We start from the raw sequence: 70,660 nt of genomic DNA on the forward strand, positions 1-70,660 counted from the left end.
CTACCCCCAACACAATGATGCTCAGAATAACAGCACTACACGGTGCCAACAACGCCAACCTCAAGAGCAGAACAATCAGCAACCACACAGAGGCGGGTCTAATGGGCAAAGTTGCAGTGCCTTGCAACAACAGTTCAACAGCATGCAGTATTCCGGCCATCCTCTCCAGCATTTTCCAACAGATATTCCTTCAAGCTCAACCGGTGATCCAACTGTCAGAACATTAGAACTGCGCATGCAGCACCAACCACAACGCCTAATGTTCCAAAGAAACAACAATTATAATGAGGGTCGTCTGGAAATTAGTAATGGTCAATTGAACTCCGGTGGTCATGTCTTCCAGCCTCATCAACATCATTCTGAGCTAGAACAGACTCGATTCACTGACCAAGGGAATGACCATCAAGATCACTGCCAACTTTTGGAAATAAGAGATTCCACAAACGAGGAGAAAGAAGTGTATGAAACAATCGTCGACAATACGCCAGGTATCAAGCAAAATGATAGGTAATGAATTCGTTGTTCCTGTTATAGTAAAGTTTTGGTCCCTTCGTTTACTAATGCAATATATTCTGCCTGAAGCTATCATATTCAAGTGTTTCGGCTCGATTCTTCTACTATTGAAATTGAATACTAATCATTTCCTCTTATGTTAAAAAAGAAAATCTTACGATTTAAAATTCATTTGTTTTTTTACAGCAAGAGGATATTCTCCGTCGATTGACATTGGGCCGATCATCGAACTTTAGGTTTGTCAATGAAGGTATACGGATATATCAACTCATTCGTGGTCGATGCTTACTCAGCGTTGCTGATGACAGAACAATTCTACGCAACGCCAGCATTTGTGCACAAGCATATAATGTACATGGACGCTTCTGTAAGTTCTTTCTTATAAATAATAATAACAAACCACATTTACTACTACTACCACACTGAGTGACACAGCTTTAATTTTCTGCAGGATAAATTTAAAGTTCTAGGAGCAAGCACAGAACTACTCAAGGAACACATTGTGGAAAAAACTATTGGGTACAGGCTGCCCAACAAATGTAACATCGTGAGTTCACCCTACTCACTCTATCTGCCTAGTGTTCGTCTTTGATTCTACAAGTTTTTCTTGTTACAATGATATTATTCCCTGTTAATTGTTTTAGGTCTTAATACATGTGAGAAAGGATCCACATTTTATCTACCTCATCATCGTGAATCTTGCAATGCGTCGCTTCGAAATTCTGTGTCCTTATATCAATTGCGACGGTATAAAGGAACACTCGGACATTGTCATCGAAAACTTCAAGAGAGCTTACCATTCTGCTTACAACAACTATCCTCACACCATGGCATCCTTTCATGTCAAACCTATGCAGAGTGTATGTAACTCAGACAGAGAGTAAGTTTCTTTTAACTGTAGCTCTACCTCATTTAAACCATGCATCTTTTTGTTCCACTACACATCCCATATCTAATGTTCACCTTCTAATCACAGACATTAATGCTCTCAATTTTCATGGATGACAGTGCTATTTACACCATGCATTTGATGCCGCTCATTAATTTGAATAATAATTCATTTTTTATCAATAATGTAAGTTCACTCTCATTGACAACACATCAACATACGTTCATCCAAGCCAGCTGAACATTAAGTTTTACAATAAATTTTATTAATTTGCACGGTTATGTGTTTGCAGATCCATGTGAAACCGATGAGAGAACAACTAACTTACAAAATGATAACATCCAACCACAACGCAGGCCATGTATTTGAGGCACTGAGCATCGTCCTCGACAAGCACAATATCCGGCGCGAAAGAAGAAGAGTTGGGAGAAGATGACTACTGCTTAAATGTGCCTTAATTTAGCTGGAGCCATCCGAACATTGTTTCAGCCATATCGACTCATATGTAATCACAACAATGTTTCAGCTATTTTTGTGTCCGTCCAAGATATCTGCTATGGATCCCGTTAAACACAGCTGTGCGTTCAAATGGTCAAGTCTTAAATTCCTGAACAGCAAACATTTACAAATAAGAATCATATTTTTTCCAAAAGTTCTAAACATGATATTCAAGACATCACTTCCTTGCACTAGAACACCACTCACTTCGAGTAGACATAATAAAAGAAACAATTGGAACACAGAGGAAAAACACTAGCGATTCGTAAGCATCTAACGAAGGATCTAAATGACTCACCTCCAGTAATCCGGGTCATAGAGGCACTGTCGTGCCTCTTATCCACGTAGAACGTGCCTCTCTTACCACGGACAACTAAGCTAACACACGCAAGTGCGCCACCAGTTAACACAGGACCGTCCCCTCTCGACAGCTTAACACCGGTCCCTCTCCAAGCCAAATGAGTCATGGAAGCACGACCGTGGCTCAAGTTAACGAAAGAAGAACCATCCTCTGTGATAGACGACTAAACTGAAAAAAATACCAAAACAGAAGAACGACCGTGACTTCAACTGTAAAAGGTCCGTGACCTCACAAGTTTCAACGACGAGTCTCTCTCGGCAAATAAGTGAAAGCAAACATTTCAAAAGAATGGCACGACCATGCCTTTGAGTAACATCGTAGACGTGCCTCTCCGAGCGAACGTGTAAGAGAAAGCATTTGCGAACAACAGACAGAACTCGGACTCAACATAACATAACACATGCCTCCACTAACTAGACATACGTGACTTCACTAGCAGACTAACTAGAAATATTACAGAACATACAACCATGACAGTGACTCATACTAACATAACTCAGTGCCTCTCCGAATTTAATACCCAAAGGAAGGATAACGCCTCTACCAAACATACGACAATGCATCCAATGCCTTCACGGCTATGCCTTTCAAAATCAAAGTACCACCACAATAATTGAAACACGGAAATGCAACCGTCGATAACACAATACTCCCACAGCAAGTATCGCACTGGATTACCGCGCCTAAAACAGACAACATATATTGAAACAGACAACATATATTGAAACAAACAGCAAAGTGAGAAAATCTGAAGAATCTTAAACACACTCAAGCTCTGCATAAAAAGAATTTCAAACACACAACCACAACCGTATATTCAATATAAAAACAACCGTGCCAAACACAGTACAAACACAAAGCAAAAGTAAAGCCCCTACCTGTCAGTGAAGAAGCTAGCAAACTAATAAGACCAGAGTGTGCCTTACCTAAAACAAAAACAATGCCTCCCTGAACAGATGACTGTGCGCTGCCTAGAATCACGAAAGTGCACATCTGAGTGCTCCCCTTAATACATCTCATCTTATACCAACTCGTAGCAAAAAATCATAGAGGAAAATATTCTTGAAGGCACCCAATCAAGAAAAACATAATGGAACAAAAATAAACTTAAATTTCCAAACTAGTCAACTCCATCCGGTTCAAAATAAAACAACCACAATTACAAATTCATCAGTCTATGTAATATTACCCCATACAACAACTATCAAATAACCAATTCATCACACAATCCATCTTGCCAGCACTTCCACCTGGACTACTCCTCAGAAACGTCCTCGCCATCTGAGATCAGGAAGACAGCGACGATGCAGGATGTCCCTCATCGACAGAAACCGGCGGTATAGCTCATAGCTCACATACCCTTCCTAAAGGAAAATCAAATGAAAACATGAATATACAAAAAAACAAGTATTGTTCTAGCAACAAAGGAAGAAACTAACAAAAATGAAATCTTCACTTACAGTAGCTCCATATTTCAGGTGATCAAAAGTAAGTGGCTTCCAATCCCAGTAGTGACGAAGAAGTTCTGGAAAAGATGACTCCATCTTCGAATAAGATTCGTCAATGATGGCTCCTGCTAAGTCCTCCATGGAGTCCCTTTCTTCGCCGCCTTTGATCATAAACTTCTCTTGGATGTCGATGTGGTACCCTTCTGGAATTCTGATGAAATCTTGAAAAAGAGCATCTCTAATATTCCTGACGCCCACACTAGAGAAAGTTATACCTCTATTCTCAAGGAAATCCTTCAGAGCAGGGCACTCCGTCCTGGCCCTGCAGAAGTGATAGAGCAAAACATGATTCCGCATAGCCAGTTGCATGACGGCGACTTTTCTACGCCCGTAACAATCCTTTCGCATGAACTCCATGCCGAGACCAACAAACTTGTGCTTCTCCTCGCGTAACCAGTCCTCGTACAAGCCAATGATCTCCTCCACCTTGCCAGGCTCGTTGGTGTACCACACGTCGAGCTTCGTGTTACCATCGGCAACTATAGGATGGTACTCGGTGGTGTTCAAAAAGTCATCCATGGCAGCGAACAGCAAGGTGGCAATGGAGATTCCGGAGACCCTGCGACAAGGTTGGGGAGTGGCGAGGGACGTTTGAGTTACAATGCGCATTAACGTGTGAACTAGGAACAACGAATAGACGGTTGTGCTTCCGAAGCTCATAAAACCATGCACTTCATAAAGTCACGGCTGTGCACAAATATTTGATGCCGTGGAGAAATCGAGGAGCCTCTAACTTTATTTTACGGTAACTGACACACTGAATAGTCGCATCGAACTGCCGGCACATCGGTCATCAATTCCTCCTTTGAACAAAGACCACCGACGGAAGAATCCAATGAAGCAAACAAACAGCCAGCCGTACACCTTAGATCCGAAGGCCAAAACTCATCCGTGCCTCATCTAGCTAGATTCACAACATCTGTCCCTCGATAGTCAAGGCTGGTTTCACGTGAGGCCCGGGTATGCAGGCACAAGACGCACATACGTGTCTATCAGGCACGGGTATGCAGGCGCACGATGCACATACGTGTCTATTCCACAGGCACGGGTATCACCACAGGCACGTAGAGATACAGGCAGCAACTCGCCGTAAACATATGAATGCAGGCAACGAAGGCACGGAAACATAGCCTCTACAGGCACGTGCTTCGGCTTGGCAAGGCACGAATACGGCCTTGCAATTAACGTTCTCGAGCCACGGCTACAGACCCTCTGCGTACAGACATGGAATTGCAGCTTCTCCGACGCACAAGCACTATTTTCGAATTGGCATTCTCGAGGCACAGATACAAATCCTCTGCATACAAATCCTCTGGATGCAAAAAAGAGAGGTGGCAGAGGCATCGGTAAGAACACTCTGTTCGAGAGGCACGGTTGCAAACTCTCAAGAGAGACAGCCATGTGACACCGCAGACACATAGACACGTGACGTGTATCACGTGAGGATACATCAAATACAAGCAGCGAATCAACGGGAGAAGTGAAAGAGCCACAGTTTTAAAGTGTCCAGAGGCACGGGCGTGTAGAAGCACAGGCACGAAGAGTCGCAGCCACCGCATCCCCTCACGGACAGGCATATGGCACCACAGGCATGTAGAGTCACAGCTAGCGTGTCTCCTGAGACAAGCGAATGCAGGTACAGGACGCACGGAACTGAAGCGTATACAGGCACGGAATTGCGGCTTTTGGCGCACAGGTACGGCTTTGGAATTGGCGTTCTCGAGGCACGGGTACAAACCACCTGGACGCACAAAAGAGTGGTGGCAGAGGCACGGTTGTGTAGTCTGAAGAGAAACTACCGTTTGACACCACCACATAGAGACATCGCGTGTGTCACGTGAGGTACATGAATAGCGGAAAAGAAGCCACGGAAGTGAAGCCTCCACAGACACGGATGCGGGCTTCTAGAGGCACGGTCCCGAAGAACACAAAGACAGGAAACTGAAAATGTTGCCTCGTACGTTACCAGACATGCCTCTCTTGTGCGAATGTGTAAAACACAACAATACAAACACAAACAAACAGCGGTGAATATAAGCCAAACAAAAAACACGCTTCTCCCAAACAATACATATGCGTCCCCTCACGGACGGGCGTCTGGCACCAGAGGCACGTAGAGTCATAGCCAGCATGACGCCTGAGACACGCAAATGCACGTACAGGAGACACCGAATTAAAGCGTATACAAGCACGAAATTGCGGCTTCTCATAGTTGTCGAGGCACGGGTACAAACAACCTGGATGCACAAAAGAGTGGTGGCAAAGGCACGGTTGTGTAGTGTCAAGAGGAACTGTCGTGTGAAACCAGCACGTTACAGACATGGCATGTGTCACGGATGTACATGCATAGAAGGAAAGAAGCCACGGAAGTGAAGCCTGAACAGACACGGATGCCCGGATTCTCGAGGCACGGTCCTAAAGCACACAAAGACACGAAACAAAATGTTGCCTCGTACGTTAGCAGACGTGCCTCTCTTGTGCGAACGTGTAAAAGACAACAATACAAACACAAACAAACGGCACTGAATAAAAGACAAACACAAAATGCGCTTCTCCCAAACAATACATATGCGCCACTTCAATAGGTTCTCTAAATATACATGAACTCGCGCAAACGTCAACAATGAACTTGTAACATGAAAAAATTAAGAAATTATATTCACATAACATGAGACGGTACTCCATAGGTTTGAACTAAAAGTACTCATTAATTATACAAAAAAAATAAATGAAAGTCTTCCAGGAGTCCATTCTGCTCAGACCACCGGGGCCATTCTACTCAGTTGGAGTTCTGCTCAAAAGCATCAACGGCGTCCGGGGTCGGGAAGACAACGAGCATGCATCATGTCCTTCATAGACAGAACTCGGCGATAGAGCTCGTAGCTGATATACCCATCCTAAAATAAAAAGTGGATGAGAATGAAGATATACATAAAAGGGAAAAAGTACTATTGTTGCAATAAAACAAATATATAAAGACGAAATTTTCACTTACAATTGCCGCATATTTCAGGTGTTCAAGGGAAAGCGGCTTCCATTCCCAGTAGTCATGCAGACCATGTGGAAAAGACGACTTCATACTCAAGTAAGATTTGTTTATGATGGCTCCTGCCAAATCTGACATGGAATCCCTTAGATTGCCTCCTTTGATCATGAGCTCCTCTTGAAGGTCAATATGACACTCTCTTGGGATTTTGAGGTAACTATTTGCGAGAACATCCCTATCGTTCCTGACGTCGACATAGCGAAAATTATACCTTTGTTCCGAAGGAAATCCTTCAGAGCAGCGCACTCCGTCCTGGCCTTGCACAAGTGATGAACAAGAACATGCTTGCGCATCGCCAGTTGCATAACGGCAACTTTTCTACTACGATCAAAATAATCCTCTCGTGTGTACTCCAGATCAAGACCAACAAACTTGTACCTGTCCTCACGCAGCCATTCCTCATAGAGAGTAAGAATCTCCTCCACCTTGTGGGGCTCATTGGTGTACAACACCTCGAGCTTGGTATTACCATCAGCATCTATAAAGAGACGCTCAGTAGTGTTCCTGAAGTCGTCCATGGAACCGAGGCTGAGACGACAATGGAGTTTGACTGTGCTTCTCGTATGAGGCGAGGATGACGGGAGCTACCTGCACTTCTCTGGAGGGAATAAGACGCGATAACCTCCAGGAATAGACCACTACTTAACCTTTGGGGAGAGACGACTCAGTTACCATGCGCCCATTTAATTGCTAGGGAAACGGTGAATGGACGATTGTGCTTCTGCAGCTCGTGGAACCATGCACTTCAAAAGTCACAACTGCCACGCTGTAATCGAGGAGCCTCTAGGTTAACTCTAGCACGGTATCTGGCACAATGAATACTAACAATAAATAGCCATCCCATCGGTCACCAGCACATCTTTTGACCGAGAGAACAATGAGAGGAAGCAAACAAGATGACCCTGTCGTACAAATACTACACGGGGACTGAACAAAAATAGAAGCACGGTTCGGCCAGCACAAAAGCCACACGCGTGCTTCCACTTTGCTTTAAAGACAAACCTCAGTGATATCAACGGACCTGCATCTCTATGCCTGCATACCACCGAAAATATTGCCAAAACAAAAGCACGTCCATGCTTCTCACATACAAATAACTGTGGGCTATCATAGATATTCCCGCCTGAACCCAACGTACATAAAAACAGTGGCTCCCTGGGTCAACGACTGCTTGAAAAAAAAATTGCAATAACAGAGTCACGAACCGTGACTCCATTCCAGATACAAAAGTGCCTCTCATTAGGAACCATCATGCCTCCCCTCAATTTGCCTCCCCCGACGTATCGACCATGCCTCTCCTGCTACAATGACCGTGCATCTAATAACATCATCACCGTTCCTCTCCTAAAGACACACCCAACCATATCTGATTAAACATGTGATTAAAAAAATTAAAACACAGAAGCACGAGTATGCTTTTCAGCATGTATAACCGTGCCACACAAAAAGTATGTGAGGCAGGATAGGCACATAAAAGACTCCGCTCGGAGGCAGCACAGCTGGACAACTATAATGGGAGGCAGCTGGATGAGTCAAACATCTCGTGTCCCCATAACACCTCGGAATGCACGCACACCATCTACAACCAGCATTCATTCCATTTCGCAGAATAAAAATTAAAACAAGAAGCACTCATTACTACTCTTGCTCTCTCCCGTCTCCTTTATATTTCAATAAGCTCCGACTCCCTCAGCCACATCACAACTCATTTGCCTTCTCCGTCGCCTGCTTCTAGGGTTCGTGCTTCTTCTCCGTCTCCTGCTTCTAGGGTTCGTGCTTCTAACCCGCACACAATCGATTAATTTCTAAGCCATACTTCTCTCGTAGATTGCTGGCCGTGGGTGCTTGCCCTAAGCTTCCCATCACAACCCATCTGCCATATCCATCCGCCTACTTCTAGGGTTCGTGCTTCTTCCCCGCACACAGTCTCATTTCAAACAAGTTATTGTAGAGTTTTTATTGGGTCTCTTGATTAACTTCTAAGCCGTGCTTCTCTCGTAGATTTGCTAGCCATGTGCGCTTGCCCTAAGCTTCCCCTACCCCAATCTCTGTTCGTCAACCCTCGTTCTTCTTCTGTTCCAGGTAAAAAGCATATGCATAAGCAGCATGCTCCGATCCGTATTTATGTTTTACGTTTAGGTTTTTCATTTGATAGTTATTGAAGCATCAAATCCGGTACAACGGCTTCATTCTCTAAAGGAATATAAAAACCATTTGAAAATCTAAACAAGTTTTATAAACTCTGTCATACTGCTTTTCTCGAAGGAGTAGATGAGAAGATTTCTGGTAAATTTGTAGTTGTTGCCTGCCTTCAATATGGCTAACATATTTGAAGCTAGTCGTTGTCTACCTTCGACGTTGAAGCTTGTTTTTAAATTGTTATGATATTCTTGTTTTCTTAACATAGTTTTTCTGAATTATTTAGGTATGATTTGCCCTACCTGCCGCCAACCAGGCCGCCCTTGCAAACCACACCCTGAAGTTCTCCAGGAGTTTGAGGTTATTCTTGATGAAAATTGCTGGAGCCGCATGGTTAGTAAGCATCACTAACACATTAGTTGCTTACAACACAGTAGAAATCGTCACTGTCACTCATACCCCCTTGCACCTACACTAGGTTCCCCTGCTGCCACTTCTTCGCACCTGCCTTGTGTTTTCATTTTCCATTAGTTTGCCTGCCTATGCCCTGATTAATATAGTCCATTAGTTTTGCCTGCCTATGCCTTGATTACTATAATGCACCTTTAGTTCTAATTAAAATTAGTCAACATATGCCAAAAATCTATATCCATTAATTTATAATACAATTATGTTGTTATCTGTAATTCTTATCAAAAATTCATATCCAATTTAAGAAAACTTTTAACATTAATAGTACGCGAGTTCAAATTTATACTTACAGGTTGTTATTTGCACTATTTTTCCAGTGTGTACCTTGTAACGTCAGAGCTTTTCTCGCTGAATACATTGAAGAGAGGAAGAAAGAAGCAAGAAAATTGCATAAACAGCAGGTAGAGCCAGCCCTTCTTACACATGAAGGAATGTCTTACAATGCTTTGTTTAAGCATAGGGCGAACTACACAAAGTTCTGCGGTGGTGAGTGGAACATCTTTGCGGCTGACTATGAACTTCGTGCTGGAGACCACATAGAATTTGAACTACCAGACGAGGGTCTCAATCTCGAAATACAAACATATCGGGATGACAAAAGGCTGCTTCCATTACCCCACGTTGGTAGGTATTTAATATTACAAACATTACAAACTTATCTTCTTTTGTTATATTTTTATATTACTAACTTATCTTCTTTCGCTGTAATTTTATATGCATGAATCGAACTAAATAATATTAACCCCGTGTTGGATATAACTTTATCTAACTTTAAAAGCTTTTCTTTTTCTAGCTCTCGACGATCTTTCTTCTGACGATTTCGACCATGTTCACTGTTGTGTCTACTCTAAGGATATTGAGCTTACCTACGACCAGAAACGATTCTTTCTACAACGCCTTTTCGGAGATACTTTCATCTGTTGCTGTCCATTTGTCCATGTCTTGACTCCCACTAACACCAAAGACTATGTCATGGTTGGTTACAACTGTCCTTGTTAAAATACCAAACGTATTTTGCTCTTATGTAATATAAACAATACTGACGTAATATTGCTTATATGTAAAATTATAAAGAACCTATTTATTCAAACCTAAAACAACAAAACTTTTGTTGTCCTCTTAATATGTTGTTTTATCTGTTTACACACAAACCTGAACATGCCAGGAATTATATTACTTCCAATATCGAATTTCTTAATGTTTGTGCACTCACCATATTCAGACATTCTTTTATTTATTGTCCAAGTGACAAATCAACAGTTTTAATTTCTATTTAATTTCCATTTTCTTCTAGAAAATTCCGAGGAGCGTTGTCTCAACACTGAAGAGATGGGTGGACATGCCAACCAATGGCAGGGTAACCCTTGAAGCTCCTGATGAACCTACACATGTCATCACTCCTTCATCGTACTACACCTCCAAAAACGACGGCAGGATGGTAATAGAAAAGTCTTCTTTCAGAGACTTCATATCAGTTGCATCCTTCATTGAAAAGAACGTTGTTCTAATCACTTTCAAAGAGCGCCATGACCGTTCTGTGTCCATCATCATTTAGCGCATTATGTAGATTCCGTCGGAACAAGCACCTAAAATGGAAGCAAACTGTGTATCTCCTAGAATGTTCAACGCTCGTTTCATGATGATGCCTCCAGGAGCAAAACACTGATTACTATAAGTTTGCTAGTTAGGATGGTAGAGTAATGTAATTATTATGGACCATGAGCTTGCTTGAACTATCGGAATGATCTTTTGCAACTTATGTAGCTCTTACGGACACTCAGCTTGCTGTTTCAACCATCGGAATGATCCTTTGAAACAAATCCTGTTTGAACTATCAAAATGATTCATTCGAAAAAATGTAGTTCTTATCCTTTCAAAAGTTTACAATTCAAAAAAACAAAAAACAAAAAGATTCATTTTGAAAAATCAAACGAAACAAGAATCAGTTTGTGATTCAAAACCTCTATCAATGCCATGTTATCAAACTTATTCTAGTGAAACATATCTCAATTAAAAACCAAACAGGACTCCGTTTTCAAGTCCAAACTATATTTACTTCAACTTTACCTAAACACACACTTTTGCACCGAATAACATAAAAACCGTGCCTCCCTAACCAAGGAAAATTATTAATTGGAAAAAAAAAGTGTTCACAACAAAGGCACGACCATGCATCTACTGAGTGTTCTACCGTTTACACGACTACTTTCACAGCCAAAGATGGATCACGCAGGCAGCACAAAACGAATTAAAAAATTCAATGAACAAGAGAAGTGAAAATCTTTAAAAAAACAGATAAAACAAACCCCTGTTTCTGAAATTCTACGCATGGAACCGCCGCGTGACTAGCAACAGCTCTTTGGCGGTTTCCTTTTTTGCACAACAAAAGAACCCTTTCACTTTTCTGACTCCATTTCATCCTCTTCCTCGAAAGTTTCTCGCCGGCCGCAGTTCACCACCGCACACCTCCAGCCATGGACGAGGGGAAGCTAACAACACTCACCGAACACATCACTACCCACGGTACAACCGTGCTCGAGGTGGTGTACACCAACGACCCAAGGACCGTGGAGCGGATCGTCAAAAAGTACGAAGAATGGCTAAAGGAGGAGAAGAACAAGTTCGTCGGCCTCGACCTCGAGTACACACGTAAGAGCAGTTACATACGACAAGGGATCGCCGTCGTCCAACTTGCCATGCGCGAGCATGTCCTTGTATACCACTACTGCAGATCCGAGCGCTCCCAGGCGTTAGTTGACTTCCTGCAATGGAAAGCGGTAACTTTCACTAGCGTCGACACCAGGAACGACAAGACCATGCTTGCCCGTGCATGGATCAAAATTCCAGACGAGCACCACGTCGACATCCAGAGGCTATTCTGCATCAAGGGTGGTGGAGAAAGGGACTCCATGGGTGACCTTGCAACGGCCATCATCGACCCCTCATACAAGAACATGAAGAAATCATTACCAAAGGAGAAGCACCAGTTCTGGGAGTGGAAGCCACTTTCCCCGATACACCTTGAGTACACGGCAAAGGACGGGTATGTTACCTACGAGTTGTACCGTAGAATCCTAATCATCAAGAACGGGCTACGTCACCTCCACCAACAACCAATGAAAGAAAGACTCCGCCCACGTAAGAGCAATGACGAGGGATCTTCCAGCGGCTGGAAGCGCCGGAAGGGAAACAGTGGTTGGTAAATTGCGAGAAAATGGATGTCTACATTAAACTAGTAGGAACTACTATTATCATAATTTGGATTGTATGAACCTATGTTGTAAATATGTTTTTTGTTGCTCAAAGATGTTGTGTGTATTGTATTACTATTTTACGTTTGAACTTTGAACATAGTGGTGTGCTCATCTACAAATGCATACTACGTTTTGCATGTCTAAATGAAATTAGTAAGTTATGTCCCAATACTAGGCAAGCATATATTGTATCCATGATTATAGAACAAGAGATATCTCGCACGATATTGTATTATAATTTTCATACTCAACCTTTACAAGATGCATCGTGCATTTACAAGAATATGTGATGATATCGTTGTAAACTTTCAGTACAATGCTTATTAAACATTGGCGTGAACAATTCACAAATATTGCAGAAGTTCATTCGGTACACAGTCACAAGCGACGAGAACTTTGTTACTTTAACCACATTGAAAAAAAATCCGTGCCTCCATTTCACATCAAACACCGCTCCGTCCATTCAGAACATCCTTGCTATTGCACACAGGTTCCCCTCCGTACACCAGTTCTGCACGATGCCACAAAACTACACTACTGTGTGCAACTGACCTATGTACAAGTGTGGCTCACTAAGTGTCTACTCAATCCATGTCTGTGGTGCCACGCACCCGTGACCCTAGAGACTTCACACCTGTGCATCCACAACCGAGCCCCTCTAACCAGATATTCAGACCGATGCCTCTACTGTCGTACATCCGTGCCTCTAGAATCTTGACAGCAGCAAGAAGGTTCAAAACCGTGCCTCCACACAACCGTGCTTGTACTGACTGCACTTCCGTGCCTCCGTTTGCTTGATCAACGTGAATCACATGAAACCCACAGTAACTCTACGTGCTCCGCACGCGTGACCGCCAATGCAACTTTGGTGCTGCACAGACGCGTCTCTCAGTATACCCGTACCTCCACAACCGTGCTTGTACTGACTATAATTCCATGCCTCCGTTTTGCTCAATCCACGTGCCTCACATAAAACCAACAGTAACTCTACGTGCTACACACCCACGTGCCTCTCGCATGAAACCCATAGTATCTCGCCCGTACAACTTTGGCGCTGCACACACGTACCTCTCAGTATACCCGTGCGTCCTCACGACCGTGCCTGCACCGACTTCAATTTCGTGCCTTCATTTGCTTAATCCACGTGCCTCACATAAAAGAGATGCACAGTCGTGCCTCAGAGTAAACAACACACGTGCCTCTACTGTATTGATAACTATGACCCCAATTAAATAACATCCGTCCAAAAATAAAAGAGATGCACAGCCATACCTCTTCTACAAACATACAACAGCAATGAACACTTAGGTTCATATCATTTCATATATCTAGATAACATTAAACCGTAGCATAGATTTTTAAACAAAATCCATTTATGTTCAAAGGCTATAACTAACATCACTGCGGCAGAGGATTGAAGATAACAACAAGCCTCCCATCACGCTCTTTGAAAGTTATCAGCACCAAGCTGTTTACTTCAATAGACGATGCCTGGAGAAAATCACTGAAACCTTCCTATTGGAACACCATTCTACTACCCAAGCCAATGAAGTAGGAGCAAGGAGTGCTCACATATATATCATCATCACCAGATTCCAAAGTAACTTCAAGGGTTAAAACGCCAGTCCTAGGAAAAGTCACAAACTCCTTCAAACTCCTCACAACAATACCAGGAATAACCTGACAAAAAACATCAAGCTATCAGAAATAGAACAAAAATTCAAAACTATAAATAGAAGAGATAATAAAAATAAATAAATAAACAGAAACAAAGAAAAAACTGTGGAAAAAAATCTGACCATATGATGACCATTAACATTCATGGAATCAATCCTGTGAACAAAAGGACAACCGGGTATGTAGACATCATCAAAGAGTTGACACCTCATGAAATACATCTGCTGATAATTAAGAAAAACACCACGGGTGTAATAACAACTCCCAACAAGTTCCATCTCGGAGTCGCTCAAACCATCAAGAGCTACAAAATATAATTACACAAGCTCAAGGGAACCGAAAAATCATCATGTGCAATAAAACAAGCTAAAAACTTCCTTAAAAATAACCCTTACCAACAAACGGTAAAGGAGACAACGCATCTCCATGACCAACACGATAAAAATCAATACCAATCCATGTTCCATAATGTTCAAGCCTAATGGTCATTATATCACGAGGACGAACACCATAATCACTGACCAATCGTTCCCAGGAAGGACCATGGAATTTGCTCCTCAACCGACCATGAGTAAACAGAACACCATACAAATAACCCTCATTGCACGGAAGAGCAAGATCAGTATCTTCGTCACCCCTCCTTATGGCTAAAGCCCTACACTCCTCGATGTAACGAGCAAGATGAGCTCTAACACTGCACGGAACATATTGCACAACAAATCAAAACAAGGATCATAATCAAAACCTAAACAGCATGAGCAGCACCAAAAGAAATAAGCGTGTGTGCCAAAAATTGAACAATTATAAAATGATATTCTTACAACACGCCTCCAACAACGCCGACCCAAGACCACACTGAACCCATCTACAGAAGAATCAACAGAAGAACACGGGCCACCAGGCATACGGCAAAAAGGACAAGCCATAACTACAAGGAACACAATGATTATCAAGAACTAATCCCACAAAACCCAGTTGAAACTTGACATCTGATAGTGTTGGTAGTCCCCACCCGTAACTACCCCATAAATCTCCATATCCCGGAAATATAATGGGAACAAAAAGAGAAACAAGAAAGGGAAACAGGGAACCCACGAAGGCAACCGGTAGGGAACGGGGAAGCGCGGTCGACACTAAAGAAGGACCACCGTAAGAGCAGGCAACAAGCGCGGCGGCCGGGACAGGGGCCGCCGTAACCACGCGACAAGAGCGGCGGCCGCGACGGGAGGAGACGACGGCAAAGAAAGAACAGTGCTCCACGACGGTTCACTCACACCAGAGAGAAACAGATCTCAAAACAGATTAAAAGGTTTTACAAACATTAAAAGTATAAGGACTAAAGTGAAAAAAGGAAAAACCAGAAAGGGAAACCAAAAACCGGAAAACACGGGAGACGCCGTGTGCGTGACAAGTGTCACGCGCGGAGCGCCTCGGAAAAGTCTCACGACCGCTCCGCGCGTGACACTTGGCGCGCGGGGAGCGCTCCCCGACTAATCGTTGCGAGGAGCGCTCCTCAATTAGTGATTTCGCTAAAATGTTATATGGTAGTAGAAATAGTTTTTTGACTCCGCTATCGTGCGTCAGGGCGTCCGCACGACACGCACTCCGCTCGACACGTCGTGTGAACGTAACGTGCACATGCATCCTCATACATGATGCGCATGGTAGCAAATAGATCCAACGTTGCAGGGGCTATTTGGGTGATGATGTGCCAACGCGGACGTTCGCATCTGATGATTCTCATAGTTTTTTTGTAACGCTTCCATAAGAAAAACAAACCACAAACCCTTTATATATCATACCTAAAATCTAAAAAGCGGCCGGCCACTAACTAATCGAAACGGACGGCTGATTCCTGGCCGCACGATCGCGCCCGGATCCGCCAGGTGCCACCTGGTCTGGATTGGTTCCGCGCCGCGGTAGTGGGCGGTTGTCCATATCCGGACATGGGCAGGCCCACCTGTAAGCGGTAGAGGAGGGGAGTAGTGGGGGTCGTGGGCGGCGGTTTTCGAAATCCGTGCCTGAAATCCCTCGCCCGCAGCATGCTCTCTCCCCATTACATCTTCGTCTTCCTCCTCGCCATCCTCTCCACCGAACGGGGCGTCGCGGCGGAGTGCTCAGGTCGGCGGCGGCTTGCGGGTGGTTCTCCTCGCGGGGGAATCGCTGCTGCCCCTCGTCGTCGGAGGTGTGCTCGCCCTCCACTTCTACATGCTTCTCCTCCCCCTCTCTATCTCGCGGAGCGCGGATGGTGCTGAAATGTGAGGGGAATGCTCTCTAGGGTTCGGGAACGGCACGAACTACCCCCGCTTATCCTCGATTTTGGTCACGTTGAGTTCCCGTCTCCTATCTCGTAGCACGCGCCCAACGGTGGTCGGGATCTACAAGGAGGCGTCGTTCACGGCACGGGGTGGCTGGCCAGGGTACGCGGTAGTCGTTAGGTAGAAGGGATGCATGTCCACGGCGCACGTTGCGCGATTTTAGGGCGATTTGGTTGTTTAGTTCATGTTCCGTTCAATTTTGCAGGGGTTTGATATCTGTTCATGATTCTTAGTCATTCTGCAAGTTGTATTAGATGTGTGCAATGTTGTGTGCAATGCATTGGCTGATTTTGTAGTTGGTGTTCAGAGATTTAAGTGGTTAGTTGCACAAAATTCTCCTCAGTTGGCTGCGTCCATATAGTACTTGGCTGTCCATATGCTCTGCAGTTGCAGCAGTTGTCTTGGTCAGTTGGCTCACTGTTTGTACTAGTTGGTTGTCTATACGGTGTTCAGTTGCACAAGTTGCCTGCTCAGTTGACTGCATCACTTTTACTAGTTGGTTGTTCATATGTTATACACTTGCGCTAGTTGCTCTACTTAGTTGGCTTTGCTGTTTCCCCCTCTGTTGTGTGCAACTAGGGACTCTTGTTTGTGTAATTTAGCACCAATGCTTGCCAGTTTTCCAATATAGTCTACCCAATCTACCAGCCTTGTGGTGGCTGTGGTGGTTCATGTGTTTTCTCCTGCTTTGTGCAACTAGGGCCCCTTGCTTGTGCAAATTAGTACCAATGCTTGCCAATTTTCCAATTTAATATTTCTCAATGTGCAACTCTTTGTTGTGGATGTGGTTGTTTTCATGTGTTTCCCCTCATGTGCAACTAGGGACGCTTATTTTTGCAAATTAGCACTAATGGTTGCTAATTTTTCAATATAGTATACCCAATTGTTTTGGTGGATTTTTTGCTTTGCATTTTTTGCTTGTTCCAGTTTGCACAAGTTATCTTACTGAGCTTGTTGCCTTTAGTTAACTATTTTCTGCCTAGTTATTACTTGTCACAGTTGGCAAGTAATACCTAGGCAGAAAATAGTTAGTTGGCTTATATGTTGTCCAGTTTGCACAAGGTTTACTGCCCAGTTGGCTGCATCATTGTAGTAGTTGGTTGTCCACATGTTTTTTGGTTTTTTGCAATATGTGTCCTGCTTATGTGTAGATGTCTGCAGATCAAAGCAACCTTCTATGATTTCTCTAGTTTGTTTCCGCATCTTCTAACTATGTTTACTTTTGTTGTATTTCCTCCCGCAGGGCAAAAATGGTTATAATAGGAGGAGATGCGGATGGCAATGAGGAAGATGTATTTTTTCACTTTATTGTGTTTTTGAGTTGTTTTCAACTTATGCACGTATGCTAATGTCCTTTTTTCATGTTTTCTTTTGATTGCTTAATCAGCGTTCTGGAAGTCAGTCGCTTCACCGGAACTCGAAGCGTCCTGCTAATCGCCAGCCACGACCTGCGCGGAGTGTTGAGCAGGGAGAGGATGTTGAGGTAAGTGGCATGCTGATGACACAAGCCCATTTTTCGGTTTTGTTTGGGTCATATAACATTTTTTTGTTTTTTCCCATGCTCATGTTTTTTATTTTTTCTTAGGATGCTGATCAGTTCCGTGTTGTAAAGCGGACTAGACGTGCAGCACTTGGAAAGGGAGCTGAGTCATCTTCTAGGGTAAGTAAATTCTCGAATATAAGTGTTTCTCGCTTTTTAGACGCTGATGAAATTATGCAGTAGTTCACACCACTATTTTTGTTTTTAGTTTGTCAATAACAACCTTGTAGTTGACATCTATAGTCATCTTGATCTAAATACAGTTGACATTAGTTGGCATTAGTTGGCATCTTGTAGTTGACAAGTTGGCTTCTTTGTAGTTGACATCACTGGTCAATTTTTTGTGCAGGCAGCAGTTGCTGGAGGAGCTGTCGCATCTTCCGTAGCAGATGCTGAGGTATGTGGTTTTTTGTGTTTATGATCTATTGAACAGTTCCTTGCAAACCCTTTTTCTAGTTGTTGTTATCTTGTTGCAATATCATTTCTTATTGTTGCACATCCGCTAGAACTTTTTGTAGTTGCCAGGTATCGTATATTTTCTTAGTTTTTTTAAGGTTGCACACTTGCAGTCTTCAGTTGTCCTCATGAGCTTTATTAGTTGCAAAAATACATCATATTAGTTGGCATGATCCATTTTATGAATATATAGCTTTTCCCAATACTGATCCAAATAATGATTGCTAGTTTTTTTTCATTCTTGTTTTTTCTCTTGTGTTTAACGTTTCCTTAATGTTTTTATCTTCTCATCAACGGGCCAGCGGTGAAGGAGTTGAGGTGGCTGCAGGGGAAGATGTGGAGCGACCATCACAAGCGGGCAGGATAAGGGCATCACCAGCACGGTTTGCAAATTTCAACGCCTCTCTAACCCCACTACAGAAGTCAGAGCTAGTTTCGAGGTTGTTCGGGGGGCTATTGAACTTATCAGACACACTTCCAGCGGACTTCACTAAGTTCCTGGTGCAGTCCTACCAGCCATAGACCTCTGAAATGGTTATCCCAGGAAGGGGAAGGATCCGTGTCGATGCTGACAGTGTTCAGAGGGTATTTGATCTCCCAAACAGGGGTCAAAAAGTCAGATATTTAGTTGACAAGGATGCCACTAGGAGATTCAGACAGGCTTTCAACATAACTAGAAATTCTCATCCCCAGATCACTACATGGGTCAAGATGATTCAGGATATGGCTCGAAGAACGGATGACACATTCTTTATGGCCTGGCTTGCGGTTGCCTTCAGCACTTTTCTAGCACCAACCACGGCCTTGAAGCTCAGCCCAAAGTGCTACGGACTTGTGCTAGATCATCAAATGCTCAAGAACACAAACATCTGCCTCTTTGAAGCAGAACACATTAATGAAGCTTTCCGGAACATGGACCAGGAGAAGCAAACTGTCTGCTGCTACTTGTATCACTTGATGGTTAGTGAAAACGACCACTTCCATCTGTTCTTGTTCTTTTGTGCAGTTATAGTTTGCTGAAATACTCATAATAATAACTGAACTTGGCTTTTCTTTTGTTGGGTCTGGTGCAGATAGTATACCTTGATGCGCTCGTCCATGACATCCCAGTAAGCAATTGCGCGATACGATCGAATGCATGGGATAGTACTCTAATTGCCAAGGTGATCAAGAAGGATACTATCTCTCCTGGTGTGTTCGGCAAATTACAAGTGAGTTCTCTTTGTTTTTTCCAACAGTGTCTTCTTTTTATGTTCTTTTGATGTCTGGTCAATTTTTTGGAAATTGCACAAAAAACTGTCATCAGTTGGCACAACAATGCATGTAGTTGCACAGCTTGTAGCTTAAGTTTGGCATCTGCACACATGTTCATTTTAATTGGCACACCATCTTTTTTAAGTTGCATAGTTTTACTAATCTCGTTGCACAGTTGTGTGGCATCAGTTGGTAGAAACTTTTTTTAGGTGCCATGTGGGTTGCACAGTTTTTGTGTCTTTGTTCAGTTGCATATATGTATAGTCGAATTGTCTACCCCAGTATCTTGTTATAGTTGCACAGGTTATAATGTTTGGTTTCGTTCAACACACAAATCTGTTTTGATAACCTTGTTCTTTTATTTTTCTCTTTTTTTACATCAGCTTAAAGAGGAGTATAGAGGCTCGGAGCAGACACCACTGTTTGGTGGAATTTTGCAAGCTGAAGCATTCGTGGCATCCAAGTTACCAATAACCTACAATCCGCAGGTTAGTGTTTTGCATATAGAAATTTGTACCACTTACCAACATTTTCTTTTGGCTAGGATGTATGTTCAGTTGGACATGTATAACTTTTGTAGTTGCGAGAATACAGGATTCAGTTGGCTGTGATGTATGTTCAGTTGCACATATAAGCTTCTATAGTTGCACATGTTCTTTTGGACAGTCAAAGTGTTCATTTACAACCATTGACATCAACTTGGCAGAATGCATGTTTTTAGTTTGTGCCACAGTGCATGTGTAGTTGGCTAGAATCATGTTTTTAGTTGGCCAGAAAGTGTGTATTAGTCGGTTTTTGCTTATCACATCATGGTCAGTTACAGACATTTTACTTCTTAATTTTTTTTCTAACTGAATCAGTACTGAATCTTTTTTTGTGTTGATGCAGAAAAAGGCAAAGATTGCGAAAGTGGTCAATGACCTGTGCAAGGCAGTAACTGAACAGGTTGGCACCTTCATTGAAGCAGTTGCCAAGATCGATGACGAGGAACCGGATATTGATCCTTACGTACAGCAGCCATCAATGCAAACCGGGGCGTCATGCCGTGCTCCAAAAGGAAAGAGACGGGGGTCAACTATACAAAAAGAAGAAGAGTTTGTTGAGGATGAGTCAGAAGAAGATGAGGAAATGGAAGTAGCGATAGATGTTGACGATGACGAGGACATAGATGCGGATGAATCAGAGGAGGAGGACAAGGATGAGGATGACAATGAAGAAGATGCAGAGGAGGAGGAGGTGGAAGAGGAGGAGGAGGAGGAGGACAAACAAGAAGAGGACAAAGGAGAGGAGGAGGACAAGGAAGAAGATAGTGAGGCAGAGGAGGAAGAAGAAGGTGAGGCCAAAGAGGTGGACGGGGACAAAGGTGTAGCAGTTGATGGCAGTGAGAGGGGAGAAGACAAAGGCGCAGCAGTTGATGGCAGTGAGAGGGAAGAAGACAACGATGAAGAAGACGAGGATGGTTATGGTGATGATAAAGGGGGATCCAATGGAGGCAGCGACAACAGCGATGATGATGATGATGACAACGCCCCTGGTTCTGGTGGTACAGGCGGCAACACATCCAGGAGGACTAGCACTTCTGCCACCCCTGCCAGCAGCAGCAATTCATTGAGTAGCAGGAGCACACTACAGATATTGATTGACAAAACTTGCTGGAAAGACAAGGATTTGCCGAAGTCAAAGAAAAATGACGAAGCAGAGTCTTAGGGCAGCATTGATATGTTCAAGCTCTGCAACTTGAAGCCAGCTTTGCCAACCACCTTTCCTGTGCCGGATTTTAGAGACCAAGATATGTGTGAGAAGATCAACTTTGCCATTGACAAGAGCCTGTTCTTATCAAGTGATGCTGAAAAGAATCAAATTGACATGGAGGAAGCAGGAAAGGGTCTTGACTGGGTTCATTCAAAGGAAAAATACAAGGAATATTTGAAGCAGCTTCCAGACCTAAGCTCCAGCCAGAGCAAGGCAGCATCCATGGCAAACCCTCACGTGGTCCAGAAGCATAAAGCAGTTTCAATGAAGAAGAATCTGCAGTTGCCTCAAACCAAGGAGAAGATGGTGAGTGCGGATGCTGAAGTAAATATGGTCAAGCAAGCTGTGCTTCAAACTGAAATGCCAACTGTAGTGAGCAGAGAGCCAACCACCATCATAGGAGTTCAACAGATCAAGGGGAAGACTCCCCTTTCAACAGTCCCACCAAAACCACCTAAGCAGCAAAAGATTGTCAAGTTTGCCAGGGGCACAAAGGGGGAACAGGCCACAAAAGGTTCGGGGTTCAGGGACGAGAGAGAACTGCGAGCCGCAGCCATTGATGCAGGGGTGCCAAGTTCTGCTAGGTTGCTGCCAACTCAGACTAGAAAGATGCCAACTACAGATACCAGTGTGCCAACTGATGTGTCAGTTAGCAGCGTGGTCACAGTCAAAACCACCAAAGCTGCTCAGGAAGGCACCACTGCAACTGCAAGCCCCAAGGTGCCTACTCATAGAGATGCTTCAATGCCAAACACAAAAGGAGGTGATCCTACTACCAAATTGCCATCCCCAAGAGCTAGCACACAGCAGCCAAGCAAGCCTGCATCACCAAGAGCTGACTTTCAGCAACCATTAACACAAGAGGAGGTGTTCACAATTATAAGTAGGTGCAAGCCTCCAAGTCCGCCAACTACAACACTATTGCGAACCAAGTCAGTGAACGATGCACCCGTGTTTGTGCCGCAAGGAGATGCGCTGGTCCTTGAACCCATACGAAGATCAAAGTCTTATCATGGTGACGGGTTCTGCGATGCACCATCTTTTGACCTCGGCATAGATGGTGATGCTCCAGCACCTGCTCCAGCAGCAGAAATAGCGGAAGCCGGTGTGATTTGTATTGATGAGTGTGAGTTGGACCCAGCAGCTGTGAATGAAGAATGCGCTGCTGCTGATGCTGGCAAGGCAATAGCTCAAGAGCTAGATGTTGGATCACCAGAGAATTGCCACACCCCGATATGCGCAGAACCAGAAGCTGGCACGAGAAGTTCTTCGGGACCACCTATTGCACGAAGATAGAGGAGGGTAATAAGGCCCGCAGCATCTCAAAGGTCTCCATTCATTGACTACAACAAGAAGAAGACTTTCAGCTCCAATGAGGTAGTGAACAAGCTTTACGCTGCCCTCTTGTATTGGGTCAGGCATCACGAAGGAGCAAATGATGAAGCTACCAGGTAAACTAACTCCCCACAGCCTACATACAAATCTTTTTCAGTTGCACAGGACCAGCCACTTAGTTGCACAGAAAGCATAGCATGTTGCGCAGAACAGGGCTTTTAGTTGCACACTGTTTTGTTTTCAATTTCTTGCACATTTTTTTTGCTGCTGTGACCCTTCGAGCTAACTTGTCTTTTTATTGCTTTCAAAAAAAATTCAGCCCTGAGATAATCAGGTATGGTGCTTTCTACATTTCTTTAAAGGAGTTAGTTGATTCGATGAAGCCGGTTCAATGGCTGTCAAAAATTGTTATTGAGACTGGAATCTTACACATCATGGATAACTTACCAGAAGGGTCAAAGAAGGTTGTTATGCCACTGAGGTTTTCTGTAAGTTTTTCCAAAACCTTCTTTACGCTCATCTTTGTTCTGTAGCACTTTTTTGTTGACCAATTGAGGGAGGCCTTTCATCTACTAAGGAGTTTGAGCCATGCTTTATAATCTCTGCAGATGAATTTACAGCAAGGGATCCACAACGTGAATGAGATAAACAAGAAGTTTGATTACAAGAACTGTCTCGACAAGAAAGACTTGGTGAGTGCTGTGCCCACATGATCCATCTCTTTTAGTTGGCACCCACAGCATGTTCAGTTGCACATGACACATCTGTTAGTTTGCACATACTTGTTGCAACCTGTTTTTAACTTGACCAAGTCTTTTACTGTTTTTCTTAGCTACAGTCTGTATCTGTGTCTGAAATCGTTCACGCTTGCAGGTCATGCTGCCAGTGCTCGAGTGCGCTGAGGTAACCGATAAGGAGGGAGGGAGGCATTATTGGGTCTTCAATGTCAACTTGAGGGACGGACGCTTTGAAGTTCTTGACTCAAACAGGACGCTGGACAACATTGAGCTGATGACCACCGCCTCTACCATCGCGGGGGCAGTACGCCAGCTATGGAGGAAGCATTATCCAAAGTTCAGCATCGAGCACTTCCAGATTATTGACATTGACGTACCGAAGCAGCTCGGCAAGTAAGACAATAAGCATGGCATTCTTCTCAATTTCTTACCATCATTTTGTAGTTTTTAAATTTTTCTACATGTGCAATCTTTAGTTTTTTAAGACACAGTAATAGTCTGCAATCTGTTTTATCATTTTTATGAGTTTCTAATGGATTATCTAGCCAGTTGCAGAGTGGCACATAAGTAGTTGCACACTGGCACATAAGCAGTTGCACAGTAGAACATAAGCAGTTGCACAGAGTGCACTATCTTTATTGGTTTTAATTTTATGTGACAAATTTTCTTTTTTGCCCATCGCAGTAATGAGTGTGGGCTGTTCGCACTGCTTAACGCCACCGAGTGGAACGGTAGCCAACTGCCCAACTACGAACCCAAGGAAGTACTCAACATCAGGAAGAAGCTGGCATATGATTGGGTCACCAGCGCGCACAACACCGCCCCATGGAGGAAGTTGCTGAGATACGACAAGGACTAGGTCAGTACTCTTTTTCTTTCTCTGCTCCATGGAGGGAGTTGCTAGTTTGCACAATTTTTAAGCAGATTTTGTAGTTGCACACTAGTAGTAATTCCGTTTGCAACTCAATATCACCACTTTTGTTGATACATTAGGAGCACTGGACATACAATTGTTCAACAACTAAATATTTAACAAGTTGCCAACAAAGGCACAAATAGCAACCTTTTTTACACAGTGCATGAACTAATTCAAGGAGCATAAATTAGATAAAGATAAATCATAGATGCTGAATGTGTCCACTTGGTCCCAACATTGCTAAAAAACATCATTCTTTTCCTTGTTTGTCCCAAAGTTACAAACGATGAAACAGAATCACAGTAGCCTGAGTGGACACACACCAGCAGTGTGCTCTGTAGATTGGCACTGGCTGCATTTATTTTTCTTCTTTGGGTGTAGCTCCAGCACCGATTTGTACCGTCGAATCTTTGCCTTACCCTTTGTAGTAGACCTTGGAGGATCCCTGGTCACAAAATCATCAGAAGCTTGTGCAGGGGATGCAGCCTCCAACGGGGCAGTAGGACCATCACGATCACCTGTGTAATAATCATATAAAAAATTAGTATTTTTTTTGTTGTGCAACCAGCACTGATGTTCTCTGCAACCACACAGCCCATGTTGTGCAACTAACTGGTTGCTGTGTGCAAGTTAAGTTGAAAAAAACATCTGTAGTAGCACAGCCCGTCATGGTACTTGGATTGTAATCGCCTATGGGCAGAACAGGAAAAACAAGTTAGATTTTAGCTTGATCCTCAAACTAACACAGCGCACGCAACTAGGCAGCATGTTCTGTGCAACTGGGCACTATGATATGTGCAACTAAAGTCACACCCCCTAGTTTTGTTTGGAGTCGGGGAAGGTATTTACCTGGGTGATGAGCCCCCTGAGTCCTGCCTGTAGGTCCATTGGGAGTAGCACGCAGGGCACTGCTAGTTGGGCCAGGCGGGGGAGGAGGTCTTTGAGGGTTGGCATCACCTATAGCCAGAACAGGACAAACAAGTTAGTTGTGTTATCTTTGATGCTCGAACTAACACAGCGTGCGCAACTAGGTAGCATGTTCTGTGCAACTTAGCACCATGATGTGTGCAACTGGAGTTACAGACCTAGTTTGATGGGGAGTTGGGGCAAGTAATTACCTGGACGATGAGCCCCCTGAGTGCTGCCTGTAGGGCCATTGGGAGGAGCACGCGGGGGAGGAGGTGGCGGAGGATGCCGTGTACAGCCAGGAGGTGGAGGAGGTCCTTGAGGGTTGACATCACCTATATCCAGAACAGGAAAAACAAGTTAGTTATGTTATCTTGATGCTTGAACTAACACAGCGTGTGCAACTAGGCAGCCTGTTCTGTGCAACTGTCCACCATGATGTGTGCAACTGGGCACAATGATGTGTGCAACTGAAGTTACACACCTAGTTAGATCAGGAGTTGGGGCAGGTAATTACCTGGATGATGAGCCCCCTGATTGCTGCCTGGAGGTGGAGGAGGTCCTCGAGGGTTGCCATCATCTGATGGCCCCGTGGCAGCAGTCGGTTTTTTCTTTTTCTTGGACTTGTTCAGGTGGCCGATCTCGGTACGTGTTGCGCGCATATGCTTGTATACAATAGCTTGTGCTGGATCAGAACCACTCGCAAACTTTGCTAGTTTCCGAAAATCGTATATCATGTTCCTCTCCCTTATCTGCTTCTTTGATTGAGGAGGCATTTCATCCGGTTGCTCATAACCAGTCCCTGGCGCACTAGGTACAGCAGTAGGTGTCCACTATCTTAGCAGGTACCTTTCCGGTATGACATCAACTCCAATATGGGTGAACACCTTGAGGATGTGGCAACAGAGGATGCCGTCCTTGTCCATTTTACAGCACTCACACAAATAGGAACCCTCCTCCACCCTTGCCTGCACCAAGTAGTTTTGAGAACCATATTTGGCAACAAATTCCTGGTTCGGTCTGAGCTCAAATATATCAGCACCAACTTGGAATGCATTATAACGTCCAATCAGCTCAAACTCTTCTCTGAACTTGCGGTAAAGGTCCCTAGTATAGGTTTTGTAAGCTTGCTTCTCTATTGGGAAGTTGGACCACAGCTCAATCTCAAGGTGTTCTGTCCTATAATCATTGCAGCCTTCCTTGGCAAGGATGTGGTTCTAGATTTTTTCATATTGCTTGACGAAGTTCAGCATTGAGTTGTGTGGGTTCACATATCTTTTCAGAACGGCATTGAACCCCTCACTACGCTGTGTAGACTGTAGGAACGGGAAGAACCTGTGTTTGAAGTAGCACGGCACCCAAGTTGACCTGTATTTGTACAACTTCTCAAAGTGCGTGTGTGTCATAGCCTCGTACTTCATCATTAACCCAGCCCAATTCTGCTCAAACTCGTCTATAGTGAAGCTGAAGTCAACACACTTGTTGAAATCATCAGAGAGTCCTGGATTCCGGCACAGCGGCCAACCAACTTTTTCCTGAGCCTTTTTCATGATGTGCCATCGACAACAGCGGTGCATGGTGGTTGGAAAGATGCTCTGTATTGACTGCCTCATTGCACCATCCTGATCGGTGATGAAGTTGTCAGGAGGTTTGCCATCCATAGCCTCTAGGAATGCTCTAAAGACCCAATCAAAGCTCGATGCCAACTCCTGCCTCACAAATGCGCAACCTAGCATGAAAGACTGGCCATGTCAGTTTATTCCTATGAAGGGTGCGAACGGCATATTGTACATGTTGGTCATGTAGGTGGTGTCAAACGATATGCAATCGTGGTACGCCTCTGCATAAGCTTTTCCAGCTAAGCCATCCACCCAAAATATGTTGACAACTATGTCCTCTTCATCATATTTCACCTTATAGAAGAAGTCTGGATCGGTTTTTTGTATATCCTTGAAGTACGCAATTGTCTCAATCAGATCACCCTCCTTTGTGTCATCTCTACGGAAACTTGTACATAGATTTGTTATTGCCTTTGGTCCGAACGGCACCATCATCTTAGATCCATAGAACTCTACCATTACATGCATCGTACGTCCTACATAATACAAAAATAAACAGTATATCCTTTTTTAGTTGCACGAATGCGCACATCCAGCTGCACAGTAATAGGACATGTGTTGGCACAGAAGATAATCGCAGGAAATGGACACCTAGTTGCACCTTTTTAAAAACACTTTGCACTTTTTGCATACAGGACATTGTGTAGTTGCACAATAAAGACAATCTAGTTGCACAACAAGCACCAAAACTGATATACAAACATCATGGGAAGTTGGACACCAGTTGCACAGTTAAGTCATTTCAGTTGCACAGTAGTACCATAACAGTTGCACATTGGACTGCCTAGAGGGAAACTTAATTCTTTAAGGGATATAGAAAAATACCACACCTGTAGTCAAGTTGCAGTTATGCAAGATGCGCAGAAACTCCTTTTCATCAGGTGAGATGCCTTGGTGGGATCTCAAGTATTTGGACAATGAAGGTTTGTTCACGAGCGGATGATTGTGGTCACGAACAAAGTGCGTCACCTCCCATCGCCCATCTATCAGCTTCACCAACATTTTCGCCTTGCACTGAGTCTGCTTTATTGTCTCGCGTTTGCGCTTCTTCTTCTTCTTACTAGTACCAGCCTCCTCTTCAGCAAATATTGGAGGTTCTTCTTCCATCTCCTCATCACTGTCAACAGATTTTGGATCTGGAATAGGGTCCAGGATAGGAGGAGCCTCAGCTCCTCCATCATCAGCTTTGGGCTTCTTGAACTTGTTGCAGCAAAACTGTTGTTTTATCAATTCATTGGTGCGGGGTGTCCGTCTAGAGGTGTTCATCTAGAGAAACCCATCCGTAGTGCGTAGTTGTTGTAGTGATCCTTAGCAATTTGAAGGATGTCAAACCTCATGCCAACATAGGGTTCCATAGGTTGAGAACCAGCCTCATCCTCTCCTTCTTCTCCTTGCACAGCTCCGTCAACAGCCCCAGCTCCTAGCTCAGTCCTCGTTGGACCAGGAACATTTGCCTCGGTTCCCGTGTCATCAAGAGTATGGCTCTCTGACTGCAAAGACACCACTACAGGGGCACCACGGTCTGAGGACTGGCCCGCCACATTGTCATGGCCCATAGGGTTACCATCATGACTTGCCTGCGTGTAGTAAACAGATTGACCATTTCTGTCCATTTTCCTTGTTGTATGATGGGTTGCTGCTGATCCATATCATGAGGAAGCTCATTGAGATCAGGAGGCAACTCATTGAGATCAAGCATTTTTCCTTTTTTTGGATGCTGCCACACACTCCCTGCACATATAAAAAAGTAGAAATTGATGTCATCTGTTGGTAACCACAGAAAAGAATGTTATAAACAACCTAAAAACTTAGTAAATAGGCAGTTGCACACCATTTTGTGACAATCTTAGTTCCAAAAGCAACATGACTGTAGCATAATCTTTATTATAACAGTTATGAATTTTTTTGTTTGCACAGAGTTGTTATGTTAGTTGCACAGTTTGCAGTAAATAGCTGGCAAGAGCGTCACTTCTTTTTACTACAGAGTTTTCTGACTTTTTCCCTTTGTTTTGTTGCAATGATCTGTAGGTTTTCTGTTTCGCAAGGAGCTCTTTCAGATTTTTCTGCACATAATTTGATGTTACATTTGAGACGGAAAATCCAGGTGAAAGAAGAAAGAAGAATTGGAGGACAGATTATAGTTATATGTTTTCATCGCCGTTTATTTTTTTAGTTCTGGTATATTGAACATATTTTTACACTATAGCTTTGCAATAGGTGTGGGACCAGAATATATGTGTGGGACAAGATTATATGCGTGAATATGTTAATATGGTTTGTGGCTTCATTAGCCATGGACAAAAGTTCTTGTGTTTTTGCTGTCGCACTACAGATTTCTGGTTTTCGCTAGAATAGATGTCTCAATTGCCAGGATGCATTTTTCCAGTTGGCCAGCATACATATTCAGTTGGACATTCAATGTGTTTAGTTGGCTAGAATAGATGTCTTAGTTGGCCAGGTTGCATTTTTTTCAGTTTTGGCCAACATGCATGTTCAGTTGGACAGTTACTGTATTCAGTTGGCTATAATAGATGTTTCAGTTGGCCAGGATACATTTTCTCAGTTTTGGCCAACATGCATGTTTAGTTAGCCAGAAAACATGTTTTTATTGCATATATACTACAGGTTTTCTAAAGTGTTCACTCACAAATATCCAGTACACATGGGGTACAATGCATGTTTTTAGTTTTGGCTAGCATGCATGTGAGTTGCCAGAATATAGGTTCAGTTGGCTGGGATGCATGTTCAGTTGCACATTTATGAATTTTTCGTTGCACATATCTTTTGGACAGTCAATTTGTTCATTTGCAAACAATAACTACAAGTTGGTAGAATGCATGTTTAGTTTTTGGCTACAATACTTGTTGAGTTGGCTTTAATCATGTTTTAATTGGCCAGAGAACTTGTTTTTAGTTGGCTTGTTTAACACATCCAGGTGGTAGAAACTTGTTTGGCATGCATCAAGTAGTTTTTGGCTTGTTTAACACATCCAGCAGTAACATCAAGTAGGCTGGTGTGATGTGCCAGATTCACCTCTTTTTTGAAGCAGCTTCTCCATGGATTTGTGCTAGATCCATGGAGAAGGGGGTTTACATATGCCTACATATATGCAGTAGAAGAAAGGGGGAAGTGAAGAGGGGCAGAGGGGGCTTACCTACTTGATGTTACTGCCTGGTATGGCTCTGACCACCCTACCCTTAGATCTTCTTTTTTGAAGCAGCTCCTTCGTCTACTTTGGGGCTCCCATGGCGGCTATGTAGGAGGAGGAAGAAGGGCTGGGGGGCGATTCTGTTGGATCTCCTTCTGGCGTGCAGAAGAAGAAGAAGGCAGCGTGGGAGGGGCTGAGGCGTGGGGGCGAGCGGGCGTGGGTGCGAGCTGGGGACAGCTGGCCACGTGGGGCGGTTTGCGATTCTGTTGGTGGCCGCTCGATCGGTCTGTTTTGGTGGCCGCTCGATCGGTCGGGTTGATGGCCCTTCCTTTTCTGTTTCGCGGGGGACAGGGGGTTACCTTTTTTAGCCGGCCACCCACTATATCATAAGGCAAGAACTCAATTGATCGGGTTTTTCCATTCCACATAATAAAGTCAATTTTGGACCAAACAAAACAGAGTTTATTACCATGTCTGTTTTTCTTATGCCACGTAAGATAGTTTTCAACAAGCGTGACCCTTCTAATTGACTTATTTTAACACGGTCCTTCTAATTTTACACCCTGCAATGTTGTTTCGAATCAAGCATATTTTCTTGCCTTGTACGCATCAGCCAATAACTCTTTTTTGGCGGCTACTACGGATCAACCGACTGAATTCTCTAAGAAATCAGTCGGGTCCTGGGCCGTCAGATCCGACTCTCGCCACCCGTTGGATTTGGTCTGTTAGGATTAATTTAATTCAATAATTAGGGATAATCCTCCCTTGTACAAACCGATCGTGCGGATTGCCTGGCAACCGACGCGGCGGTTCTCCCACGCCCCCACGACGGACGCGTACTTTCAATCGCGTTCGTTCTCCTTGTATATAAACTGTGATCCTTAATGGAATTGAGTGAGTTCGATCAATTCGTTCTTAAACATGTTATCAGCACTTGTCTCTGCCTAGAGTACGCATAGGCAAATTACGCCGGCGACAATCGCCGGAGAAAGGAAACAAGAAGGGGAGAAAGAAGAAGAAAACTTCGAGAAACAGTCCAATGGAGGAGGAAATTTGTTTAGTGGACAGTTGTGCCTCTAACACAATTCTACGGGAAGTTAAATACTTCCGAAGTCTCATAAAGAGTAAGGGAAGTGTTATGACAATTGGTGGTCATGACACGGTAATTGTTGGTTCTGAGCAAACCACATTTACACTCCCGAATGGTACAAAACTTGAAATCCATGAGGCTTTATTGTATCCGGATTCAACTCGTACCCTGTTGAGTTTTAAGGATATCCGCATGAATGGCTACCACATTGAAACTCATGAAGACAATGCGGTTGAAAGCCTGCTCATAACTCAGCAGAAGGGATCCGACAAGGAAACCCTTGAGAGACTTCCTGCTCTATCTTCTGGACTGTATTACACATACATCAAGCCAGAGCAACATTTGGCATACAAAATAATTTTTCAGAATCTTGACAAGTTCAAGATATGGCATGATCGCCTGGGTCATCCTGGTGTGGGGATGATGAGAAAAATTATTGATGGTTCAACTGGACACAACATAACGGTTGCTAATTTCCCCAAATCCTCGGATTTCGAATGCACTGCGTGTGCAACTGGGAAATTAATCACAAGAACTTCATATCTGAAGATCAAGAATGAACCACTTAATTTTCTTGAACACATTCAAGGAGATATATGTGGTCCAATTCAACCGTTATCGGGACCATTTGGATATTTTATGGTGCTCATTGATGCATCAACAAGATGGTCCAATGTGTGTCTATTATCAACAAGGAACCATGCTTTTGCAAAGTTGATCGCTCAAATCATTAAACTGAGGGCAAATCATCCTGAACACAGGATAAAATCCATCAGAATGGATAATGCTGCTGAATTTAGTTCACGAGCATTCAATGATTACTGCCTAGCTTTGGGCATAACTGTGGAGCATTCTGTACCATATGTACACACACAAAATGGTCTTGTAGAATCACTTATCAAGAGGATCAAGTTGATAGCAAGACCACTCCTACAGAACTGTAATCTTCCAATATCTTGTTGGGGACATGCGGTATTACATGTCGCGGAGTTGATACAAATTTGACCAACTGCATATCATACGGCCTCCCCATTGCAGTTAGTATGTGGAAATCAACCAAGTATTTCCCATCTTCGAAGATTCGGTTGCGCTGTGTACGTACCAATATCACCACCTCAGCGTACATCGATGGGTCCACATAGAAAAATGGGGATCTATGTGGGGTACAATTCTCCGTCGATTATAAAGTACCTAGAACCTCTAACAGGGGATCTATTTATAGCCCGGTACGCTGATTGTATCTTCGATGAGGACAATTTTCCGGCATTAGGGGGAGAAAAGAAACACAAAGAATGTCGGGAATTTGATTGGAATGTAAAAGGCATTCAGTCCTTAGATCCACGTATGAATGAATCTGAACTGGAAGTTCACGAGATTATTAATTTGCAAAATATTGCAAATAATCTGCCAGATGCATTTACTGATTATAAAGGTGCCACTAAATCCCATGTTCCCGCTATGAATGTTCCAGAGAGAGTTGAGATATCTCATAAGACCACTCAACCGCCCAAGAGGGGGAGAAAACTGGACAAAAAGGACAAGGCTTCTCACAAGCATCCGCGGGAAGTGAGGATCCCTCAAATAGTAAATGCAGGTCAACTGCGAGTTGATATTCAACCTAGTGTTGCAAGACACCTGAAGGATGTTATGCATCCAGAACCCAGCACAACTGTGCACACAAATATTGGTGATGGGACATCGGTACACCTTGACTCGATTGTTGTGGGAAATAACAATGAGTCAGAAGGTATTGATGAAATTTCCATCAACTATGTTGAATCAGGAGAATCATTCAACAGAAAGACTACAATTGCGGACATATTTTTTGCCTCAAAGATTGCAAATGACCTGGCATTGGATCGTGAACCTAAGTCCATGGCAGAGTGTATGAAACGCTCAAACTGGTCCAACTGGAAGGTTGCAATAGAGGACGAATTGCGCTCGCTTGCCAAGAGAGGGGTATTTACTACAGTAATACCTACTCCTCCTAATGTTTTCCCCGTGGGGGCAAAATGGGTTTCTGTTCGTAAAAGGAACGAAAACAATGAGGTGGTGAGATATAAACCGAGGCTTGTAGCACAAGGTTTTACACAGAGACCTGGCATCGATTATAATGAAACATATTCTCCTGTGATGAGTGGAATCACGTACCGATACTTGATATCACTGGCAGTGCAAATGAATTTGTATATCCAATTGATGGATGTGGTGACTGCATACTTATATGGGTCACTTAAGACGGATATCTATATGAAAGTTCCCGAGGGACTGAAGATTCCGGATCCAAAAGCTAATCACAACATGTATTGCGTAAAGCTAGTAAAGTCGTTATATGGCTTGAGACAGTCGGGCAGAATGTGTTATAACCGACTAAGTGAGTTCCTTCTGAAGAAGGGTTACTCAAACAATAATGATTGCCCATGTGTGTTTATCAAGAAATCCATTGATGGATTTTGTATAATTTTCGTGTATGTTGATGACTTGAACATCATTGGGAGTACACGAGAAATACATGAGGCATGTAATCATTTGAAGACGGAATTCGAGATGAAAGATTTGGGTAAAACCAAATTTTGTCTTGGTTTGCAACTTGAACATTTTTCTTCAGGAATACTTGTTCATGAGTCTGCTTATATCCAAAAGATATTGGAAAAGTTCAATATGGATAAAGTATACCCGTCAAAAACACCTATGGTCGTCAGATCTCTTGAAAGAGATAAAGACCCATTTAGGCCTAAGGGTGATGATGAAGAGGTATTAGAACCCTAGTTTCCTTACCTCAGTGCTATTGGAGCACTAATGTATCTAGCAAACTGTACCAGGCATGACATAGCATTTGCAGTTAATTTACTGGCTAGATACAGCGCATCACCAACGAAAAGGCATTGGGTTGGTGTGTAGAATATTTTTAGATATCTTCAGGGCACCAAAGATCTTGGTTTATTCTATCAAAAAAATTAAGAGAGAACCATGGTTGGGTATTGCGATGCTGGATACTTGTCAGATCCCTATGATGCCAGATCGCAGACTGGTTTTTTCTTCTTACATGGAGGTACAGCCTTCTCTTGGAAGTCAACAAAGCAAACCCTAGTGGCAACGTCCACCAATCATTCTGAGATAATTGCTTTGTTCGAAGCAACACGAGAATGTGTATGGCTTCGCAGAATGATGAACTTTGTCCAAAGTTCAAGTAGGATTGGTTCGTTAAAATCACCCACCATTATCTATGAAGATAATTTTGCTTGTATTGCACAAATGCAAACGGGTTATATTAAGAGAAATATTACAAAGAATATTTCTCCTAAATTATTTTATCCCCATGATCAGCAAGAAAAGGGGGAGATAAGTATTTTGCAAACGAAGTCATGCGACAATCTCGCTGATCTGCTTACTAAGTCCTTACCAAGTTCTCTATTTCATAAATATGTAACTGGAATTGGTATGAGACGACTTCGAGACTTGCAAAATTCAGGGGGAGAAATCTCCTAAGATATAACCTGTTAAGATCATAAGATCATTAATATTGCACTCTTTTCCTTTGTGAGTTTTTCCAAATGGTTTCTCATGTAAGGTTTTTAGTGAGGCAATATCAATACAAGCATGGACGATATATGTCGTTTTCTCCTTATTTTCCCACTGGGTTTTAGAAGGAGTTTTTCATGGCATATTGTGTATTTTCTTCTCATTTTTTTCACAGGGTTTTGGAGAAGAATATTTCAAGGATGGTCAGAGAATATTCCAAGGATGATCGGTTTCAAAGACAAGCGAGGATTAGGGGGAGTGTTAGGATTAATTTAATTCAGTAATTAGGGATAATCCTCCCTTGTACAAACCGATCGTGCGGATTGCCTGGCAACCGACGCGGCGGTTCTCCCACGCCCCCACGACGGACGCGTCCTTTCAATCGTGTCCGTTCTGCTTGTATATAAGCTGTGATCCTTAATGGAATTGAGTGAGTTCGATCAATTCGTTCTTAAACATGGTCAACATCATCTCGCAGGGTCGTTCCCTCCTCTCAACGCAGCAACGACGGGAGCAAACAAAAGTGCGTCGTCGTGGGAAAAGCAGCGCCGCATCCCTCGCCGGCAGCGCAGCGCCGACGACCGTGGACGAGGCTTCATTGCAACTTCAACACCGTGCAGCGGCGCTCCATAGTAGCACCCGACTCTGCCGGCAAGCGCTCTCCACTGCAGCACCGAGAGTCGGGTCGTAGGTGAAGCTCCATCGCAGATCTCAGGTCGCCGGTGAAGCTCCATTGCAGCACTGCCCCCTGCATCACAGCTCCAGGCGTTGCCGGTGAAGCTCCATTGCAGCTGCCGGTGTAGCTCCATTGCAGCACCGCCCGCTGCATCGCAGATGCGGGCGCGCCGGTGAAGCTCCATTGCATCTGCCGGTGAAGCTCCATTGCAGCCTCTGGCCTCCCTTGCGTGCAAAGCTGCTGGCGGCGAGCTGCATTGAAGCACTGGCGGCGAGCTTCGTTGCAGCACCGACGGCGTGTTCTGGCCGCCTCCGGCAACTGCGCCTCCGTGCTGCGTTGTAGCACCGGCAAGGTGTGGCCCTGATTCCGGCCTCCCTCTTCTTGCTGCGTTGCAGCACCGATGCGAGCGGTGGCCGCCGTCGCTCCTCTTGGATCGCAGCGACGGTGCGTGGTGGTCGAAGTTCTCCCTCCACAACGTGACGAAGAAAGAGAATTGGAAGGGGAAAAGAGAGGACGAAGAAACGAGTGGGGGAGCACGTCTGCCGCAGAAGAGATAAGGCTGGGCGTGTGGAGGGGGAAGCGGTGCGTGGCCCAGATAGGTACGTGTCGCGCGGAGGACGCGGCTTACGATCGAGAGAAATCAGTCGGTTGATTTTAACACTTTCCCTCTTTTTTTCCGAGAACCAATAACTCTTTCATTTAAAAGAAGAGACTATTATTTCCAACTGATGTACACGTGGCCGGTAGAAACACATCAATCGGACATGTTCATGTAGGTACATAAATAAAATCAATATAACTTAATCCAAGTGATGTATTCTAATATAACTGTCCAAATACTTCCGACGATGTGGAGTAATATATCCGCTGTCTATTGAGTTTTGTACTATGTTTTGCGATTTTGGCAAGTTTTATGTTGTTTCATTTGGCAAAAATAAGTTTTTTGCTGTTTCAGAGTGTTATATTTGTTTCTTCTTGTTTTGAGATTCATCTTAATGTTTCTTTGTGTTCCTTTGTGTACTTGCAAATTGGTCTGAAACAAGTGCGCTCTTATTTGTTGGTACAAAACGAAACATCACCATGCACTTTAAAACAACAAATAATAATAATAAAACATTATTTTATACCTTGAAATAAGACAAAATTTGCAAACAAACCAAAAGCATAGCACCAATGGCAAAGCAACAATGGGCCATGGATATATGGACGGTATATCGTGTGGATGATAGAAAAATCATTGTCATAAACCTATTAGTTTACTTTGGCTTTCTGTAGGGATTGCTCCATTAGTCACCAAACTTATTAGCATCAGTATATCCTGTGGCTTTTCTGTAGCCAAAGTGAACTAATAAGTAGCAGCAGTGTCTATTTGCCTGCACTTGAGCCACATACCAACAGCAAAAACCTGCATCACTACATTATCCAGTCACTACTCCTTCGACCATTCTGCTCTGATTCTGACTTCTGTAAGGATGCCAAGGACATCTGCAAGCTGGCGCATATGACTTTTTGCAAGAGTGACATGTTTTGGATGAGAAAAACCTTTTTGTACGAATATTGTACCATTTTAGCCTAAACAAACAGCTCAACAAGTTGCCATTGCTCTAACTAAGTTCTGGGGAGACGCCCCCAACTTAAGCCATCTAACCAACACTTAGGCTAGCGCGTGCTGTGCATTTTTTTGATGGTTGGAGGTTGAAAGCATTTAATTTGAATTATCCATGGCACAAAATGTGCCACATGACATTAGAAGAAAAGATGGGATTTTGGCTTGGCCACAAAAGTTACACCAATTGAGTTGCTCTTCGGAATTGTCTTTTGTGAGGATCAATTAATTACTCTCACCTAATAACCTTATTTACAGTGAGAGGCAGTGTTAGTTTGGAAGATAGTGGTGCCTAGGTATATCTCAGCCACTTGATTTTCAGTGACTCGCTGTTGATTTTGGGACTGTTAGATTTGTAAAAGAGATGTGACACGTGACATTCAAAGAAAATTAACTCTTGGCCACCAAAGCTGCACGATTTGAGTCACAATCGAGGTTGTCTTTTGTGACAATTAATTGCCCGCCTAATAATTTTTATTGTGCAGGCAATGTCAAGATAGTGGTGCCTGAATCTTAGGCGACCATTTTTTTTAACTTGCCGTCTATTTTTGAACCGTCGGATTTATGCGAAGAGCTGTGCTATGCGACATTCAACGAAAAAGATGCTTGGTTTTGTCTTGGCCACAAAAGCTACAAAGTTTGAGTTAGGCTTGAGATTGTCTTTTATGAGGATTAATTACCAGGCTAACAAATTTTGATTGTGGAGAAATGTTTATTTTGCAAGATAGTGTTTTCTGAATCTTAGGCCACTCACTTTTTGGACTGGATTTGTGCGAAGAGTTGTGTTTTACGAAAAGACAAATGTCAATAGGTGCATCTCGTGGGAATTTCATGTAACTAGTAAATGCGTACGTGCAATGCACGTTGATATTATGAAGGAAATTAATTGCACGTAAATATCAGTAAGATATGAAATTACGCGTCAATTCTTTAATTAGCACAGACGTTGATATTTGATACTCCCTCTTTTCACTATTATAAGATGCTTTAATTTTTTTTGGAGTTGGATGTATATAGTCGCATTTTAATGTGTTTCTTCACTCATTTCAGCTTGTGTGTAGTCTATATTGAAATATGTAAAACATCTTATATTTGTGAACGAAGGGAGTATGATATTTATTGCACGCTAAACACGTTAAGCGCTCACCATCCAAGCAATCTAGGTAGGATTGACATGGTTTGACGACTGTTTAGGAGTCAGCCGTGGTTTTGCTAAAAAAAAGGAGGCAATTTGTGTTTGCTCCACCTATCATTGTTGGGGACATCACTCTTGTCCTCTGAACTTGTGTTAGTTAGGTTGTGCACATCTATGTATGATACTAGATGATACCTTGTGCGTTGCTACTGGCTGCAGGAATCGGTTGCAATACATTTTATTCAGATTTGATCGTGTTGAATATAAACATTTAGATAATAACGCGTGAACCAAAATTAAAAATACATAGGGCTTATTATATTTGATTGTCTATAGTTGTAAAATATTTATTGAATATAAGTAGAATAATATAATGCAAAATATTTTTCATGCATGCTTGCATGTGGTGGTGGATTTTTTTTTCCATGCATTGCTGCATCTTGAGGTGTGCCTTATTACATCCATAATTGTATGGTGATGTGACGTGCTTGCATTTTGAGATAAATAAACTAATGAGGAACACTCTCATAGGTATATAGGATATGTAGAGATCAGAGAGTTTTATTTTTTACGCTAGGAGATTAGAGGTTGGACTTTCAAATCTCCTCATCTGAAAAACATTTTAATTTGAGTTGTATATAACACACTGAAGCGTTGCAGATAATCAAGGCTCCCATTATTGAAAAAGATGTCCTTATTTATAGGCGCTGCACGATAGCTGAATCATCCACGGTTGAGTTAGAAGAGATGATTTCTGCGACGGGAGCGCCGGCATGGCCAAGCTCGCTGCCGCTGTGGTTCATGGCCCTTCTCGCCATAGGCCTCCATGCCGCCTTTGCCTCCGCGGCAACCTTCGTCATGTGGCTGTATCGCTCTTTCGTCCGGCCGGGAAGGGATCTAGGCCGGCGCTATGGCGCGTGGGCGGTGGTCACCGGCGCCACGGACGGCATCGGTCGGGGCATGGCCCTCGAGCTTGCGCGCCAGGGCCTACACCTGGTCTTGATCGGGCGGAATCCCGTGAAGCTCTCCCGTGTCGGCGACGAGGTCCAGAAGGCCGCGCCATCCTGCAAGGTTAGGAGCGTGGTGTTCGACCTCGCCGGGGACGCGCCGAAAATGTCTCGCGGTGTCGCGAGGGTGGCCGCGGCCGTGGAGGGGCTGGACGTGGGGATCCTGGTGAACAACGCCGGCGCGACGTACCCTGGCGCGGCCTACTTCCACGAGGTGGAGACTCCAGTCTGGGAGGCGGTGGTGCGGGTGAACGTAGAGGCGGCCACGCGGATCGCTGGCGTCGTCGTGCCCGCTATGGCGATGAAACGGAGGGGCGCCGTAGTCAACGTGGGGTCCGGATCGTCGGTCGTGCTGCCGGCGTTCCCGCTATACGCTGTGTACGCAGCAAGCAAGGCGTAAGTGATCCATATTGTTTGCCATAACTAATTCTACTATACAACTAAGACAGTGATATCACTATTTTTTTTATCTCATCATCATGTAATTATTGTCGCCTCAACATGTCGCCATGCATGAAAAAAATTCACTGCAACATGAACCATGCATGTGAAAACTATTACACTATTATATTCAACAGGTATCTTACATCGGTACAGGTACAGTAACACGCATTAATGTTTTACTCCCTCCGTCCGAAAATACTTGTCATCAAAATGTTTAAAAAAGGATGAATCTAGAACTAAAATACATCTAGATACATCTCCTTTTATCCATTTTGATGACAAGTATTTTCGGACGGAGGAAGTAATTTCATTCAAATATGTATGGAAAAAAATTGCAATAACGTACTCCCTCCATTCCTAAATATAAGTCTTTTTAGTGATTTCAAATGGACAACCACATACGGATATATATAGACATATTTTAGAGTATAGATTCATTCATTTTGCTCCATATGTAGTCACTTGTTCAAATCTCTAGAAAGACCTATATTTAGGAACGGAGGGAGTACAAGGTATCAAGTACTTAAATTAATGCATGTGTGCGACGCAGTGCAACCTTTGAGTCAACACTTATGGAGCCGCTCGACGGCAACTTCTTGATTTCAACTGCCAAAGAAGACAGGGAAAGTCGTACTATTGCACCGTCCTTTAAATGCCGATGGTTCTACGTCGTACTCTGTTGTTGCAGTGTGGTACGTGGATAAAAGTTTTAGCACTGTCCGATTTCAACTACTGAAAGATGGTGATTGAGACATTAGCCCAACGGTCTATAATCACTAATCCCTGGGGTTTTTTATTTTAGACAAAAAAAGTCCTTAGGTGTAGAAACCGATTTTGAGTTTTTGACACAATTTTCACAACAGCGTGCGAGCTATCAAGTAGTTAAATTAATGCATGTGTGTGACGTGGTGCAACCTTTGAGTCGACTCTTCGGGAGCCGCTAGGCTACAACTTCTTGATTTCAACCGCTAAAGAAGACATGAAACATGTACTGTTGTGCCATCCTTTTAAGTGTTGATGGTTCTCCATCATACTCTGCTAATGTAGTGTGGTTACACTTGGATAAGAGTTTTTGCACCGTCCGATTTCAACTACTGAAACATGGTGATTGACATGGCCCATCAGTCTATAATCACCAATCCTTCAGATATTCGTAGACAAAAACCAATCCTTGGGTGTAGAATTATTGATGGACGTTGTATGGTGGATAGGTGGATATATACGGATAAAGAGCCCGAGACGCAGACGGACGGTTTTGGATGTGTGGGTGATCTTTCCTGCATGCGGTTTGGCTCTACCTGGCCCTGCCGTTATTTGGCTTGGCACTTGCTAAACACAGCAAGTATAGTATCGTTTATTATTATTTTCACATAAAAGATGGTTGAAAAATATGGAACAACAAACGTGATTATTGTGCACAGCCAATCCACCGATAGGGTCATACTATGATATAAATCGGTTTAGTGCACAACTTTTGGTTTAAGGTAAAAAATTGCTAGCCCATATTTTCGCAAGTAAATATTTGAGAATTCTAAACTAGTAAAACTTAGATAAATTGTAAAGTTTATTATCATAATTTGCTAATGAACAACTTGGTATAACTTTTTTGGCTTCCTAAAACTATAACAAGTCAACTTTGGCATCAAACAAAACATAACGGATGGATAACAGTTATAGCATCCAATACATATGTACGAATGTGTATTCACTGACAAACTATATGATACCCCGTGGGTTGCGACGGGAGTCTGTTGCGATAGATTTTAATAAATTTTGGTTTATGAAACATGAATGTTTTAATTAATAATATATGAACTAAATTGAAGTATATATTATATATTGTACGTTTGAAAAATATTTATGAGTACAAGTAGCATAATATAATGGAATTTTTAAATTTTGATTATTGTATATGTTTAAAATATTTATGAGTATAAGTAGCATAATATAATGAAAACCTTTTTCCATGCATGTCGTGGTAAGTCTTTAATGATGTGGCATGTGTGGTCGAGTGGGACGTGTGCATGCATGTTGAGATAATAGAGTAGCAGGGATCGAGTAATAATGAAAAACAATCTCAGGTATGTTGAGGTGGACCTTTGATGATGTGGTAACATGGCTATGCTTGTTGACGCATCAACTACTTAAATATATGATATCATATATACTATGCTCCATCATTTTGAAACCCTTGTATTCAATTGAGGCATTTGATTTTGAATTTAGTTCATGATTTTGAGTGGGTTGACTATTTCTCAACAAGCTCTTTCATTCAATTGAGGTATTCGATTTTGGATTTGATTCATGATTTTTATTGGGTCAACTATTTCTCAAATTAATCGGTAGTAACCAGCATATAAAAACACATCAGTCCCGTGTAGCCTCTCACAATCTAAAAAAAGAAGGACCAATATGTGAACTGTAACACTACTATAGTACATGTGGACACCAACGCAAGAAACTTTCCCATATAAGTATTTGTTGATTAGCAAATAACATGCAATCACACCGCCAAGAAAGCCCACTAAAACACTGCATTATAAAACAGCACTCCATCATCTTCCCCACATGGCAAACCAACTTTTATCTTTATGAAATCCCAATAACACCAACGGCGCACTGAAGCCTGCCAGACTCTTCTAGTATATGATTATACATTCTTTGTTGTATCTATCCGAACACCCTTCATTATAAATCAGAAAATAGAATTGTGTGTCAATTGCACTACTTAGGGCCATATCATCGATACATGACGAGATATTTGTCTTATCTCATACACAATCAATTCTATAAGTTACAAGTACATCCAACCCACTTGGTGAAAACCACGACAACACAACAACCCAACTACCATCAGTTCACAAAAAAAATCCCCAATTGTCAGAAACGACGCAGAGACAAGATCTAACAGGTTGAAATTGATGATGCGTGAGAGGGTGTCTAGAGTAGACTATGCAACTTTAATGTCTAAATTTGTGTACCATGCATGTTTTTTCAGCTTTGTTACATGAATAGAAATTGTGGACGGTAAACAGAAGCACACCACACACACCACACTCATGCACGTGCACCACTACATAAAAACACCCGCTATGTGCCTATCAAGGTCTATAACCCACATAGATACCCCGGCTGAGATACCCATGTCGATCCCAGGGACCGATTTTGGGTGGGTTGGGTGGCCACCGCCACAACCAACCATCGAGCCACATGCCCGTCCTCCAATCATGTGTACTTTGATGTCACTATAACATTGGCATGTTATGAATTGTATAGTGTATATGTGCATATTGCATCTTTCTTGCAGTCCAAAAAAATTACAATAAGATGTGCAGGGGCTCAGAACTTAGCATGACTTTTTCAGCGCTATGGAGAGACAAGAAAAAGGCATGGTGTACAACAAAATTCAGAGTAGTATTTCTAACTTTTCTTATCCATATTGTCAGGTATATCGATCAATTTTCTCGAAGTCTAAGCATTGAATACAAACAATATGAAGTGGATTTGCAGTGCCAGGTACATTATTTTATTTTTATGCTGCTACTTTTCTTTTATGATATTAGTTTTTGCCTTGTGGCTATATCTTTCAGGTTTATAGTTCAAAATAGGTTTTATTTTGACTTCTTTTAGCAAATTATTTTTACTTTATAGCTAGGACTGGTTTGTCATTTTAGAAACTCACATGGATTTTCACATATTTGTTCTTACTTCAGTGTCAGAATCCACATGTGACAAATAGTTATTTACTTCCTGTTTTGTACCTCTAGAAGAAAAAAAGAGAGCTGAGGCCAGCACACCATATTATGTCGTTGAAGAACACTATTAATTAAGAAAACATGTGGAACAGAAAGTATGTGCTTTTTATATAGAAAAGGAGGAAGTCCCTCGGCCTCTGCATAGGAACGATGCATGCAACCACTTTATTAATTATTCATAAAGACCTTATAAAGTAATACAGAAAGTATGTGCTAAATTAAACATTCTGAAAATTGTGTGGGTGAGTATTCTGTAGAATTAGTCCTCCTGTTGTATTTACACTTTGCCTAAGTAGTGTCGATCTGTTTTAGCAATTCTATATGAGCTATTTTACAGTACCTTGGTACTCCCAAAACATGTGCTGGAGTACCGAACAGATCTTGCCGTTCGTTGTGAAGGGTAACTTCCGATTTTCTCCCTGTGATCTCGCATGGATGCCAAATACAGCTCCCAAAAGAAAAACAGAAACTCCAGATTGAGTGCCAGAAAAAGCTCGCGTTCGTTCGGCCGGAAATCCCGATCGCTCGGTGCCTAGCAATGGAGTGGCCGCGCCACCTCAAACCTGATCCTTCGCTACCGCAGGCCGCCCTGCTGCGCCGCCCGTCGAGCCGCCACCGGCCAACCCCTGTACTGCGCCATGGTTGCGGAAATGAGTCCTCGATCGGCTTCACGGCGTAGATCTTGTTCCGGCTCGTCCCAGACGCGGATGCTTTCCCGTTACTCACCTACGAAGGACGTGCATAGCCCGCCGGCATGGGCTCATCCCGGCATCTCCGGACGCTGCGTGCATATCAATATACTACGTTTTGCTTGTAATTGAAAAAAAAAGACGCCAGAATACATGGGGGGTTACGAGGGGAACCACGAATATGAAATAATATTATAATGTTATATATGATTACGGTTTTGCCCCTTAAATCAAGGTACTCCAGTACTTTTTAACTTAGTACTCCGTTGGATGAGTGATGGAGTACCAAGCAATACTGTCCACTGGATCAAGAGAAATGTACGGTCTATATATATATGTATATGTACATCCTTGTCTCGTCTGCGGTGTAGATTCCCTTGTATGTGGCCACCAAGATGTCCCGAGTTGGCAACTCGTTGTTCATACCATCGCCGGAGGAGTATGCCAAAGCCGCTGTTCGGTGCATAGGTTATGAGGCAGGATGTGTCCCCTACTGGCGCCACTCGATCCAGTGCTTTTTCGCGTCTCTGCTCCCAGATTTGGCTCTTAATGCTTGGCGTCTTCGAGTTGGCATCCGGAAGAGACGGGAGATGAAAGCTCCATTGGGAGAGGATGGCAGCTGAACTGCCCTTGGGTAGTAAATAAATGTAGTGTGGTCAAGAAAAGAAAAAGAATTGTCTATTACGTCTCGTTCAACTCTTTCGTACTTTGCGAAAATTGGTGAAATGTCATTATTATGGCTGAAAGAAAGAGGGCCAGGACAGTGTATTACATGAAACATCATGGTGGATACCAAATTATCAATACAATGGATCTGTATGTACTTTCGAGTTGCTCTACAGAGCACTGGACACATGCATGTATTTTCCGAAATTTTAATCTCTTGTTTGTAGAACAAAGCACCCCCGTCTTTTTTTCCAGTTCTACATTTATACAAGTTTTACTGCACTTTTATTCTTTTTGCGGGGTATTTATACTGCACTTTCGGTCTCTGCAGCATGATTATGCACAAAACTATCTTTCGATTCGTTTGTGGCCTTGGCTACGGTGGTTGCCGGGCTCATGGCGCCGGAGGATTCGGAAGCTGCAGATGTGAGCGACGCAGCTGTTTCGTTAGCAGCTGACCTGCATGTTTCGAGAGTTACACACAGAAACACACAAATTGTTCAGATGAATGTTCAAGTACCATGAATCTCTAAAGATCAGAATTAGTGAAATTCTAAACGTCATGTTTGAATTAGAGAGTTAATTATGCTAGACTTCATAATTTTATTTACATCAAAGCTTCACAACATACAATTAGTTGCAAAATCGCTAAAAATGAACCATTTATATTGTAAATATACTTTTTAATTCGTGAATAAAATGGAACATTTTCCAAAGTATATTATAAGCTAGGCCTGCGTTATGTAGCACTTTTGGTGGTTCAATATTAGAGTTCAATTGAAAAATATAGCACTTTTATTAAAACTAAAAGAATACTAGAATCCCTGGCTTGCCTCTCGCCGAAACGTACGTAGCTCGTCAAGCATCCATACCATTCCAGACGTGCACCGCAGGCAAAAAAGAAGAATGAAAACTGATCGCGCGACAACCTTCTCTTCCTCCTCCTCCTCTCGCCGGTCGGTTTCCTCTGCGCGGCGTGCGTGCGTGCGTGCGCCGCCTCTGCCTCCCGGCGGAGCCTCCCCTGCCAGCCCAGCACAGCCATGGCCACGCACGCGGCGACGGCGCTGCAGCACCACCTTGTCCTCCTCCTCGCCGCGCTCCTCTTCGGCGGCCTGCTCTCCGGCGTGCTTCTCACCGCCGCCGCCCTCGCCCTACTGCTGCTCCTCGCCGTTGCGCTGCTCGCGGTGGCCGCGCTCGCCGCGTCCGACGTGTGCGGGCTCTCGGCTCCTGCCGCGCGCGCCCTCGACGCGGCCGCGGCGGAGCTGAGGCTGGCTCGCGCAGTCGCCTTGTACGTCGTGCTCGGCGCCGCGGTGCGCGCGTCCGTGGCTCTCCGGGCCTGGGCCGGTGTGCTCGCGTCGCGCGTGGGCTACGCGAAGAATCGGATGCTGCGGACTGCTCAGCGTTTCACCGTGGTGGTAGCATAGCGATTAGCATGAGAAGTCAGATGGCAAAAAAATAAATATATATCGACTGTAAAATAATATTTTCTTTCTACACAGTACAAGGAGTATAACCAATTGTATTAAGAGGTAATGGGGAAAAAAAACGTGACCAGAGTTCTTTTTTATAATGTACTCCCTCTGTCGCATAATGTAAGACGTTTTTTGACACTACTGTTGTGTCAAAAGACGTGTTACATTATGAAACGAAGGGAGTATTTATTATGATCTGTTGAAGAAAATTGTAGGGTCATGGGCTATTTAGGGCATGTTGATGTTCCCAATGTGAATTGAATCAGGCGATCCCATGCGTTGATATTACTCCCTCCGTAAACTAATATAAGAGTGTTTAGATCATTATTTTAGTGGTTTAAATGCTTTTATATTAGTTTACAGAGGGAGTATTTATTAGCTGAGACGATGACACACTTGTAGACTCCAAATATGACACACTTCTGTTCTGTGAACTTAAACTTTGCATGAAAATCATCAATGAATGTAGAGCTGTGGAGCTATTCAGTCTAGTGTACAACACACTATCCTACAACAAAGATCCACTCTTCACGATGTACACAAAATCAATAAAATATATCTCCCTCGTATGACTATCAACTTCCCACACTCGCCGCGGTTTTTTTTTTCAACTCTGACGGGACATGTTCGGCCTTCAAAACTGTTATCTTGTTGGGTCAACTGCACTATACACGGGCGCCCAATGTGTGGAGCTGGTAAACGGAAGAGGGAAAAAAAATGATGTTTCAGGTAACCAGAGTTAATTAGGTCTGTAGGAAAGGAGGGAAGGAGAGTTTAAACTGACTGATATGGTTCAAACCTGGCTAACAAGAAGATCCACTTGTTCTCTGTACATGTCCTTTAGGTCAACAATATCATTCCGTAGCTCTTCCAACTGCAAAACAGCCCCAATAATCAGTGTGCATGAAACAGCAGGTAAGGGTCTACAAATCAATACACTAGTAACTTAAAAATTGGGCAGCTTATGCTTAAGAGTCAAACACTACTTCATTGTCAACCTCAATAATCATGGATCAATTTCTAAGTAGAAAGTAGTACTTATAATATGTCTACGTGTACTTATTAACTAAATCAAACACTGCTTTATTGCCAGCCTTAATCATGGGGTCAATTTCTAAGTGATCATAGGTACATTTCTAAGTAATCATAGGTCAATTTTTACGAGGACTTATTTTTCCCATGTGACCAGAGACTAAATATAATGACAGATTTTGGAAACAGGCAATGATTTCCATATCTTGTGACTGATGAAGTATATGTGGAATGCCCAACCTTCTCCATCAGTTAGGACTTTTGAATGAGCTGGTTGGTGCGTGAAACTTTACAGTGATAAGGTCATGAAGAGAGAAAGTAAAGATAAGTGGCAAGTCATGATATGCTGCATGAGAGCCATACATACCTCTTCATCACGTTCCCCCATAAGTTCTAGAGCGTGAAAGTGTCTTTGTTTCAGTGCTTCCAGTTCAGCCTTTAGGCCAGGCAGAGCAGCAGCTTCATTCCGCAACTTTTCACACTGCATAAAAAAGATCAGTTCAATTAGCATCCACATGGATAATGAAATAATAACGTAGTTGCTTCACAGGGATTTACTTGTTCCGTCAGTTTTACCAACTCCTCTGCCAGGGAATTCCGAATAGATTCCAGTGAGGCCTGTAATATAGTAGCATCATTAGTGCAGTGACAATAGCATGAGTGACTGCCATGCAAACGCCTGTAGGCCAAACAATTGGACAAAACAAATTAAAACAAACACACACACACACACACACACACACACACACACACACACACACACAAGAGTTCATGCTCTCACATCTGTACCGCGAGTTGTAAAACATACAAGACCATGGTTAATGGTTATAAATGAAACATGAAATTATAGATCATGAATGTTTGAGGTGACCTGGTGTCATGATAGAAACAAGTACACGCAAAACATCTTTTTATCAAAACTAAGTTATGAAACTATTCCAAGCTATTGCTTCAGCTTCCTTAGGCTTTTAAGATACACATGAATTTGTAGAACATGTAGGCCTTCCAACCTAGTATGGGACTGGAGATCTCTTGATGCCATTTACAGGCAGTAAATGGTCAACTAAATTTTTTATGATGCTAAAATCAATTAAATATATGTAAACATCCATAATGCTTGGAATAAATCAGCTAAAACAGCTTTCGGCTCGAACTGGTATACTTTCAACGAACCAGCTTGAATAATCAGTTACTTTCAGTTTCTAGAACGCCTATATTGAAGTGGAACTTCATGCGGTGTTAATTAAACAATTTAAGGAGAAATATTGAAAGGATGCGTATACACACCAAGCGTGACATGTAAGAAGCCAATTCTCCATCCTTTTGACGGAGTGCTGATTCAAAAGCACTTGGAGTCATGCTCCTCAGATAGTATGACATATTACTGTCTGCAGACATTCTCCTCTCCAACGAAGCACTATCTGACAAGTCCAATGATGCTTGAAGGAAGTGGCTTTCTTCCATACTACTGACACTAGAGAGCTTTCTTTGGGGAGCATTTTCTTCAAAAGAAGCAAAGAGGAGACCAAAAGAGTGACAGTTAGGGCGACAAACAAAGGTTGAAATATACAAATAGGATTAAACTCACAGATATTAATCGAAGGCAAATAAAGTACATACTTGTTTGATCTGGAAGTGGAATTTTAGGCAAGTCGCGGGAAGATGTTTTCTCAAGTTCTGCCCTGGCAGCCTTTTCCCTTTCAAGGTCCTGGAAGTGCCATTCATGCAAGAAACAGTTAAGACACATATCTTGCCAAGTAGGAAGTGCATGAACCACAACATTAGTAATAGCGGTGACTGGTGGCACGTGACTAATTTTGTTCATGTAGGAGAAGCAACAAGTAAAAGATGGCTGTTAACCCTACAAAATCCTGCTATAAGATAACCCAAAGTTTAAATTGTGTGTCACATGAGTAATATTTGATTAATTATAAAGAAAGTGTCTCTGGGGCACATTAATGATCTTGGCAGGAGAAATGCTCCTGCCGTACACAGTCCTCATAGCAATTGCATTAATTAACATGTATATCTAGTTATTTTTAGAAAACGATTCATAATAAGTTGACTACCGTCTCAAGCAGCGCCCTGTGTTCTGCTGCTTCTTGCAGCTCCTTTTTGTGCCTAGCTCTAAGCTCCTTTATTTCTTCTTCAAGCTGTTTGGCGCGTCCTTCTTGTAATGCCGCCTCCTCCTTATTTGCTAGGTACTCCTGTCTACTTTCAGATGCTCTTTGTCTCTCCTTTTCAAGAGATCGGCTCAGCTGTGTCTGTTCTGTCCTAAGAATTGTAATCTGCATAAGAACCAACATTCATGTCAATAGAACTACTTTTCATACTAAAAGTTTCAAACTGATCCCCCAAGACCATGGTTAGAATTATAAGAATGACACATGTTTTTAGTCTCGGAAGAAATTGACGCACAAACCTGGGTCTCCAGGACAGTTATGCGGGATAAATTTTGTGACAGTCTCTCATTTATAGATCGCTCCTTTTCTTCTGAGGCAGCAGCTTTCGCCTCCGCTTCCTGAATATTTGAGTAGAACAGATTAAACTATGTCACTAAAATATTTCTGATGTGTTTCTGGCTTTCTCCCTGATTGCATTAAAATAAGATAGCACCCATCTTTATATGTACTATTAATTGCTGAAAAGCATAAACAACTACACAAAAATAGCTACTAATGACATAGTTTACGGCCATCCTTCTGAACTCTGAAGTCCCTAAACAAGTACGTTTATAACAATTAAATCTCATGTTGTAGTTCTAGTTATCTTAGTTATTTTTCCATGATCCACTGCTAACCAAAAAATCAGAACAGGGTAGACCTGAAGGCGAGAGTTCAAGGTTCTCTCCACACCAGCCCAAGCTTCTTCCCTTCGAGCAGCTGACTCCTGTTAAATTAGCACACAATTGATTAGCCTACTTCTGACAGCTGAAAAAACTCAATTCACAGACTCTGTAAGTGGTATACTTGCACCCAATAAGGAAAGAAAGGTGAACTAACTACACCACAAGGAAAAAATATGTGGAAGTACCAATACCTGCATGGCTTCAATTTGCCTTAGGAGTGGTCTTGTCGACTCAGGAACTTGCGTGACCAGTTCATTATAACGAAGTTCACTGGCCTGAAGTATTAAACAATGAAAGAAACTGACAATTTGTCCATGACTAATTTTACTCTGTAGTACCAGCTAAACCAGAAAAGCTCTGATTACCTGATAGCGCTTTTGAAGATCGTCATGATCTCTTTTTAACCGTTCTTCCCTGAAAGCAGCCTGAAATGCCCACAAAGAAACATGCAATCAGTGGAATCCAAAGTGGCATAGTACGAAAAATAACACTTCAGATAAACTTTTTATAAACAAAATGATCTGGGTTACTGTTAGATCAGCACAACCAATTGTACCAAGGATATTGAACTAAAATGCACATGTGTAGAACTGTAGATACTTGTTTTCATGACTTACCTCCTGTTCTTGTCTGGTGAGAGCATTCCTCAACTCCTCAATTGTGTTAATCAGCATATTTTCTTTTTCACAGGCTTCTCTTAAACGGCTCTCGAGCTCAACTTTGGCTTCTGTGTTGACTCTTGATTCAGCCAATGCCTCAGCCTCTTTCGCTGCATTAAGAGCATTCGTGTAGAACTCCTTCTGAGCTGCGAGCTCAGTTTGATTTCTTTCTATTGTTTCTTGTAGCAACTTTTCAGTTGCTGCCTTGTCTCTTTTAATACTCTCAACCTTTGTCTCCTCAACCTGTGAAATCATAAATTAAGTGCATGAGTTCACATGAAAGCAAGCTGTAGAGGCTATGCAAAGGACTGCTCAAATGAAACCACGCAGCACCATGTGTCTGCACATGATCAAAACAGAGAAGAAAAGACCACCTAAAAAATGGGTCCAGAATCGATTTTGTATCATGCAAACAACAAAGGCAAATACTTACTATGTGCCATTAAAGCAGGTAAGAAGATAATTCAGTTCGGATAAAATGATTAATTATAAAAAGTAAATACTCCTTTACCTGAATCTTTGAGTTCAACCTTTGTTTTTCTTCTTCAAACTCACGAATCTAGCTTCAACCAAAAAAGGACAGCAGACTTGATTAACTTGAAGAAGAAAAATATTTCAAAACTGTGTGGTCATGAGTTATATTCCATGCCTGTGCTCTCAGTTTTCGTATTGTAGATTCTTGAGCAGCCTGCTTTCTCGATAGCTCTTCTCCTGTTTCATCATATCATTGGTAAAAGATGTTAGTGCCAATCAATGCCAAAACATACCGAAAAGGCCAAAACAGTTACATGTGGTCCATAGCATGTATTCTGGACTAAAGTAGTGAACGAATGAATATTTAGCAAAGTAACAATACACACATTAGGCCCATGTGTATGCCTACTTCCTAGCAGCCTATCACTGCAGCGGGGAGCACAGGACTATAGCTCCAACTTACAAATACCACAATAAACTGCAGATGGAGACCCACATCGAAGCGGTAGATGTGAATCTCATTTAGAAGATATGTTTAAAAAGTTTATGATGTCATTATTATTTATGATATGTAGCGACTGTAGGCAATTACATCTTTTCTAACGTCAGTACATGATCATTGGAGTCACAATTGCAATGACCGTCACTGACAAAGGATACTCAACATGGTGGGCCATACTGTATGGTCACATTAATACATAAAATGGTTACAATGAAATATTTCAAATGATAGAACTGTCTCAACAGAATAACTAAACTAATGCAAAGTCAACAATTGTTCACACATAAGCATAAAAGAACAGGCACAAAAACGACAATTCTGCATACCTTCAGCCATGACCTGAGTGATAATCTCGTCCTTTTCTTTCAAAAGAGCGGCCGCATCACTTTTCTTATTTTGCTCTCTCCTTAATGTATCTCGTTCTTTGGTTAGTGCATACACCTACACATTGAGGCATGCGCTAATAAGCCCAAGATAGTCTTGATGAACAAGAACACTGACAAAAAGTTATGTCCCAGAAACAATGAACAAATACTCCCTCCGTCTGAAAATAAGTCTCAACTTTAGTACAACTTTATAGTACAAAGTTGTACACTAAAGTTGTACTAAAGTTGAGACACTTATTTTAGGATAGAGGGAATAACATACAAACTTATGAGATTCTGGCTGTAGCATTTAATGATCCTCATAATACAGCTCACTCTGACCTCTACTTTTACTATTCAAGATTGTCTCAACTCTCGGTAAATGAATATATTAGAGTAAAAGTTACACACAGAAGTAACAAAAATATACAAAACATAAGAATACATACGCGGAATGTGCGGTGCATCCAACTAGTCAAAGATTCAGAACTAGAAACATTGCAGGAAAAAAGCTCAAAGTGTAGCTAAATAACTAATTGTTAATTCAATTACTCCGATTATTATCAATTTATCATAAAGAAGCAACAAAAAAGTGCCATTGCACAAAAAACATGCGGTTTTCATTGCAACATTGCACGTGGGCGGTATTATACACTACTTATGAACTCTCTAATCTTAGCAAATTTTTACACTTCGTAGTGGTTATTAATCTTAACTCTGATTGAGGTGTGCCCTATGTAATGGTCAATTGACCATGGAAGCATTGAGTAGAAAGAGTAATGTCCCACCTTCCTTTCAAGAGTTGCTACACGTTGGTGATATTCATCCTTAAGTGCATCCATTTCTTCCTCAACCGACTTATTGCCCTGTACAATATATAAAACAGAAAAACAAAAATTGAATCCATGGAAGGCTAAACTGAAGACTGCAGATTGCTAAACTAAAGTAACTCAGGGGATAGGTGTATAAGCATAGTATTCATCGTGTTCATTTTCATATAACTTAACTTAGTTAAAGTTTGCAGATTGCTAAACTGAAGACTGAAGACAGTTTAAATATCTGCTTCCAGAAGGCAAAGGATCAGAGATCTGCTTAGAAAACATACCTTTAGCTCATTAATTGTTGATTTCAGTTGCTCGTTCTCATTCATCAGTCGAGCGATTTCATCAGCTTTGGACTGCAGAAAGAAGTAGGGGCTTTTAGACACTAAATTAGTAGTGGACAGCCATGTATCTTGAGAAGAAATGACTAGCATGGGGCATTCAAATTATTCAATGATTTAATGATTTGCTGATGATGTACATGTAATAATTATTAAAGGGCATGTGTAGTACACAAGGCCTCCTGATAAGCCCCAGGCTAACATAAAGCTGAATAGTTAAGCAACTCCCCCTGTTTCGACACATTCACAAGATAACAGTGTTAAGAAAGAACCGTGCTAGTCCTATTTGACACTACAAAGCCATTTGACGTATTAAATAACTGTAGTCGTCTTCCCTAAAAAGGAAATACAAGATGGAACCCTTCAAAGGTAAAACAGATTCAGACTGAACAGAAGTTTATACTAACAAATTAGCAAGCACTCAATGGTTAATGCCTGAAAATAGATGCGGTAAAGTAGTGATCTAAAAGATCTTATATTACTTTACAGAGGGAGTACTTTGTGACTGGAACTTCCAAAATTGATAGTGTTTATCTTTTTTCCCAGCATATAAATATGAATACATGAAACTAAAAAAGTTGACTTCTAACTGGAAAATCATGTAGATGTAACTTTCATAATGTATAACGTATCATCTCATCCTAAATGGTTGCTTCATCATCCATCGAATTTGGTGGGATGACTCAATTCCTCATTCTGTGGAAGGGCAAAGTGGTGATGGACCAAAACATGCTTTTCCTCAACCCAAACAAGCAGGCTAGAATTGGATGGTCAACTAGATGTCTACTTCCTCAAACCAAACACGCTATGACTGACTTGCTACAGTATATGCTAGAGCATGTGGAAATGATACCTGGGACTGTCTTGCAGCACCTTGCAATGCAGCTTCCATCATCTTCATATCACGTTTTAGTTTCTCGAGTTCAATGACAGAACCAACAGATTCCAGAGAATTTGTGGTTGTAACAGCGTCCTGAATTTTTTCCTCTTCTCTCGAATCATTTGCATGAGAATCAACTTCTACTGGACCAACAGGCGTGTAGGCAGCAGCAGGTACCAACTCATTTTGCAAGTCTGGACTATTGTCCACAATTATTGACTTTGAGCTAAGGTTTTCAAGCTTCGCCGTTGCATTATCCTCATTTTCGACAGCAGATACAGCATGTGCTTCTGTTTGATTGTTCCCTTCCCCATTCTTGGTTGTATTAGTTTGGCCATCATGTACTTTGACTTCCCCGTGACTGGCTTTGTCAGCAATATCACTGCTCTCCGGTGGGCTGATTATTTCCTTTTGGACATCAACTTCTTGAACGATGTTCACCTTAGTTTTATTTACATCATCTGAACTGGCGACCATGGAATCTGCTGATTGTGACCGCATGTTCCCATCATCAGTGACTTCATTTCCAGCATCCACAGATTCTTCCGTTCCAATAACACTTGATTGATCCAATTTGTTAGGTGAAGACGTTCTATCATCAGGTATGTCCCTAACAGACTCATCAGGCTGACTCGGTAAAGCTTCATCATTAGGATCAGAATATTCAGTGTCTTGATGACCCTGGGTTTCCTTCTCAACAAAGTTACTGGTCTCAACAGATCCGCCATAAGTTTCTTCTGCTACAGATGGATATGTTGAGGACTGTGCTGTTTCTGATACTTCAGAAGTGCCCCCCTCCGATCCAGGTGCCTCAGTGGAGCCATCATGCTTATCTTCTGCTGCTGAAGAATGTATTGGAGATTGTGGTGTTACAGACTGCTCAGAATCATCCGCCTTAGATACAGGTGACTCAGCGGAGCTGCTAACGTTTTCTTGTAATTCTGAAGGGTGCTTTGGAGATTGTGTTGTTACTGGTACTTCAGAGGCATCTGCTTCAGATGTAGGTGGCTCGGTGGCGACCCGATGATTTTCTTCTAGTGCTGGTGCATGCTTTGGTGATGGTTGCTTTTCTGATACTTCCGTAGAACTCTCCTCGCCATTATGTCCCATGAATGCCATGACAGGATTAAAGAATCCAATTCCATCAGAGTTAGATGTACGGGATCCTGACCCTGCATCACCAAAGCAGCATAAATTCAGTGCTTCCAGGTCCGAATACTTCTCAAAAGGAAAGAATAATATAAAAACTGTTATAACACAAACAAGTAGAGGTAGGTATAACTTTTTATGATCTGTATAAGTTTTGGGTCCTCTTAGCTGGCGAACATTCGCTGGGAGGGGGTGACATCTTAAACGATTTCGCTGGCAGTTTTAGTTACGAGGGGATGGCGGCTTCTACAGAACAACATGGCAGTTTCTTCAGAAGAAGGTATTTTTCGTTTAAAACTGCCACCGTTTGATCTCGCGAAGAAACTAAAACTGCCAGGTAAAAGTGTTCGCTTGCCATCCCCCTTCCAGCTGACGCTCGCCAGATAACATGACCGAAGTTTTCATGATCTGCCCAAACCAATCAATGATCCATAATTCAGTAACTGATACATGGAGAGTATAGGGACTGAGTTTTGCTTGTCCATAAGTAAGGATCTACTACATCATATGCAAACCAGTGATAGCCTGAATTCAAACTTTCACTTCCATTCAACATCAGTCACTCAGATCAGTCCCTACTCACCACTCTACCAAACTAGCATATGAGCAAAGCCACGAAATACGAATAGCACTGCCGCCACTGACAATCACATCCCAATGTGCACCCAAAAACAATCCATCCGCGGCTTCAAACTAAGACTCGTGTGCACAGGCAAGCACGCAGCAATGCAGCCCGGCTACATGGGGGGTGCCCAGGGTGGAAGGGGGAGAGAGTTTGAGCGACAGCAGCGGCGTAAACGTATGCGTTACCTTCCTCCGCGTCGTCGCGCTTCTCCTCGAGGCCGAGCGCGCTGTCGAAGTTCTTCTCGATGTTCTTGACGCTCTCGCTGATCTTGTTGACAGCCCCGGCGATGTCCTGCAGCCCGCCCAGCGACAGCTTGTCCGACCACCACGCCATCCCGCCCGGGCCCGGGTCCGATCACCGGAAGCTCGCCGCCGCCTCGCCGCCTAGATCTCGCGCATATATAGATCTGATCCGCGCGCCCGCCCGCCCGCCCGATCAACCCGCACGGGCCAGCCGCGCGGGATCTGATCCGCCCCGCGGCACCGGCGCCCCCCGACCCGAATCGGGCGGCCGAGGAGCCGGAGGCTGTGAGGCGGGTGGAGCGGGAGGGAGTGCGGCGCTGGAGCACGGGGGAGCTGCGTGGAGCTCGCTCCCGCCGCGGAGGGGCGGAGATGTAGGGGGGAGAGGAGGAAGTGGGGGGTTCGGCCGGGGCGCACGTCGGCGGCGGGTTGCTGTGCTTCTACCAGTGGCTTTGGCAAATTGGCCGTTGGTGGCGGGCGCGGCGTCGGTGGTGGGTCGCCTCACCTCACCTCACCGGACGAGCGATCCCGCGCGCGGGTGGATCTCGGCCTGAACCTGAACCGAGCAAGGTGCCCGTCGCGTGTACATACCATCCCTGTTGTGCACTGCGCAACTCCGCGGAGCCCCCTGAGGTTTACACGAATTGGTTGCGTGGCCTCCATTTGAGTCCTTGAAGTTTGGAAAACCCGGCAAATCGCCCCCTTGGGGCCCTTGGAGGATGGTTTCGAGGGCTGTTCTGACTATTTGCCAAGTGATGTGGAAATTGTAGGTGGCTCCAGAGATAGAATTAAAAAAACTCTCTCAGACACCACTCCCGTGACCACTGCTATGCCGGCACTATCCGCCACCGCCTGCTCACGGTATCTGTCGCGCCCTTTTGAGTTGTCGCCTAGTTCATGCTCACAAAAACGACGCTCGCATGTCTACTTTGTGTTCACGTCACCTCCGCCGCCTTTTTTGGCTTTATCCGCCGTCGAGGGGAAACCAACGGTCCTCGTGGAGAGGAGGGGATGAAAGGGAAGAACATGAAGGATAAACATTGCTAACCATGTGAATTGTTACAAACCATATACTACTTTTCATTTTAGAAAGATGAAGCGCGGTAGAGACAATTGTAAAGGGGCAGAACTACATCGAGACAACCACAGCCCGATTCTTGGACCGAGTTACCACCAATCATATCTTAAAATAGAGTAACAAGTGAATAACTCAAAAGCAGTCTTCTCTGAACCAGAATAATGGGTGTGGCGAGTTCATTCATGCCCATCAAATATTTGTGCTTCATAATTTTCTACGAAGTAAACTTAAGTGTGTGTGGTAATAGGGATGGAAATTTGGAACCTCGAGGGTACCCTTCGACCCTACTTAGTTCAACCAAATGAACTAAATTTTCAAAATCCGCCTCACTTTTGAAACAAATAGTTCAATTCGTTGAACTAAGAAGGGTCAGAGGGGACCTTTTAGGTTCCAAATTTGCATCCCTGTGTGGTGGCAACATTTCAAGCATTTATTTTGTAAAAAATTGGACTATCCATCGGGCATGTCTTGTTGTTAATCCCCTTGATTCTATGCTCGATACAAATGGTGGAGGGCTTAAATTGATTTCAGCTCATTGATCCCCTATTGTGTCTGTTAATTTTCTTAGGTCGGTTCAATTCAGATTAGTCGTGTAGGTTGGTCTGCCTAGGTCGATGCACCCCCGGGTATAGGCCCAACAAGGCCCAAGCCGATAGAAATGTGTTATTTTCGTCCCCAACTTGCAAGCATGCATCATCACTACGTATTGCAGCTCTCATGTTGTGCCTCATTGAGCACCTTCGGCTGTTTTCCACGCTCCTACACAAAGGCATGGTGCCTCCCACGAGCATGGGTATGCCAACAAATTTGAAGTTCACAGCCTACGATTAGAATAACAAACATAACATTTATGGTGGAAAGTGGTTGCAAGGTAGGCAAGGAGAAAGTGAAATAGATGGTGATTAGCAGCGGCGGTTGGATGAGGATGATCAACGGTTAAAAATAAATGGTATTGAACTATTTGTAACAACAGTTGATGTTTGTTATATAATACTAGCACAAATGCCCGTGCATTGCAATGGGAGTGTAGAAAAAATATAACGCTGCAAAAAGGTTTTTATGAAACGACGGGTGAGAAAATAGGTGGAAGACGAAGCTTTGGAGACTCGCTGCTCTAAACTTGTAAGGATGATGCTAACTAAGTGACAACATTTTTACTTGGGGACGGCATTCCGATGACCACATCAAGGTGATGCAAGAGTTGGCAACATCTGGTTCGCGTCCACATATGTCACAGATCCTGGTCTGTGGCCAACAAAACAATCAGATGAGGGACAATGCCTAAATTGTTAATGATATCTAGATTAGTATATTGGTGTGAATAATTGGAAATTTCTCACCGAGCGTGACATAGATTTGCAGTGATGAGTATATTTTGAATGACGAGCACGTGCATGATTTCCGCAGCTCCAATTAGCGGTTCGTAAAGAAAAATCAATCAGGAATTGGGGCCTATGTGTGGGTAGGGGAAAAAAAACCTTTGATCTTTTTCTTGAACATAGTACAGACGCATGCGCTTATATATACACGCATACACTCATCTTTATAAACACACACGCACATCCTACCCCGATGAGCACCTCCGAGAGACCGAGCCGACATGTCATCTTAAGATTGACAAAATCACCAAAGGCGCCTCGTAGTCGATGAGAACGTCTCCTCCCACTGAATGCGGATCGCGGGATATCCTGAAATAAATTCATGAATAAATGCGAGCACCAGGACTTGAACCCTAGTGTGCTGGGGTACCACTGTCCACCTAACCATCTAACCACATGTTGTTTCGCAAATCTCTGTTGATCTTGGCCACCGCACAACAGACTTATCACTGAACCGCGCCAACGCAAAAGAATATTTACAACTTTTAAAACTAATCTAGTCAAGCTGGACCTAAGGGCCGCCCTACAGGAGCTACACCATGCACCTATTCCATACATACACCGTCCCTCATAATCCAACTCGCTCTTAATTTATTTTCTTCAAAATGCATGAACCTTCTTTTTTAAAACATACGACCATTTTCTTGAATCACATAACCTTTTTAAAATTACAAACATTTTTAACATGCAAACACTTCTAAAATTACATGAACACATTTTTAGAAAGGGTATTTTAAAAAAATGTGAACAGTTTTCAATACATAAACTCTTTTTTGAAAAAATACAAACGTTTTAAAATGCAAGTGCACTTTTTAAAAAATCACATATTTTTCAAAAAGCACGAACACATTTTAAATTACACAACCATTTTTTAAAGCATGCAGACACTTTAAAAAATTATATAGTTCAGGAAAAAATACGAACCACTAATTCTGTAGCATGCACGTATAGAACTTGAATGCATGTACATATATGGATTCTGTATCCAATAAATAAAATCTAGTGTACCTGTTTTTAGCACAAAATAAAAAAATCTACCTCGCCGAAGCACCACCTCGCGCCCTCTCTCTCCTTTCCTTTTCCTCCTTCCGTTTCACATCTTTGTCTGAGACTCCCCACATGAACCGGCCATGGATACCCCCAAGTGGACACTAACCGGCCGCCGCCGGCCATTACGATTGCTCATGCCACCGGATCTGTGGCCTGTGCCGTCCCCATGCCTAGATCCAGTGGAGTTCGCCGACATCCCGTCCCTGCACGTCAAGCCGCTTCGCGCCATGGCCCCGTCGCCGGGAGCCCGGCACCCCTGCTTCACCACCGCCAATGGTGGGCACATCCGGTGGAGTTCGCCACCATCCGGTCCCTGCACGTCAAGCTGCTCCGCGCCATGGCCCTGCTGCCAGGAGCCCGGCACCCCTGCTTCACCACCGCCAACGGCCACATCTGCTTCCGCCGCTCCCAGCGGCTGCTCCTTGCCGCCGGCGTTTCCCACTCACCAGCGGCATATCTTCTGTTTTTCTCGTTTATCATCCATCCATCCATCTTCCTTCTTTTGATATTTCAAATCAGGATCATCTGCTTCCTCAGTTTCAATTTCTTTACCCATCCTTTCCTATTGATCCAGCCGGTTTATTGATTTCAACTCGCAGCAGTATTTATATTGGTTTATTTGAATGTAGGGGAGCAAGGTGGGATTATATAGTAGATAGATGTTATAGCTTCTGTTGGGAGACCCCCTTCTGCCTGCGTGTGGTCTATTATTTGCCAGAAGATTCGTTGGATGGGTTGAGGCCCATGCTAGCCGATTGAGGCATACTGGGCTTCGTTGGGACAACGAGGGATGAATTTTTCTTCAACGACGTACGAAAACTTTCATAAGGACCAGACCCCAAATTAGTACCACATTGTTTATATTACGATTTTATCTATACAAATCATAAAAGCGTATTATGACATGAGAAAAAAGCGTATTGTAACAGTGGACCCACGGAGTCAATCCGTACTTTATTATTAGGACGACGTACGAAAACTTCCACAAGGACATGCGGACCCCAAATTAGTACCACCACATTTATATTATGATTTTGTCTATACAAATCGTAAAAGCGTATTATGACATGAGAAGAAAGCGTATTGTGACGGTGAACCCACGGAGTCAATCCGTGCTTTATTATTAGGGAAAGATTTCTCATGTTACACTAAGCAAAATTAATCACATTGTATTAATGCTAGGATTTAGAATACAATGTTAATTGTTATGCATTCTATAACATCTGTCATCACAACACTAAATTTGAATGTTGTTTCACAACAATGGTTACATTGGTTGTACCTTTTGAGATAGTGCATCATACGAAAAAAAAATCAAAACTAGTCTATGTAGATATGAGAGAGGAAAAATATAGGAACAAAATTATATGTATCCTCAAATTACTTTTTGACACTTGGATAACTTATAGTTTGTATGCATGTGTTTTGGTCATGATTGTATACTTAAAAGTCTTGATATATTGTGCTCCAAAGTGCCATCTAACCCAAGATCTCGGTGGGGGTTTCTAGAGTATATGATTAAGAATTAGAAAGTTCTAGGATAAGGTGTCTACAAGGTTTCACCTTAAAATCTTCTTCGTTGCCCATTTGACGAGGTTTTCACACTAAAAACATGGTTGTTTTGTTAATAAACATTCAATAACGAGTGTAGCAAAATGTGTGTGTGCTTAGCACCTAGTAGCAAAATACAACACCACTTGTAACATACATTTCAGATAATTCAACACGGGGTATAAAGTGCAATATTGTGCAAATGTTATTTTCTTGATTTCAGATGGCATAAGATGATAAAGAAACGTGCAACCCAGTTTGGATAGAGAATTATCCAAGTGACATGAGTAGTGAGTACTTGCGTAGTGGATAGGTAGTGAAATTTTGTTGTACTTATCTCTGACCTACATAGGCCTTTGTGCTTCAACATATATTTGTTTTTTTACTACAATAACAAACTTACAAGGGTACCAATCTGGTACAGTGTACACTTGTATGTTTCAAGTGAATTTAAAATTCCAGCGACTAGAATATCGACAGCTCCTCGGGAATTCCAACGACATGTGTTATATAGTCACTAACAAGACACACAAGCTTTTCACACTGGTCATTTTTTCTGCAACAATTGACCATGTTGATCCTATAGTCATCTGTGCAAAATATATAATGCATATTATGATTCGGAATATAATGCACATTATCATCTGTTAAAAATACAGCGGCGACGATGAAGAGGATGGCATGTGCAAGTTGTCGACGTGGATGTGTCACGCTTCATCTTGCCCTAGAACTTCGGTCAAATGCTATTGAGCTTATTTTTGAACTTTGTGTCGTTTATTTAGAGTACGAAGAATGACAAGCTACCCAACCATGGATGATGAGTTGTTATGCGATGCGTGGTTGGCCGTATCCGCAGATTTCGTAGGCAGGAACAGAGGGGAGGCCTTCTGGCAGCAAGTGCATGAATTGTTTCATGCACAAAAGCACATTGCGCCCTACAATATGTACATCATTCAACAACGCAATGTGAGGTCATTATCGTGTCGCTGGTACGCAATCTAGACCAGCGTCACCAAGTTTTTTGACGTGGTTCGTCAGCTAGAGGCAAGGTGCCCATTGCACGTGGTAGAGGACGAGATCGTAAGTCTTGCTTCCTCTTGCTCAACTTGTTGATTGATTCGTTCACTCAATGTTGGTCTACACATTATGTAGCCCGCACGAGCTGCCGTGGTGTACCATATGACAGAGGGACGGCTGTTTACGTACACACACGGTTGGATGAAGCTGAAGAGGGAATATGTGTGGGAGGGCCTGATCCGTTGATAAAAACTTGTTCGACATCCGGTTAATCTAGTCAAATTTGAAACATTGTTGTACTAGACTTAATTTGCATACTATGTAAGAATGATTTGTGTTATTTTCTATCATTTTTTTTGTATTTTCCTGCTACTTTTTTTATTTACTGTTTAGGTGTAGATGAGTCCGCACACCGAACTGAATCATCGAATCATTTAGTTTCTTTTAGGCAAATCGAATCATTTAGGTTTTTTTAGACAAAATCGAATCATTTTGGTGAAGCACCAAGCTACTAGTAGAAATGCTCAATTCCAGCCTTCCAGGCCCGTTGGGTTCATGGGACAGCTACACTCATCATCGTTGTCTAAAAAAAAACTACACTCGTCGTGACCTGTTCGTCTTCGATCCCCTCCGACGAGCCTCCCAGAACCATCGCAAACGCAACGGCGGCCGGCCGCATCCCTCCCCTCCGCCGACTCATCTCTCCCCAGGCAACACTTATAAGCAAATAGTTCTCGCCGGATTCCTGCGCCGATGCCTTCTCTTGGCGAGGGTGCAGATCGATTGCCGGCGACTGGAGACGGGGGATGAGGATACGGAGCTAGCGCGCGCAGGCGGCGAGCGGGAGACGCTCCCGTCCTTCCATAGCCGTGGGGAGACGCGCTCGCGGCGGTGTGAGGCGCCGGCGTCCACACGGGTAAGAGGAACTGTGCAGTCTGCAGTACATTGCATCTCTTTTAGTCCCACATCGGTAGTTGAGTGCGATTTTCACGGATTTATAACTATAGGCTTCAGCAGGAGTGTCATCAAGTAGGAATACAGGGAGACAGTGGTATGGGTGTAGGAATACAGATTGTCTTTTTTTTTTGCTCCATAAATTCAGCCTGGTTTTTGCCGATTGATTGAAAAGTGGTATTTTTCCAATGCAAATGTGCATATGAGCAATGTACTTCAATTAACTATAGAATCGACCTAAATCAACTATGTGGCGTGGCTGTTATTTTCAGGAGCACTAGTTCCCATTTTTCAGTACGGTGCTGTTGCCGCTGGTGTAGTTCCAATATGTTATTTCTGGCTGCTACATGTCATGGTGACATAATTTGATATGCTATTTTCAGGAGCACTAGTTCATTTCTAGTTCCTTATACAAGATTCAGAAAAACCACAATCCTGAAGTGTTCTGCGGATATAACTCATAAGACGTAAAGACCTTGAATTCACCTTTTGTTTTTTCATATTTTGCATTGCCCAGTAATGAGGATGTTATAGTAGAGGAAAAGATGAACTCTCTCAACTTAAAGCATATTTTCATGTTTAAAGCATAGTGATAAGACATTTCTGATAAAAAACTGGGTCTGCAATTGTCATGCTTGGTGTGTAACATACTGAAACTTCATGTTTTTTTGTCAATATGGAGCACCATAGGTAGTTAGCGCTTGTGTTTTGCTCATGCTCCTGGTAAATCCTTTTGGGCCAGGATTCAGGAAGCTCCTGTGTTCGGTTATGCTCGCTGTTAATTTTCATTTTTGTATCTGCAATCTTTCGGAGCCGTTAGTTTCTGCTCTTTTCTGTTTTATGTTCTTGAACAGTGTATGGCTTCATGGCTGTCCTGCTTAGTTTGGAAAACATACATATAGATGTGCTGCAGAGTTAAGGTTTCTTTTTGCGGTGTATTGCTTTCAAAAATTATCTGGCCATATATTTTCGTGCTGTAAAAAATCTTTATTTCCTGTTATGATTGTTCCATAGCACCAATTTCAGTCAAATCGGCCTCCCAGTCCTGAAGTAGATCACGAAACTTCATGACAGTTGCCAGTACGAGCGTGAGCCTTGCTAGTTGTCCTAATAGCAGACTATTTTTGTCAAAGTCCGCATTTTACTCATGGCTAATTTATAATTATCATTTAAATTCCTTCATACCAACACGATTTATAGAAGCTGGGTGTGAACTCTTATGGTTATATCGCCTCGATGCCTCGATGCGGCGTTAATATTTTTTTTTGGAAATGGGGGCGTACCCCCGGCCTCTGCATCATAATGATGCATGCAACCATCTTATTAAAGAGTCTCGAAGTAACACAAAGTCATAAAAGTATTACAGCTCGCAAGCGAAGCGAAACAAAGAAAAGAGAAGTACATGCTCAAAATCACGGTAAGGCAAAGTAAGGATAAGCTCCCTAGACTCCTATCCTGTTATGCGACCGCCATCCGAACCAGTTGAATATAGCCCATGCTACCATCTCCTACTGGTTGCACCCAATAATAAAAGGCTCCCTGAAGTCCATAGGAGTGAGCAAGGACCACGTACGGATCCATGCGGTAGCTCTAAAGATGACCTGCAAGAAAGTTAAAGTGTGTTGTCTGTTAAAAATCATATCATTCCTACAATTCCATATAGCCCATAAAAGCGAACATATTCCAATCCGAATACGAGCCGTAGTAATATGTTCAACCCCAGCTAACCACGTTCCAAACAACGATTCAATGTCAATTGGAGGATTAATGTTAAAGGCTGTATGGATCATTCTCCAGAGCAATTTGGCGAGTGGGCATTCAAGGAATAGATGTTGTATTGTTTCATCATGATCACAAAAACAACAACGTGAACTACATACCCATCGCCTGTTTATCAAGTTATCCTTGGTGAGGATTACTTGCTTGTTGACGAACCACATAAATATTTTAATACACAAGGGAACCTTAACCTTCCAAATATGCAACGATCTCGAGATTGGGCCAGAATTAATCAGATCCATGTAGAAAGATTTCACTGTAAATACCCCATTTCTAGCTAACTTCCAGTGCGTCGAATTAGGTTGGTCGGATAATTGAACATCTATCAATCTCTGGACCAAGTGCATCCAGGCAGTCCATCTCTCACCAACTAACGCACGTTTGAACTGAATATTCAAGGCAGTCGTTTGAAATACTGTGCCTACGTAATCCTCCTTACATTGCACAATGTAATAGAGGGTCGGATATTGTACGGCTAGGGGCGTCTCTCCTAACCACGTATCCTCCCAAAATCTTGTTGACATCCCATTGCCAACCAAGAATTTGACCCTACGAAAGAACAAGTCCTTCGTTCTCATGAGTCCCTTCCAGAATGGCGAGTCAGTTGGTCTCACGGTAACTTGGGCGAGCGTTTTAGACTGTAAATACTTATTGCGTAGAATCTGTGCCCACATACGTTCCGGCTCTGTCTCTAACTTGTAGAGCCATTTACTCATAAGACATTTATTCTTAATTTCCAAGTTCTCAATACCGAGACCCCCCTGGTCCTTTGGTCGGCAAAGAATATCCCATCGCGCGAGACGATATTTACTCTTGGCCTCATCTGACTGCCAGAAGAATCGAGATCTAAAGAAATCAAGTCTCTTCCGCACCCCTTTCGGTATCTCGAAGAATGATAGCAGGAACATCGGCATACTCGTAAGTACCGAGTTAATCAGCACTAGCCGACCTCCATACGACATAAGCTTGCTCTTCCAGCAACTAAGATTTTTTTCAATTCGATCTTCGATGCACTTCCATTCTTTATTAGATAACTTACGGTGACGAATCGGTATACCCAAATAACTGAATGGCAAAGAACCTAATTCACACCCGAACAGTTGTCTATATGTGTCTTGCTCTTCTTTGGCCTTTCCAAAGCAGAACAACTCGCTCTTGTGAAAGTTTATCTTTAATCTAGACAATTGTTCGAAGAGACATAATATGAGTTTCATATTTCGCGCTTTTGCAATGTCATGTTCCATGAATAGGATAGTGTCGTCATCATACTGTAAAATGGAGACTCCCCCATCGACCAAATGAGGGACTAAACCCTCCACTTGACCATTTTGCTTGGCCCTGCCAATAAGAATGGTCAACATATCGGCCACTATATTAAATAGGAGAGGAGACATGGAATCCCCTTGTCTCAATCCCTTGTGTGTCTGAAAGTAGTGACCGATGTCATCATTAACCTTGATTCCGACACTACCCTTCTGGACTTGAGAACCCACTTGGTTCCGCCAGGCCTCACTAAATCCTTTCATGCGCATTGCCTGCTGAAGGAAAGACCATTTAACTTTATCATTTGCCTTCTCAAAATCCACTTTGAAGATAACCCCATCTAGCTTCTTTGAATGAATTTCATGCAGCGTTTCATGCAGAACGACCACCCCTTCAAGTATGTGTCGCCCTGGCATGAACGCTGTCTGACTCGGTTGTACCACAGAGTGAGCAAACTGTGTCAATCTATTGGTAACCACTTTCGTGAATATTTTGAAACTCACGTTAAGAAGACATATTGGCCTGAATTGTTCGATCCGAACTGCCTCTTCTTTCTTTGGCAACAGCGTAATCATACCAAAGTTAGGATGAAACAACTCTAAATGACCATTAAAAAATCATGAAACATAGGCATAAGATCATCCTTAATAATATGCCAACATTTCCTATAGAATTCAGCTGGAAACCCATCCGGTCCCGGTGCTTTATTCGGTTTCATTTGTGAGATTGCATCCAGAACCTCTTTCTTAGTAAACGGTGCAGATAGAATATCATTCTCCTCTGCCCGAAGCTGAGGGATATCTCCAATGACAGATTCATTAAGGGACACTGTGCTTGCTTCCGGAGGCCCAAATAGTTGTTTATAATAATTAGAGACATAAGCTTTCAGATTCTCATGCCCCACAATTATCCCCTCGTCCTGTTCAAGCTGTATTATTTTCTTCTTCCTATGTTTACCATTCGCGATCATATGGAAGAATTGTGTATTGTCATCCCCTTGGACAACCTTAAGCACTTTAGCACACAATGCCCACTTGAGCTTCTCTTCTCTAAGAAGGGCTCGTAAGCCTTGCTCAACTTCAGACTTGGAGCTCTGCTCATCAACCGTAAGAAGATTAACTTCAGCTTTTAAATCTAGCGCTTCTATTAATTGGATGAGTCGCTCTTTTTCTTGTCTGTATATCCCACTCTCGTTTCTGGCCCAACCTCGCAAAAATTGTCTCAGATGTCTAATTTTATTTTGCCATCTCTCAATACTTGTTCGTCCACTAACAGGCTTTGCCCATTCGCGTGCAATGATCTCCAAGAAGTTTTCTTTCTCGAACCAACCTAGTTCGAAAGAGAAAGCATTCTTGTTTGCAATATGTGTAGCCTCTCCCGAGTCTACTAGTAATGGTGTGTGGTCTGAGATCGCCCTCTGCATCGCATGTACCGAAACTAATGGGTACTTTTGTTCCCATTCCACACTAGCAAGCACACTATCCAACTTCTCATAAGTTGGAGTGGGCAACGAATTGGCCCATGTAAATTGTCTACCAGTGAGCTCAATTTCTCTCAAACTAAGACTCTCAATAATCATGTTAAACATCATAGACCAACGTCCATCAAAATTGTCATTGTTCTTTTCATCTCTCCTCCGAATTATGTTAAAATCCCCTCCGACTAGGATTGGAAGAGTCTCGTCTCCACAGATCCGCACCAAGTGGGCTAAAAAATCTGGTTTGAGGTCGGGTTGTGCTGTCCCATATACAGCAACTAGAGACCATTGGAAGCCATCCAATTTCGATCTCACCCAAAACTTGACCGCAAAATCCCCCCGAACCACGGTAAGTACCTCAAGCGTTTCGCACCGAACCCCTAGTAATATCCCACCAGATCTTCCTCTAGGAGGTAAAACGTGCCAATCAAAATCAATTCCTCTGGATAAAGTTCCAAAGAACTGTGAGATGAAATTATCCCGTCCTGTTTCGAGTAGAGCAATAAAATCTATTTTTTGCTCTATCGTTGTCTCTGCCAAGAACCTTCGTTTAGCCAAGTCAGCTAGACCTCTGCTATTCCAACAGATTCCTTTCATAAGTCATCATGAAATTTTTTCTTAAGTTTAACCCTAGCACTTCTACAAACCGCCGAAGTAGGATAGATTTTCTGTTTCCAGGGTCTCTTGGGCTTCTCCCCATAGCCCTTCGGGAACATAGGATCGACAGAACACGAGACAGTGCCCTCCATCATTAGAGGCTCTACAGTGTCCGCAGTCTCCGACCCCTCCTCATCTTCAGCCTCCGCATTCGGCAATAGATTATTACATATGTTTTCAAGAGCAGCCATTCCTAAATTTTTCAAGAGCAGCCATTCCTAAATTCGGCAAGAGATGCGGCGTTAATAGTCAATACAAATTCTCTTTATTGAAAAATACCAACTCGATTTATACAAACTCGATGGTACTCCCTCTGTAAGCTAATATAAGACCTTTTAGATCACTAGGAGGAGTACATTGCAAATCACGTGAGACAAGTTATACAAAGTTCAGTGTCAATTGCCAAATCACTATAGCGTGGCTTAACTTGCTCTGGCTTGTTTGCTCCAACATATATATGATGTTCTGGCTGCCTGCAATTTCATGGCTACTTTTCTCATGTTCATTCGCTCTCTTGGGAACAGACGGGTACAAGACAGAGCTACTTGCACAAGGGACACCAAGCACTGATATACCACATTTCCTGCTTCCGCTGTTGCACGAATGAATCCCTTGCACTCTTCTTGCAGACGATCATCGATGATATGCAGTATCTGATCTGGAGAGTTCCTCTCCACGAAATTGACAATGTTGAGTTCGTTGTCAAACATAGGGTCTGTTGGTCTTTTACCCTATCAGCATCTCTAGAAGAACTACTCCAAAACTGTAAACGTCCCAAAAAGTTGATGCTTGGCCAGTTTGAGCATACTCTGGAAACATACGAAATGATACTGATTAGTGCCATATAAATCTAAGTTCAGACATTGAGTCTTACACAAATATATGATGTGGAGATGAGTACCTGGAGCAATATATCCTATAGTTCCTTTCAATCCAATTGAGCCATCTGAAGTTGAGGCTGAACTTGAATGCCCAACTGATGTTGACTTTGAATTACGGACGAGGTTTGCAATGCCGAAGTCACCCAAATATGCATTCATATCAGTGTCCAGGAGGATATTGCTGGGTTTCAGATCGCAATGGACAATGGATCTTGTTATATCATGGTGTAAGTAGGCCAATGCATCAGCGATATTAATAGCGATGCTTATTCTTTGCCCTAAGCTCAAAATCCTTGGACCTTCACCAGCAGATTTTGTGTGTAACCATGTGTCCAAATTCCCGTTTGGCATGAACTCATAAATTAGAGCTTTGAAAGCGTTACCATCATTATCTATTGTTGAACATGCTGTTAGGATAGAAACAAGATTTCGATGTCGAATACTTCTCAAAACCTCACATTCTGATATGAAACTTTTGTCTGCGTATCTCACATCGAGGTCAAAAACTTTAATAGCCACTTGTATTTTTGCTTGAGTTAACTTTCCTCTATATACTGAACCGTAGCTTCCTCTGCCAACCAGGTTAGACTCAGAAAAGCTCTGTGTAGCTTGAGCTATATCCCTGTAGGATAGTCTAGGAAAATGATTGCCAGAATAAAGCAACAATAAGGATGCTCTTCTTGGTGTCTTGGCCCCCAGGCGTGCAAAGTAAATTAACAATACGAGTGATATGAAGCTAACCACAGGGATAAGTACTCTGACCAAGTAGTACAGTCTTCCTTTTTTCTGAGAAATAGCAGAGCAAGTGGGCATACGAAGATCCACTGCTCCACCACAAAGCTCCCAATTCCCATCGAGAGAAACAGGCGTGACATTTTCAAATACCCCATTTCTTGGTATTTCTCCATGAATATAGTTGTAAAACAGGTGTAGATAGTTCAGAAATTTTAAGGTATTGGACCTTCAAATTCATTGTTTGCTAGATAGAGCTTCTTCAGTCTTGCAAGATTACTGATAGAGGTTGGTATTGGGCCAGTGAAGTTATTCCCGTCAAGAGCTAAAACCGTTAGATTCCTCAGATTTCGAACCCATCCTTCAATGGATCCGTGGAGCTTGTTTTCACGTAAAGCCAGTGTTGTTAAGCCGCTAAGATTACCTATGTTAGTGGGTATTGTCCCTGACAAGTCGTTTGCATCTAATCCTAGTCCTTGAAGTTTGCTTGACAGGTTACCAATAGAAC

General features: G+C 42.8%; 7 protein-coding genes across 8 annotated transcripts in view; 2 read left to right on the plus strand and 5 right to left on the minus strand.

The window, feature by feature from the left end:
- Nucleotides 1–3,523: 3,523 nt before the first annotated feature.
- Nucleotides 3,524–4,288, minus strand: LOC141039158 (uncharacterized). Its single transcript, XM_073506467.1, has 3 exons — nucleotides 4,143–4,288; nucleotides 3,722–4,031; nucleotides 3,524–3,625 (listed from the first exon to the last, which is right to left on the minus strand). Exons 1-3 carry the CDS (start codon nucleotides 4,286–4,288, stop codon nucleotides 3,524–3,526), a joined length of 558 nt encoding a protein of 185 aa, XP_073362568.1.
- A 7,611-nt stretch (nucleotides 4,289–11,899) lies between these two features.
- LOC141039159 (uncharacterized) lies at nucleotides 11,900–12,628 on the plus strand. The gene has a single exon (XM_073506468.1). It carries the CDS (start codon nucleotides 11,900–11,902, stop codon nucleotides 12,626–12,628), a length of 729 nt encoding a protein of 242 aa, XP_073362569.1.
- Nucleotides 12,629–24,695: 12,067 nt separating this feature from the next.
- LOC120965455 (uncharacterized) lies at nucleotides 24,696–30,466 on the minus strand. Of its 2 annotated transcripts, none has more exons than XM_073501768.1 (5): nucleotides 30,344–30,466; nucleotides 28,020–28,920; nucleotides 26,088–27,665; nucleotides 25,783–25,905; nucleotides 24,696–25,621 (listed from the first exon to the last, which is right to left on the minus strand). In XM_073501768.1, the coding sequence occupies exons 3-5, from the start codon at nucleotides 26,148–26,150 to the stop codon at nucleotides 25,481–25,483; spliced, it is 327 nt and encodes a 108-aa protein (XP_073357869.1). In that variant the 5' UTR covers nucleotides 26,151–27,665; nucleotides 28,020–28,920; nucleotides 30,344–30,466; the 3' UTR covers nucleotides 24,696–25,480. Both variants share the same exon structure in this region; 1 of them encodes a protein (XP_073357869.1).
- On the minus strand, nucleotides 26,404–27,231 carry LOC123496909 (protein FAR1-RELATED SEQUENCE 5-like). Its single transcript, XM_045232324.2, has 2 exons — nucleotides 26,857–27,231; nucleotides 26,404–26,787 (listed from the first exon to the last, which is right to left on the minus strand). The coding sequence occupies exons 1-2, from the start codon at nucleotides 27,229–27,231 to the stop codon at nucleotides 26,404–26,406; spliced, it is 759 nt and encodes a 252-aa protein (XP_045088259.2).
- An 8,647-nt stretch (nucleotides 30,467–39,113) lies between the features above and the next one.
- LOC109755743 (very-long-chain 3-oxoacyl-CoA reductase 1-like) lies at nucleotides 39,114–44,884 on the plus strand. Its single transcript, XM_020314634.3, has 3 exons — nucleotides 39,114–39,769; nucleotides 43,264–43,333; nucleotides 44,633–44,884. Exons 1-3 carry the CDS (start codon nucleotides 39,114–39,116, stop codon nucleotides 44,882–44,884), a joined length of 978 nt encoding a protein of 325 aa, XP_020170223.1.
- A 1,911-nt stretch (nucleotides 44,885–46,795) lies between these two features.
- Nucleotides 46,796–56,971, minus strand: LOC109755746 (golgin candidate 5). Its single transcript, XM_020314639.4, has 19 exons — nucleotides 56,281–56,971; nucleotides 54,295–55,493; nucleotides 53,385–53,456; nucleotides 53,068–53,145; nucleotides 52,241–52,355; nucleotides 51,588–51,649; nucleotides 51,450–51,497; nucleotides 50,897–51,181; nucleotides 50,645–50,704; nucleotides 50,471–50,554; nucleotides 50,255–50,320; nucleotides 49,854–49,952; nucleotides 49,501–49,719; nucleotides 49,052–49,139; nucleotides 48,719–48,933; nucleotides 47,990–48,049; nucleotides 47,799–47,912; nucleotides 47,199–47,273; nucleotides 46,796–47,091 (listed from the first exon to the last, which is right to left on the minus strand). The coding sequence occupies exons 1-19, from the start codon at nucleotides 56,426–56,428 to the stop codon at nucleotides 47,065–47,067; spliced, it is 3,114 nt and encodes a 1,037-aa protein (XP_020170228.1). The 5' UTR covers nucleotides 56,429–56,971; the 3' UTR covers nucleotides 46,796–47,064.
- Nucleotides 56,972–68,898: 11,927 nt separating this feature from the next.
- The window catches only part of LOC123494248 (uncharacterized), a 4,285-nt gene continuing 2,523 nt past the window's right edge, over nucleotides 68,899–70,660 (minus strand). The window contains 4 exon segments of the mRNA XM_045229432.2: nucleotides 68,899–69,270; nucleotides 69,272–69,348; nucleotides 69,441–70,370; nucleotides 70,373–70,660. The exon segment at nucleotides 70,373–70,660 is cut by the window's right edge and continues 1,116 nt beyond it. Of these exon segments, the coding sequence (XP_045085367.2) occupies nucleotides 68,962–69,270; nucleotides 69,272–69,348; nucleotides 69,441–70,370; nucleotides 70,373–70,660 (1,604 nt within the window). The 3' untranslated portion in view covers nucleotides 68,899–68,961.

Source organism: Aegilops tauschii, chromosome 1, assembly GCF_002575655.3.
Source record: "Aegilops tauschii subsp. strangulata cultivar AL8/78 chromosome 1, Aet v6.0, whole genome shotgun sequence".
Lineage (NCBI taxonomy): Eukaryota > Viridiplantae > Streptophyta > Magnoliopsida > Poales > Poaceae > Aegilops > Aegilops tauschii.

What these genes read in the sequence shown, in the direction of transcription:
- LOC109755743 (XM_020314634.3), top strand. Translation starts at nt 39,114, where the DNA reads ATGATTTCTGCGACGGGAGCGCCGGCATGGCCAAGCTCGCTGCCGCTG. An exon ending in GTGTACGCAGCAAGCAAGGC is followed by an intron (nt 39,770 to 43,263) that starts GTAAGTGATCCA and finishes CCATATTGTCAG; the next exon opens with GTATATCGATCAATTTTCTC. An exon ending in AAGTGGATTTGCAGTGCCAG is followed by an intron (nt 43,334 to 44,632) that starts GTACATTATTTT and finishes TCTGCGGTGTAG; the next exon opens with ATTCCCTTGTATGTGGCCAC.
- LOC109755746 (XM_020314639.4), bottom strand. Translation starts at nt 56,428, where the DNA reads ATGGCGTGGTGGTCGGACAAGCTGTCGCTGGGCGGGCTGCAGGACATC. An exon ending in CCTTGAACTCTCGCCTTCAG is followed by an intron (nt 49,953 to 50,254) that starts GTCTACCCTGTT and finishes TCAAATATTCAG; the next exon opens with GAAGCGGAGGCGAAAGCTGC. An exon ending in TGGGGGAACGTGATGAAGAG is followed by an intron (nt 47,274 to 47,798) that starts GTATGTATGGCT and finishes GCTGTTTTGCAG; the next exon opens with TTGGAAGAGCTACGGAATGA.
- LOC141039158 (XM_073506467.1), bottom strand. Translation starts at nt 4,288, where the DNA reads ATGGATGACTTTTTGAACACCACCGAGTACCATCCTATAGTTGCCGAT. An exon ending in TTACGCGAGGAGAAGCACAA is followed by an intron (nt 4,032 to 4,142) that starts GTTTGTTGGTCT and finishes TCACTTCTGCAG; the next exon opens with GGCCAGGACGGAGTGCCCTG. An exon ending in ACCTGAAATATGGAGCTACT is followed by an intron (nt 3,626 to 3,721) that starts GTAAGTGAAGAT and finishes ATTTTCCTTTAG; the next exon opens with GAAGGGTATGTGAGCTATGA.
- LOC120965455 (XM_073501768.1), bottom strand. Translation starts at nt 26,150, where the DNA reads ATGATGGCAACCCTCGAGGACCTCCTCCACCTCCAGGCAGCAATCAGG. An exon ending in TCAGGGGGCTCATCATCCAG is followed by an intron (nt 25,906 to 26,087) that starts GTAATTACCTGC and finishes TTCTGGATATAG; the next exon opens with GTGATGTCAACCCTCAAGGA. An exon ending in TCAGGGGGCTCATCGTCCAG is followed by an intron (nt 25,622 to 25,782) that starts GTAATTACTTGC and finishes TTCTGGCTATAG; the next exon opens with GTGATGCCAACCCTCAAAGA.
- LOC141039159 (XM_073506468.1), top strand. Translation starts at nt 11,900, where the DNA reads ATGGACGAGGGGAAGCTAACAACACTCACCGAACACATCACTACCCAC.
- LOC123496909 (XM_045232324.2), bottom strand. Translation starts at nt 27,231, where the DNA reads ATGGATGGCAAACCTCCTGACAACTTCATCACCGATCAGGATGGTGCA. An exon ending in GTAGTGAGGGGTTCAATGCC is followed by an intron (nt 26,788 to 26,856) that starts GTTCTGAAAAGA and finishes GAAAAAATCTAG; the next exon opens with AACCACATCCTTGCCAAGGA.